General features: G+C 46.4%; 1 long non-coding RNA gene across 1 annotated transcript; it reads left to right on the forward strand.

Moving 5' to 3' along the window:
• Nucleotides 1-9,219: 9,219 nt before the first annotated feature.
• Nucleotides 9,220-49,490, forward strand: LOC142814005 (uncharacterized). The gene is made up of 2 exons (XR_012894769.1): nucleotides 9,220-9,303; nucleotides 47,857-49,490. It is a non-coding gene; the product is annotated as an uncharacterized LOC142814005 (long non-coding RNA).
• The last annotated feature ends 22,599 nt before the right edge of the window (nucleotides 49,491-72,089 follow it).

Here is a 72,089-nt window from a genome sequence, read left to right on the forward strand (position 1 = left end):
CAGCTATCGCCGTGACTGTGTATGCTGTGTGTTGCACACATACCTGGCGATATTTTTTTCTTTCTTCATTTTTTCTTTCTTTCTTTCTCTCTTTCTTTCTTTATCTCTCTATTTCTCTTTTTTTTTCTTTCACATTGCGCAATGCTCCCTCCGAGCATATTAGTTTCGTTTTATGCTTGGTATAGCGGTCGTCTCCGGAGAGCTGTTTTCGGGCTGAGTCGGCATGGCGTCTTCGACGTCGTTACCAGTGGTCTTCAGCTATATATAGAATGGCCCAATAAGTGCGATTCAGCATATCGACGTTACGTGTTGTCCGGAAGACTGCTTTCACTCCACCGTAACAAAATATTTCGATTAAGCTGCCTTAACACTTTTCGGTGCTTCCCAATCGTTCTTGACATCGTCAGTAGAACGTGTTCACATCCTTTAGTTCAATAAGGAGCATGGGCGCGAGCCCTAATGGCCAAGGTGCAGGAGAGATCAAAACCCCAGTGCTGGAACATTTATCTTGTCTGCATTATTTATTCGGTGGGCGCCACTTGTGGGTGAGGAGGGTCTTTAGGTGATGGCGATAACCAGCATAACAGGTAATTCAATACTATAGCGTCGCTTGAAAATTGAACAGATGAAGACATTTAGGTCGTCCGCAGTCATGATTGCCGTTAGTGGCTGTACACGCTGCGCCAGATTTGCTACTTTTCAACCCTGTGGCCTGGCGGCTAAAATTTTTGATTGTCACCTTGACTATTTCGTCGCTACTTTGAATTAATATAGTGGTGCACTTCCTGGTCCTTTCTGGGTATTACGGAAGATGAAACAGAAAGCAGGTGTAGAGAATGGCCATTATTTGCAAGCTTTTCTACCGTGTTGGCGTATGCTCGCACATATCCTTGCCCCACTAGCAGGCTAGTGAGCATGGAGGATCCGTCACGATGAATATAGTGCATAAATGAGGAGGTTTAAACTCTCAAAACCACGATATGGTCACGAGTGACGTCATGCTAGAGGAGTCCGGAAATTTCGATCCCCTGTAATCCTTTAACGTGCACCTAAATATAGGTACATGGACCTCGAGCATTTTAACCTTCATCAGAAATGTGACCGCCGCGGCCGGGATCCGATCCAACGACCTGCGGGTCAGAATTCAAGCACCACTACCACTATAGACCCCCGCGGCGGGTATCTAAGCCGAAGGAATGCGTACATATAAGGATATGCATGGCTATATACACAATAAAAAAAATCGAGTATTTGGGGAGTGTTTCTGCCACACAACAATAATCGTCATCTACTTCGAATGCTTTCCTCTCGTTATCACCACGGTTCTGGTAGATCGCGAGAGCCACAGAGCACTAGCACCAACATTCTATAAAATGTTGGTGATAGTGCTCTATAATTCTATAGAATTCTATAGAACTATTGTTCACTATAGCGGGAGCGAATGGTGCGCTTGTTATCAATGTGCCATAGCATTCCCGACAGAAAAGTGGCCAGCGCCGAGTTTTCGAGAAAGGAATTACCAGCAGGTCATATGAGGATTATTGTTGTGTACCAGAACTACTCCCCGAATAATCAATTGTTTCTTGGAGTGTGTAGGCCACTGCCGACGCCATATTCTCCATACGCAGCGCATGAAAGAGATGGGAGCAGCAAAATGAAGGTGGACTGTTCATCTTCGATCCATTTTCTCTACTCGAATCAGGACTGGAATTATTATAACTTTGTATCAATCTCAGTCTACGCCCCCCACCCCCCCACCCCCCACCAGAAAAAAACAACAACACGTGTGTCAACGGAAGCATGCAACGAGTGGTGTCCCAGCTCCACTTATAGCGTGCAACCTGGAGAGAGGCGAAGCGTGTGGTGCTCAGAGAGATATTTCTTCGCTGAGCTACTCGCGAGACCAAGCCTGAAACCACGGCATGTACGGAAGAGTGTTCTCGCTCTGCTAATGCAGCATACGCTAGAATTCTTCTTCTTCCCTACGTGCCCGCTTTCAATTCTCTATATACGACATGGTGTTTCGCCTCCACTAACGTCGTCGCGTATTTTGTTGGGCTAGCTGTCGCCCTCTTTATTTTTAGTGGACGAGCAGTGACATTTACTCACTTTTTGTTGCACGCACCCATTTTCATGATAAACCGCATATAATTACATGACACACCGTAACGACATGAGAAGCCGAGGCTCTAAAGTTCTTCGCAGCAAAGAAAGACAACCTAAATGTACATATTGTACTCTAGAGGAGGCTGGCAGCAACCATCACATTAATTAAGTCTTCACAGCGTATTTGTTGTGTGTGAAGAGTCGACGTCGCCTCATGTGCTGTTTGATTAGCCGGTGCCAACAGCGAATATCATGAGAGCGAGAGTGAATAGAATGAACTGATATTATTGTTACCGAAATGAAGTAAAGGAAGAGGAAGGGCACAATCAGCTGAGAGGCGCGCGAGGGTGCCAATCAGCCATTGTGACTCTTGCATGCGGCTTTTCCTCTGTAAAAGCGCTTTGCAAAGAATTCACCGACCCCGTAACATATATTGGTGAAGGCGCTGGGTACTAATAACTTTCATGCCAGAAGTTCTTCCATCACACTCATACGATCAAGTACTGTTTATTCTAAGTTCTGTCCAGTTACACGGATCATTTCTGAAGGTAAATCACATGCTGCTCGAGAACCCAAGAGGCGCTGCTGGTCTCAGTGTCTGCCACTAAGTGTCACACCACCGCCAGTTCACTTGGAATGCGTTTCGTTCCAACTCACACTGGCCTCCAGGATGTCGTAGGCCTCTGGCGGAGCCTTGGATGCGACTGCTGCCATTGCAGGTGGTGATTCACCGCCAGCGCCCCGACTCGCACCTGGGTTCTGATTGGTTGGTCTCCCCTGCTGCCTGGCTATCATGACAAGGGTGCCGTTAATGCTTTGCACCACGAAGGTGCGCCTATTTTTTCACCGGTGTTGCCGGTTTCAATCCAGGCACCGCGGCTTCTGGCCCCAGCGACTTGAGCGAACGACGGAGATGGTCTACAGCATCGCCAGCAGCTGGCGTGTCGTTTCCGGCAAGCCCAGACAGCGACTTGAGAGAACGACGGAGATGGTCTACAGCGCTGCCAGCAGCTGGCGTGTCGTTTCCGGCAAGCCCAGACATATTCGTTCGAGACGCAATGTACTGTCGCAACTCTTCCGCGTTCGCTTCAACATGGCATAATTGTGCAAGGAATACCCAGTGACGCTGAGGCTCGCTATGATGACAATTCCAAGCACCGCGATGATCACGTACAGGCCGCCGCGGTTGACTCGCACCACTGGAAGATTGACCCTGATTTCCAGTTCTGGCTCCATGAAGTGGCCTGCCGATCCCCAAGTACCACACCACGGCTGCGTCCTGAGTGATAGCTTCGGCCATCTGCAGCACGACACTGGAATCGGGAGTTGGGCGTCGAATTCCAGGCCTGAGAATTCTGGGCGTGACGCCCAGAACAATATTGTCGCGGTACAACGCTAACAAAAGACAGATAGACGTTGGTACAGTGATTCTCAGCAGCCGAACAGCAAGATCATCTTCTTTCTCGACCAGTCAGTGCTCCACTACCTGGTGTCCGCCAAATTCTCTAATCGTCGTTTTTGTCCACCAGTACACACGCGTAAATATATAACAATTGCCGTAGTTGTACGTCCCAAAACCAAGATCGGATGATGAGAGATGGCACTCCAGAAGAATTGTCCAAAAAGATTGCAGCATATCCACGGAGTGAATGATGGAGAGCGGGGCGAAGAATTCGTCCGTCCATTCGTTCTTGTTTCCGTCCGCCCATGCGTCCGTCAGTGTGACCGTCCATGCGTCCATCAGCCCGTCCGTGCTTGCGTCTGTTCGTGCGTCCGTCCCTGCGTTCGTCCATGCAGCCACCCCTGCATCCGTTCATGCGTCCATCCATGCATCTGTCTATGTGTCCGTTCGTCCATCTATTCAACACTCCAAGTACCACCATCTCGAATCTTTTCATCATATATTCCCCATATAGAAGCACCGCCATCCAGCGGGCATTCCAAGGACTAAGCGAGATGTGGCACACGCACACTTTCTTACGGCTTGCGCTTCGGGTCCACTTCCCACATTTAACCACCTCGAGTTCATGGTATATACTAGTTCACTGTATTCATGGCACTGCGGCCAAATGCTCGCTGAACCTTTCGAAAACCAAGGAGGTTACGCCAGCGAGTATGACGTAGCAAACTTTTTCAGTCAGATAGTGCTCAATGTACATGCCAACGGCTGCTAATGGGAAATGAGAGGCGGAGAATTCGGCTTTTACTTTCTTACGGCTTGCGCTTCGTATCTACTTCCCATTTTTAACCACCTCGAGTTCATTCATGGTATATACAAGTTCATTGTATTCATGGCAGTGCGGCTCAACGCTCGCTAAACCTTTCTAAAGTTAAGGAGCTAACACCCAGCGATTATAACGTCGCAACCCTTTCTTGTCAGATAGTGCTCAATGTACATGCCAATGGTTGCTAATGGTGATTGCAGCCTGCGCGTTAATTTAAAGCCGAATGCTCCTGTCTCTCATTCCCCATTAGCAGCCATTTACATGTACATTGAGCACTATTTTTTATTGTTCAACAACGCACAGAAGGTGTCTCTCACTGGCACCACCTTGGAAGTCAAAATGTTATACTTGTTACATACTACGGAGGATGAACGGGTGGCGCTATAAGGAGCTTCGCCCCTAAAAATTTGCAGCGTGCGCGTTAACTAAAAGCAGAATTCTCCTGTCTCTCATTCCCCCTTAGCAGCGATTGGCATGTACATTGAGCACTATCTTACAAGAAAGGGTTCCTACGTAATGCTCACTGGGCATAACCTCCTTTGTTTTAGAAAGATCTAGCGAGCGTTGGGCCGCAGTGCCATGAATACAGTGAACTAGTATATATGTGCCATGAACTCGAGGTGGTTAAAGGTGGGAAGTAGACACGAAGCGCAAGCCGTAAGAAAGTGTGCGTGTGCCACCTCTCACTCAGTCCTTGGAATGTCCGCTGGATGGCGGTGCATATGCGGAATACATGATGAAAAGATGCTAGATGGTGGTACTTGGAGTGTTGAATAGATGGACGAACGGACACACAGACAGATGTATGGACGGACTCACGGATGGCTGAAACGACGAATGGACGCATGGACGAACGCAGGGACGGACGCACAGATGGACGTGCGGACGCACGAACAGACGCACGCACGGAACGGCGAATGGACGCACGGATGGTCACACAGACGGACGGAAGCAAGAACAAATGGACGGACGGATGCTTCGCCCCACTCTCCATCATTCACTACGTGGATATGGTGCCATTTTTTTTTCTAAACACTAATCGTCATTTGTGTATCAGTGTGTTCCCCACGGGACGGCCTAGTGCTCTCCCATTGTAGAGTACCAAGTACTCTTAATCGTTCACCAGTTTTTTCTAAACACGGACAGCGCAAAATTTTTGCGTTGAAGTTTTCTAAGCGAGGCCGTCATCTTGAAACAGTTGTGCCACATTCCTAGCCCGTCACTGCATTCGTACTGCCTTGCCTGCAACCTTTTCCAATGGCTGCGATATCTAAATACGCACAGCGAAAGCCAAGGAAAGCCACTGCTGACAATTCCGATTTGTACCAATTGTTTTAACGTAGTAGCGTTAAAGAGTTCGTTTCGCAGAAATTTCGTCGTCGTTGGTTGTGAGCGAAAAAATCATCATTTCTACGTTACAGTAAAATGCGAATACAATATTTAATACGAATTTCCGGTTCTGATTGAGAGTCCAACCCCTGAAAGCAACGCGTTCTTGGAAACTCGGTTAAAATAAGTTCATTTGCTCGCGAGTGCAATGAAAATAACTTTCATGCTTTTCAAACACTCGTGTCCTGTACACAGGATTCGCAACAAAACAAGAAATACCGCAATAATATGTCATGGTACAAGCGTACACGTTGCATTCGGGTGTCAGAACATGTGATTATCATTACAACATCGTGGCTTAAAGCCGTCCACCCATTAGAAAAGTCGCGCACGTCACTGTACGCATATTCTCTTAAACGCACGTAGGGGAATTAACTTAGAAATAGTTTCGTGCGCGTTATGGCTCGTTGTTTAAAGCATGCTACCCTTTACAAAGAATGCAGCCACTTACGAAAGCATCACTGGCACAAACCACTTTCAAGTTTATCGGTTACATTGTATCAATCCACAACTTAAGCTTCTCGAGTACAATAAAGAGTATGCGCTATAGGTGTTTGAAGCACGCACTAGGGACAGAATATCGCTATCGGGTTCAACTCTGAAAGGCGAGTCCGCCTCGATGGAACAGTATAGCTAGAGTGTTCGGCTGGTGAGCCGAACGTCTTGGTTTCTGTACCAGCCGTGGCGGGACACATTTCGACGGAGGTGAATTGGTACAGGCCCGTATACTGTGCAATGTCAGTGCACGATAAACAACTCCAGGTGGTCCAACATTTCAGAGATTGTTCAACGGATACAAGTTGACGCCTGCCTTGGAGGAAATTTGCCAACAAAGACCAGAAAGCACCCCTACTCCCTAAATGAAAAATTTTATCCAATAACAAGGTATGATGGCGTGCACTACGGCGTCTCTCATAACCAAATCATTGTTTGTGACGTAAAACCGAGAATAAAACAATAATTATTTTTAATAATTGTTATTAACACCTGAAGGTGAAGTTTAAGGGTCCCCCTATTTTTCGTTGATTTCAGTGCATGAAACATAAGGCATCACTGAAATTATGTTCAATTTATGTTTAGTCAGCTTTTCTTTTTGCTTCCCGTGAAGTGTTGCACTTTTCACACTCTCCATCAAAATATTTCCACATGACGTTATCAATACTTTTTTATCATTTCATTTAACAAGGGCGTTTCGTTGTAACACTCCCCGAATTTTCGAGCCCCTATAGAGATAGCAATAGGAGCATGGTATGACAACCAGCAGCTTAACTTGACCGACAATCACTATTCACGGTACCTGTTTTCTTTGGCACAAGAGAAAGTCTACCGGTCACAGCGCCTGATCACGGAACAGTGGCGTCCAAAACGCCACGAGACATTCATAAACCCTTTTTAAGAATCGATATAGGTGATTTGAGCATAATAATTACACACTTTAATTCTGAACGCTAATTATGTCGCGCTTGAAAGCACCCGACTCCGTAGAGCTAACTGAATGACTCCATAATACGGTTTCAAGGCTCTTCCACTATAGGCCACGCGAGATACTAGTTTTCCGCGACTTTGAAGCGCGATTAAAAAATATCAATTCTGGTCATGTCACCAAAAATAAGCTTTAAATATGCCGCTATATTTGACTGCTTTTACGACTGTATAATTACAGTTTCTTGGAAGTTGATGGTTCTGTGAGTTTACGCAAAGCGCCCCCCCCCCCCCCCATCCCACTGTGGCATGCTCTACAGTGGTTTAGGCATCGCTTGTTTGCTTTTTAAATATTTCGCCTATACGATGTGTCTCTATCGTATACATATATCTTACCGCTTTTTATTTTACATAATTTAACGCGCTATCATTCCTGATTCCAAGCCTGCGCATCACGTGATGCATCTGTAATGATGCAAAGGAACAGCCATAGATCTGTCACTATAGCAGTAAAAAACTTTTTCAGGTACAAAGACCAGGCAGGCGAGAACCACAGCATCCCGTAGGTAACATAAGGGCGAAAACCATAGCCTGTCCGACTAGGTGGTGTCCCTATTCCATGTCTCATCGGCCCGAGCCATTGATTCAGGTCTTCGGATCGGTCGTATCTGAAACAAACTTCAAAAGCTGATGAAACTGAATCACTTAATAATTTTGTTGAAAGAACATTGTGCAATATAAAAAAAACAGATAAAGTCATACGTGCTTTCTCGTGAAGAGTTATACAGCACGCCGTACTCATTAATAGCGGTTAATGTAAAATTCTTTTTTACCATTCATCAGACGAGATATTGAAGCTGTCCGCATGTCCTCATATTCTCCCGAAGAATGGCTAACACATGTACACATTCTGTAAATATTTCATGTGGTATGCCGGAGTGGCGAAATGGTTTTGTTGAAATGTTATTGCATAGGTTAGCCTAATCAGAAACTGAAGTCGACAAAGTGCAGTTCAAACAACAGTTATATCAACAGGGTATCGTCAAACAGCTGAACACAGAAGAAATTGAAGCATCAGAGGTTCGCACGTTTTAAAGTAATTTTCGCTTTCATTATTCCAACAATTTTTTTTTCCGCGAGTGCTTGTTTTGTTTGTTGTTTCCTACTTGGAAATTTACGGCTGCCGTTTGGCGGTTCGTTCTAAATACAGCGCCGAATACCCATGTCCGAATAAACTATAAATGAATAAGCTGTGAAAAAAATTTGAATGACGTAACGGTACTCTTGAAGAAAATTGACGTTAGAAAAACTAATTGATTGATATGTGGAGTTTAACGTCCCAAAACCACCATATGATTATGAGAGACGCCGTAGTGGAGGGCTCCAGAAATTTCGACCTCCTGGGGTTCTTTAACGTGCACCCGAATATGAGCTCACGGGCCTACAAAATTTCCGCCTCCATTGGAAATGCAGCCGCCGCAGCCGGGATTCAATCCCGCGACCTGCGGGTCAGCAGCCGAGTACCTTAGCCACTAGACCACCGCAGCGGGGCACGTAAGAAAAGCTAAGAGCCATAAACCAATTACCTTCGAGCCAACAAATGCACCTCACATGATCCGTTTGTTTATTATGTGTTCAAGTATCCCAGGAGGGAATGCGCAATCTGAAACTGTGTCGCCGTAGCCCCCCCCCCCCCCCCCCCCTTTTTTTTTCCCCTAAGGACAGGAGAGAGAAGCGAAAGATGTCTTGGCGAAGGGTTGAGCCACGCAAGTAAAAATTCATCAAGGTCAACGGGGCTATTCGGCGAGGCCAACGGCTGAACGACCATCGCAGCGAATCTTATGAGAAGGAGCCCCTCTCGCGGCGGTAGGCCCATAAAATTCCCCTAACTCCGCCATCTTTGGAGCGGGAACCGGGGGCTCGCCCTGAGAGGAGGTGGGAAAGAGCCCGCGGAGAGAGCGAGAAAGAGAGAAACGAAAAGAGAGGAGGCGGAGGTGCGCTCGAAAGAAAGAGAGGGAGGAAAAGCGCGCAGGCTGCCTCCGACTCGCTGGCGGCGGGGGAAGCACGCAAGGACGGCCCAACATGGCGGATGGTCGGCAGCACCTCGGGTTCCGCGCGGGCTCCGGCACCTCGGACGGTGGTGACGGCGTCACGTAGTCCGGTAAGTTGAGATCGTAAAAGTGTGCTCGGGTGGCTCCGTCGAGAGCGGCGGCAGGACGAGATGACCCGAGTTGGCCCGGGGCTCACCGAGACGTCGACCGCATCGCCGAGTCGGCAGCGCGCGCGGGCCGAGCGGCGCGTCTGCTAGTGCGTCTGCGAGATTTAGGCTTAGCGGGACACAAGAGGGAGCCAAGCGACTGGGGATGCGGTGCTTTTTTGATCGAGCGCGCCACGCGCACGCACGCGCGCTTCGCACGCCTTGGCCGTTGGCTTCTTTGACGGCCGCCCGTCGGCGTTGTTTTGTTTTTTTCTCCGTAGCCGTCGAGAACGTCAAGAAGACACGGCGCTGCCGACATCTCCACCCCCACTTCCACCTGCTCTGGGATGACTGAGCGTGTCAGATGGGGCCATTATTACGTCTTCTTTTGGCCGTCTTTATTATTGAGTGCGCGGACGCGATCAAGGGGACCGCTTTGTCGGAGTGGTTGAGCGCTAAACGCTTCCGCGGCTTTTGCGTATCAAAAGTTCCGACTTATTTCCTTAGTTTTGCAGTAAAAGATGTAATTATTGCTGTACGCAGATTTAGATCGCGGTGACGGTGGAATTTAACCGGATTGAATTGCAATTGTTTTTGTTGTGTAGAGAAAATTTTCGCACGTGTGTGAAGTTGTGTATCTTTTAATGCGTTGATACATTAAGCTTTCAAAGTAAGCTGCTGAAGCAAACAAACCTTATTAGACGCGCCCAGAATAATGTAGTGGATTTGTGCACGGGTTTCCGAGATTTATTGGTAAGTGCACATTAGACAAAGCCAGTTTACATCTAGTTTTCTTCCGCATTTACGTCGCAATTCGTCTGTTGTGCATGGAGCTGCTAAAGCTTAAAATTAATTTCGCCCCACAGAAGCAAACGGACGTCCTGCAAATTTTCAGCAAAAATGCTGTGAACTTCATAATTAAAAATATGAAGTATTTTATCTTGATGATTGAAGAAAATACGTGTATCTGACGTAACCAGGTGATCATCCAAGCTAACAGAAATCCAGAGACGTGGTGTTGATTAAACTTCTGTCGCTCCCTTTATTGATCTGCTGCGGTGACCTGCCATGCCCCGGCATTTTCGCCTCGTCAATGGTGATGTTTACACGGCTCTTGAGAGAGTTCTATAAAACTATTTCAGGCACTGGTAATGTGTCTGAAGGCGGTATACATTCTTTTTGATGGGCTAACAAGACCATGAGCCTATTATTTTTGTACCAGCAGAGTATGTAAGTAAATCCTCCTTGTTGTCCTTGTAATTAAGAAAAGCTAGATTCTTGTGTAAGGTATAAAAGAAAAATTATGCCCACCTCATCTTTATAGAAGTATATTCGGCTAATAACCATCGTTAAATGAACATGTTAGGTATTTCTCATAACATGAAATACTTGCTTAGCTAGCGCTGGATTAGGATATGATGTCGAAATCTCTAACGTCAGAACTGAACTTGAAAAGGCAATTCCTGCCTATGGATCAGGCAAATAATGCAATAATTTGCAGCCACTATATTCAAATACGATTTAAATCACGTCAAAAGATTTAATGCCATCAGGGGCCATCGCCCTCTTAATACGAAATTGTGTCGGAGTTTTTTTAGCCAGAAGCTATAGCTGAATACACTGTAACTGGGAATACCACAACAATGTGAGATATTCTTTCGCATTAAGTTCAAAAACAAAGAACAAAACAAGTAATTTTTTTCATAACTGGGTTCGTGCACAGTTGGGGTAAATTGCACGTATATAATGTAAAGGGGTCGTAGGCTTAACTGTTCATGGTAGAGAGAAGGAGAGAAGTGAAGGAATGGCTGGAAAGTTGACTCAAACTGAAACACCTGGTTTGCTACCCTACACTGGGGGAACGCGGAAGAAAGATAAAAAAAAAAGATTGGAGAGAAGAAGCAGGCGTACATACACACACGCGCGTGTATCTAAAAATAAAGGAAGGTCAGTAAGGCGAGAATACTGCATATCACATAGTGCAGTAACTGCAGTGGAATTATGGGAATCACGGACTTCGTAACAATGCGCTGCAGTATTTGGGAACTTGCGTCCCAACACTGCAAATTGGAAACATGCGCACACCCAAAAACACAACTAAAAAAATCAATTCGGAAATTGTGAGACATTTACTAAAATTTACTATACCACGCGAATGTATTATGTAACAAGAAGTATGGGTGGTGCCATAATGTATCTGGACTGCTAATGCACGTGAATTTTCTTCGTATGTGACCGCTTTATCATGATTTTTCTTCCTTGTGCTACGTTTTCCCTCCTCAACACCAACACAAGTAGAAAACGCAAGTGATACCGGCAATCTTTATCCATCCAGGTGCCTCTCGTGCAAGCTTTTTTTTTTTTCGATCACTCACAATAATCTTCGCAATAGGCGCATTTCCTTTTTTTTTTTTTTTCACTTATTGAGTCACGTGAGAGCACTGCCATGCTCTGTACGCGCTTCGAAACGGCCCCGCAAGGGGGCGCAGCCAGCCGGGTCGAAGGCGGCGTTTAGCGTCGGAGTGTTATTTTTCACGACAACGTGATTCACTACATTTGATCCCTCTAAGTGCTCCTCAAGCCGCGCCGGCGACCCGAAAAGACTCGTTTGCGAAGACTAACGTGTACGTCCTTCTTCTTTCCCCCTGTATCCCCAGGAGCACGAGGCGCCAATGACGTGTTCGCTTCTCTTTTCTTTGTGTGTATATATATATACCCACTTAAGTCCTTTACTTCTCTGCTATTTCGTTCATAGCACCCACTAAGTCGGGCTTTAGCGGCGCCTTCATTTGCGCAACCCGTAAGAGATAGATAGCCCGGCCAGAGAACTCTCCCAAGAAAGCAAGAAAAATAAAATAAAAATGAGGAATTAAGTGGCCGCTAGGGCTTGCCTCGAGCGTCCATACCTGGGAGCCAGTGCTTGTTTAGTTCGCGTTTCTTTGTGTAAGCGTAGTTCTTTGGGAAAGGATTTCCTCCAGCGCGCCCACTGGATGCCCTGCCTTTCGATGAAATCCACGTTAATCTCGTTCGATACGTGATGGGTGTTTGCTCACGGTTCAATAAGCTTACCTGTGAGCGGGCGTCTGCGTTGGGACTGGCTTCGATGAAGTATGTGTGTATCTTGAAGTCGGCCAGTTTAAGCGTGGGTGGAGGCATGCTAATGTGCTCGTCCAAAGGAGAGAGGACAACTTAAACACGATCGAGGATTATCCCCTCCACCGTACCTCTTTAATTGTATTTCTTCGCTTTACTATGTAGCAATTAGTTTTTTTTTTAACCCTGCCTTGTAGATACAAGCTGCCGTGGATCGCCTCGAATTAAACGACGTTTTCCTGTGATCCTATTTCTGCCCCCTTTTTTCAGGTTGTTCTGTGTGTCCAGAAAAAGTTGTTAACGATTTATAGTATGTTCTGGCTTGCTCTTTGTTCCTACATATTGCTTAGCCTATAGACATAGTTCGGGCGATCTGTGTTCTTTCTGTTTTTGTCGTTGCTGTGATTGTCCCATGTTTTAGTATCGGTAAGCGCAAGCACATTGGATAGATTGCTTGCAAATTTCCACGCAGTCACGGAGTGTCGGGTAGTTTTCCTTAAACAAACAGGACTACAATTTGTGCATTAGCGCAGATCCTCGCAAGTAATTTACCGAATTCGGTCAACGACGTGCGCTGGTTTGCGTATCCTCAGTGGTTTTGATTTGCACAGTTTGTAACGTTCACGAGGATTGGGTGGCCCGATTTACAAATATATAGTCGTTAGTGGTTCTGGTTTTGTTGTCTCCGTATTTTCTGTAGTCAAACCATCTGGATTATAGTAGAAGAAATCAAGTATATATAGAAGAGTTAATGACCAAATTTTCTGCGGAGATTATGTAAACGAAAATGAGTATGTAAGGCGTTCAAAGTTGCCTGCTAATGCTGGCTGTATAGAGCCCCGAAAAGGATTTTCGCAACTATTTATTGAATAAATTGGAGGTATGTAAGATTTCGTTTCCTGCCATCATTAATTAGCGCCATGAATTCGTATTATGGTGTCAAATGAATAGTGACACTGTACTTCTTGTGTGCAGTTGCAATATTTGTTGATATATTTAGAAGAGTTACTGCATATTTAGAAACAAACAAGCGAAACGGCGTCTTGTCAATAAACGTCATCTTTACGAATAGCCTATACATTGCTCGAAGGGCTTTGTACAGTGAGACAACTGACCTAAATTTGCTTATTGGTGCAAAGTGAACGTAGCTCTCAGGGGCAAAATATCTTTGGTACGCCGTTTTCATGTGTTCACCAATATAATTGTATATCTAAGCACTTTGCTAAAAATACAAGGAAACACCAAACTGTAGGAGAATGGATTTCACCGCTACTCGTGCAGCTTAAGAGCCCACTGTCGCGGTGCTGCGTAATTTATAGTCTCTCTTGAACGATATCCTTAAAACACGTATTTGTCTGGAAGAAAGTAACCGCGAATGACCTTCCGCGTTCCCCACCTGATTAAACGAAACTCTTCTAAGCCTAACGACTTTTCAAGGGATAAATGCATCGAAACGAAAACGATGAACAGGGGCGAATGAAGATGGACGCATCCACGTTCATTACGCGAGTTGTCAAGTCAGCGCAGCTTTACGTAGCTGCGCCATGCCGCTGCGATCGCTAATTGTTATTCATAGGGCAAACCTCTTTCTCTCGCTTCGGTCGCGTGAATCTTCTCGCTCTGCAAAAGAAAAACGCTGGGCCTGCCGAGCGGGGGTCGCGAGCGAAAAACGCTGTGTCGGGCGTAAACTTGTTACGGAAGCTGAACACGCTGCATTTGTTCAACGCGTCCAAGAGCGCGGACAAAAAAAAAAAAAGAACAGCTACGAGCTCGAACAGGCATACTTAGCGTGGCGAAACAAAGAAAGGGAAAAAGAGGGGGAAAATAAAAAGGTAGGCGTCAGTTCTGATCTTCACACCTGGGGTTTGAGGCCGGGAAGTCTGGACCCTGGAGTCGCTGCAAGTACCCCTGAGAGAGGTTTTTCACCTGCAAAAGGGCACGCGTACATTGCCACGCTAGTCTCTGCCATCCGCCTAGCTTATAATTAAACAGGTTTAATTATTCAAAACCTGGGCAGCGCCAAACAAGTTTTTGCCATTAGAATGCCCGTGTGCGTCGCTCGCGCCGGCCTAGGGGGCGGCACCAGCGAGGAGTGTGTGTGGGGGAGGGGGGAGCTGCTGTCGATGCGGGAAATCGGCCTTTGAAAGCTTGGCTTCATTCAGTATATTATACTGTGTGGCGGCCCACGCATTGAAGTATAAGCTATAAAAGGTAACATATACGGACAAACCAAACCAGAAAGCCTTGAATGAACAGAAAAGGGAACAGATAAAAGCTTGCGTGCTTATGTGAGGAGAGAATCATGCAGGTTAAACTGTAAACATGGCCCGTCACATGCATAAGAAAACCTTGTAATGACGTTACGCTTAGCAACGATGGCGTGAGCTAGAATGGCGTGGCAGTGTTTTTATTCGTGGTGCTTAATGCAATAGCAAAATACAAAGCTATAGTTTCGGTCCACGTGGGACACAAAGCAAAAGTGTTCCAAGGGGCGCCGTCAAAAAAGTTGGTCATATATTCTAATTAGCCCGCATTGTGGGGTACGCGTTGCCTTCATCTTTCTATCTCTCTGTTTGTTTGTTTTTTTCGCATTAAAACATTTTGTTTTGCGAACGGACGGTACACTGACGCGTCGTCCTAGGTTTGTGTCGACGTCGACTGCGTTAACAGGGGCACTCTTGGTTTTTGCGGAATGAAAAGCGAAAGAGGCGAGGTCCCAGTAGCCGTTACTTCGGGAAAGGAGTGCATTCGCTAACAACCGTGGCATCGGCATGAAATATTAAACGAGCTTTTAGCTAAGACGCTGATCGAGCCTGACTCCCTCTTTCTGCTTAACGTCCCTGTTGAGTAAATGGAAAAAGTAGAAAGAGGTGCACAAACGAGCGTCGGGACGAAATGTCTCTACTATATTTGCTTGGCTTGCTTGGCTGTGGTGGCGATGGTTACGATAAACACTCGAAACACACCTTGTAGCAGTGCTACTTTTAAAGCGGCTACGACTTTCTTACACAATCGCATAAATTGACGACACACGCACAGCGTTTCGAAGGAATGAATTGGGAAGTTTCATATAAAGTATTCTCAATTCCGATTTTCAGTGGTAATTCCCACGTACGCTGGCGCATGGTCGGCCTAAAATTTGCAAGTGACTTAAAGCATGTTGATAGCAACAGATTTTGTTCGTCTGGCTTCAAATGCTCGGCCGTAATTTAATGTAGTTGTTTTTAAATTATCTGTGCCAAACATTAGTTGTGTAGGTGTGGTAAGACTTATTCAGTGCCTAATTTATTTTAATGAATAGCTTGGGGAACATTGCTAACATCAGCTTTTTGTATGACACGCCAAATAGCATTTTTGTGTACAGCGCGAGACCGACGAAGACGCAAACCAAAAGGGACACTGAGTATTGATGGAAACGGCGAGTGTTGCTATAACATCGCGTAATCCACTGATATGGTTGCAGTTGCACTTTGAAGGCGGGGCTTCTATCGGCGCAGTAAGCTCCACAACCGAATGAATTAATTATCAAAATGAACGACTTGCGTACGCCATGGACATGTCGTTAAGGCAGCTCGTTGCTTGGCTAGGTCATCAGTAACAATGCAGGAATACTGAATGTACTTTCTCGGTGTATTCATGCCAACTCGTAAAAATATTCGTTTAAAAACTGAGGCTCTACCATTTCAGTGAGCATACATCACTCAGTAAATAGTCTCCTCAATATGATCGTTCAAACTACATTAAATAGATGCTACTTTGTGAGCATCTGATTGGCTGGAAATAAACGCCCCCAACCATGCAAGGGTCCAGACACATCTGTTAATTGCGTATTTTGGTATGAATATTCAATAAACGGTTCTCGTATGCTATAGCTTCGATCGTAATACCAGGCTAAGCAAAATCGTGATAGAAAACACGACTCCAGATGAAGCATGTCGCTAAAAATTTTTTTTCCACTAGCACCCAGTTAAACTTTTTCTTTTGTCAGCGTCTTAATAATAATAATAATACCTGGGGTTCAACATCCAAATAACACGATATCTTCACGAGAGACGCCGTAGTGATTGGCTCTCGAAATTTTGACAATCTCGTGTTCATTAATGCGCAATTACTTCGCACAGCGCATAGACCTCTACCATTTGGACCCCATCAAAATGCTCTTTTCCATTGGCCGACCAAGTTCGATATAGGGGTATGTCTAACATTGCGATTGGCTGGCATGTATTCTCATAGGAACATCTTTAGCATAAAGCTTCTTTGCGAATACGAGCAGTGGAATACGACTTCCTCGCTTCTATACCTCTCAGTTGCTGTTTTGCCTATATAGCCATAACAAGCATAGATATATGATGAGCACTTCAACCAATGCCACGGACACTGGAAAGCATGCAAGGCGTCCCGATTGTAGAACGAGGCTCACGCTGAAATTCACACGTGGCTGAGGGAACGAGCAGTACTTCTCAGGCTGAATTCTCAAAACTTTCCTTCTGGGCATGCTTTTTGCGACGGTGCGTCCAACTTCTCTAGCAGTATTTCCAGCCACAGGATCGGCTTAACTATTCGCTTACAAATATAATTAGCGTAGAATTTTTTTGTAAGTATTCAGGCTCTGTTCACTGGCAGAGCCTTCGATCTAGTTTGCTGGTAGAACAACAGTGAAATTACACGCTAAGCACTATTTACAGGCAGTGTTGGATCACTTTAATTAGGATGTGAAGTACACGTGGTTACCCTTAGTTCTGCTTGATGCTTGCATTTAGAGGCGTCTTCTCTTGGCTAACCAGTGAAGATTTATCTTGAATATTTTATGATCACTCACATAATCCTCTGCGGGTTGTCACGCAATCAAAAAGATGTCGTTAGTTGTCTTTGTAATCAGATTGTGAAAAATTGAAATATGCTGCCAGTAAAAGCACGCCTATCTTTTCTGCAATATATTAGTGGGGAGGAAAATAAGCGCTTTGTGGTAGGCAAAAATACCCCCACCAGTAATTGGTAATTTATGGTGTAGAATTACCGTAATTGTGTAGAAGTTGTTTTTATCCATAAAAAGCTTCTGTGCCTTCATGTCCTGAGTGTAGTCATTTTCGCAGGTAACAGTTTTCACCGTTACACGCAGGCGCCGATTTTACATTCGGCATATAAACGATGTCTACACATCAATTTGCTTGTATACATGCTTATTCGTAATTAATAAAAAATGCAAGATTAACGCCGCTATGATTTCACAAATTATAATGTGCAATCTGCGTTGAGAACCGTGTATATTTTTTGCAGAATAGAAGTATAGTGGGTAACTAGTATCGTACCTCTAAAGCAGGTGTCCTAGTATTTGAAATCAGCCTGCCCTGACGAATGCTGACAAGTGCATGGCAACGTTGTCTGGGCTCCGCTATTTTTAGCTGCCGTACAGGGCAGCAAATGTCAGGGAACGACAGCTTCTGGCGATATTGTTTGTCGGAGCCAACGTCAACATGTGTTATTTACGGTGAAAATGTTTTTTTTTTCCTTTTAGCGTACTGATTTCCCTCGGTAGATGAAATGTGTTTTGAGGGTACTATGTCCTGTCTCTTGAGAAACAGAATACCTGTTTTTAGTTTATTCGAGCATTGTTCACAAGTTTGCCATGGAAAAGTGATAAAGAATTCTCAGCCAGTTTAAAACTGTAGAAAACCCATAACGTTGCATTTTGTGGGTTGTCTGAAGGGAGACGAATAATTTCCATGGGAGAAAATCGTGGTGGGTGGTGGGGGGGAGGGGGGAGGGGGCAGTTTTTTCTGGCGAAACAGATTCGAGTTTCGATTTTGTTACAGCAACTTTTGCCCGGGTGAAGGGTCCTGTCAGCTCTGTGGGCATATGTCACACAAAAAGTACGTTGTCATCGTCAACAACAGCACTCTGAAGCCGCTCGCTAGCCTTATCATTTCCAAGCTGGGCGGAGAGGGTGTTTGTACAAGTTAAACAAGTTAGCAAACAAGGCGGAAGACTGCGTTATGCGAAAATGTTGCTGTCAAAGTAGGATCATGGCGGGAGGGATCATTTAAGTACGCTGGGTATTAGACCATTATTTTTCTCTGTCGCTCATTTGTAATGCTAGCCTAGTTTCGAAAAAATAAAGAAAATAAAACCTCTCGAAACCAGCTACAGGTTCAGTCTTCGGAGTTTTTTTTATTAAGGATGGAAGTTATTATTATTATTATTATTATTATTATTATTATTATTATTATTATTATTATTATTATTATTATTAGTAGTAGTAGTAGTAGTAGTAGTAGTAGTAGTAGTAGTAGTAGTAGTAGTAGTAGTACTAGTAGTAGTACCCCAAGGAAACACGAGATACGCCCATCTATACGTTTTAACAATATATGGCATCTTTACTAGTTTACTAGTTATAGTCAAAACGGCAGACTAAGGCCTATGTCGCCTCCATTCTCGCGCTTTATTTGCGCAATTTGTAGAGGCTCCTGTGAAGTCGTGTTTTGGTTATTAGATGAGCGTAGTCTACTAACATCGCATAATTTAGTTAGGATACCTTGAACAGTTATGGGACAAAAGCTTAGCGATAACTGCATAGAGGTTAGGGCAATATCTACGAAATTGGTACTTTATATATTGTTCTCTGAGTGCAACACAAAGTGGAGGAGGTCAGGAGAGCGTCTCTGGAAAACGATCGCGCAACGACTGCAGTTCTATTATCAGGTTCACAAACGTTCCTTCGGACAACCACGTGGTCGTCTATAGTCCTATTGAGGCATGTACGTCCGCTTACATCAAGACGCACGCACGAAGGAGGAAAAAAGAACGCCGAGTGAGGAACAGATAAGAAGACACAAGGTGGGCGGTTTTTCTTTTCTCGCATTTCGTGCGCTGTCGATGCGGCGGTGTTTTCGCTCTCGCCTTACATAATGTCTCCGTGGTGGTGGCGGAGCAGGTTTTCCTGTTCTTTTTTCCCCGTTTTTGATTCCTCTGACAAACCGTGTTCGTCCGCTGCCGTCGAGGGGGAGGAGGATTATCGTCGTGCCGACAGAGCGTAGCCCGAGAACCACGCCTGGCGACCAACTGCCGCCGCCTGTCCAGGGCCTGCGTCGCCGTGGGGCAGGCACTCTCCGCAGCCTAGTGTGCCACTCGGGGCCGTGATGGGCGTAGCCCTCACGACCGCGCCGGGGTGACGCACCAGATGGCGCGTGAGTCGCATCCCCCTCCCTCGCTCTGTGCCTCTACCGTAGCCGCCCGCTGGGGCTGTCTCTTCGTCTACGATGGAGGGATTATACGAAGTGCTGACGAAGTGCAGGATGGCGTCTTCTTGCGGTTCCAAAATAGGAGGGGTGGGGGGTTGGGGTGAAAGAAGTCGTGTGGTCTAGGATCTTGCTGTATGGTAACGTGCACCGCGTGGTGATTTTGTATATGTATGAGACAGATAGGCGAGATTACGACGTAAACTTGGTTGAATACGTACAGGTAAAATACGAATTTCATATGTAGTGTGTGTTCGACCGAACTAAGTGTAGCAAGGATGGAAGAAAAAAAAAAGCAGACGCATACGGAGGAAACAACATTCGGGGTGCCACCCTGATTAAAGTTCAGGAATTGTTCTGCTAATTGTACTACTTCTTAAGTAGGTTCAGTTTAGGAAATTCGGTCCTGGCCAAATACACCATTTATCTTCTAGGCGCTTGCAATAAAAGTTACCTGAATGCAGCTTGCTCTCCTTTAGAAATAAGAAAAAAGCAACATTGAAGATGCGCCACTTGATGCTTCTATGTGAGGTGTGGTGCAAGATCGTATTTGACTGGACACTGACACGAAAAGTATCCATTTTGTGTGTAATTGTGCTCGACGTACTAAATGGAATGAGGATTGAAAGTGAAGGGGGGGGGGGGGGGCAGATGCAACAGTGGAATCACACTTGTTAGGAAAGTTGTTATGCTAAAGGGTACACTAGTGCTCATCGCGCGACGTCATATTCGTTGGCTGTAACAGGAAACGAGAGAGCAACCGCGGCGGTTTCAGCGGCCATATTTGCACTCATCGCATTTCATACCGATCTCTTAACACTGTTCTTTCGTACGCCTTCGATAAACAAAGTACGTGTGTAGCATAATGACTGGCGGACCTCTGTGGGCAGTCCTTGCATAATGACGTTTTTGTGAATATGGGCCCTCGTTGAAACACTATCTTTTTTTTTTTTTCAAGCTGTTGCTCGAGATATATCCATGGTATACCATGGATATATCTCGAGTACTCAGCAGCTAACACTTCCCAGCAGTATACTGCTGGGAAGTGTTAGCTGCTGAGTACTTTCTATGGGCACGTCTGAAATCACAACGCTGTAATTGCAAATGTTGTGAGGAATTCGGAACGGAAATTCATACTGATACGCCTTCCTTCTCATTCTCCGGGAAACATAGGCTGTCTTGCCGACGATAGCGACGTAATGAGATTGAATGACATAGAAGAGAATTAAACGGATGTTTCAAAAAATGGCACAAAAAGTTTTTCTCAACATCAAGACGTGTAAAACAATAAAGGTGATGAGTGGTTTGTCAAAAGTTCAGTTTTATTTTGGATTGCGTAACAGCGGCATTCACGTAGCTACACCGTATATTTAACCAAGAGACTCAGATGTGGGCATATAGCTTTTCGTCTGATCATGGCCTTCGAGATGGCAAACCCGCCGCGCGCCCGCAATCTCGGAGGCCATGGTCTGACATACGTATTTCGCCTGTCATCTAAGCACGGTTCTCTCCCATGGGAGGCTTGCTTTTGTTTTCCGATATGGCGTGAGGCTCGCTTCGTGAATAGCACATCTATCACTGCAGAACAGTTGGTTTGGTAAATTTGTGATAACAGAAAACCACCGACTGATATATACATAAAGGCAGCACGTTACTTGACATGTTTCGAAGTTTTTTGAACTAAACGCATTTAGTGTATCAGTGAGCAAAACTGCAAATGAGAATTAGAGGGCCGCATAATCAAGAAAACACGTCCTTTAAGAGTTGTCTTCGCCATTGGCAGGTGGCTTCGCCAATAATGTGAAAGATCAGGATTGGTTTAAAGATTTTCTTGCGAACAAGTATAGCAAATGCAGTTTTTGTGACACGGGCTCAGTTCTTAAAGGGGCCCTGCAACACTTTTTGAGCATGGTCTGAAGACGCTGCCGATCGATTGTCGGAGCTCCCGACAACGCGCGAGCCTAGTATTATAGTGCAGCAAGCGGCCTGGAATTCACAAGTAATTATCCGAGTCAGCTATAAATTACTTTCTCTTTTCTCGACAAATGACAAGGACGCTTAAAAATCACTCGTAGAAAGCGCATCTATCAGGCATTGGCTTATTTGAACATGGTGCGCTTGGTCGTTATAGAGATCGCCGCGGGAAGCCGCGACTTGTCCACGCTTGAGCGCGTGTTCACACTGAAAAAGCCGCGCACTGGAAGAAAAAGAAAGGAAAAAAAGAGCTCAAGGTCACGAGGCGTGCGTGACGTATTTTTTTTTTTTTGCCCCTGCCATCCCTCCCGGCTAAGCTTCCAGCGTTTGCGTCGGGACAAGAGAAGTGAGAATGCAATCGCAGCATCATGCGACAAATCTTTAACTCCACTAACACTGGATGTATTCTCAAAACATTGCGGCGTTGAATTTGTGAGGCAATAAGCTCTTTCAGTGAATTCATTCCATGATTACTTGAAAAAAGTGTTTCAGTGTCCCTTTAAAGAAAAAAGATTGCAGATTTGCACCTCAATAACATCAAGGTAATGTTGTAATCTCCAGTTACTCGTATTACGTCTTGGTTCTCTCAACGATATGGCTTCATTATATAGGACTCCATACTGTGGGTGATGATTGGGCGAAGCTTAGCGAAATATAAGCCGCACATTTATCGCACCGAAAAGTCGAAGCCTATGTAGCTCTGTCGCAGATTTTCGCGGCTGCGCCTATGTAAATATCCTGAACAAGTGCAGGAGGTGATGAATAGATTGACCCCGTGCGCGCGCATGCACGCACGCACGCACACACACACACACACACACGCACACACACACACACACACACACAGACAAACACACACACACACACACACAAATATTCTGAACAAGTGCAGCAGGTGATGAATAGATTGGAACCCCGCACGCACGCACGCACGCACACACACACACACACACACACACACACACACACACACACGCACAGACACACACACACAGACAAACACACACACACACACAAATATTCTGAACAAGTGCAGCAGGTGATGAATAGATTGGAACCCCGCACGCACGCACGCACGCACGCACGCACGCACGCACACACACACACACACACACACACACACAGACAAACACACACACACACACACACACAAATATTCTGAACAAGTGCAGCAGGTGATGAATAGATTGGAACCCCGCACGCACGCACGCACGCACGCACGCACGCACACACACACACACACACACACACACACACACACACACACACATATGCTCACTCACTCACCCTCTCTTCATCTCTGCTCACAATCTTTTGGCGGTTGTAGCACTGCTGCAAGACAACCGGTCTCATTTGAAGCAACTACTAGTTCGTCCTTGTTAGCGTGGCAAGGTACTGGCTCTTCGCGCTATCTGAGCCACCGAAGGCTCAAGAAGCCGAGTGCAGGTGCGCGCTCGATGCCCATTAGGAGCGAAAGAAGGAAGGAAAGGCCAGTGGAGAGAACACGGCCTACGGCAATGCACGCAGCCCAAGGTAAGACGAACCATGCTCGCTGCTTCGGGCGCGTGTACGCGCACAAAACGCACGCCACGATCCTGACTGCGCCGAGCTTCTCGGAGCCCCGTCGACAATTAGGGCCCATCGCAGAGAAGTGCCGCCAAGGCCGTGAGGAGGTGGACACCGGTGCCCTGCGGCCGCAATGGCGTGCATCTGCCGTGTGGTCCCCGACGACTGTATACGGTGGCGGCGGCCATTCGTGATGGATGCAACGTGCTGCGGCGGCAAAGGCGCACAATTACAGGGGAAGCAGCGTTCGTGGTGGCGTGTACGCGTGGCAGTGTGTCGGTAGCATCGCGGACGGGATTCTTTTCCGCTGTGGCGGCACGTTCTCTCCTGGAATCGACATTCCGCCGTGGCGCCGCTGGTCTCTCTGTAGCAGGATGCTTTTCTTCTCCAGTTGATGTCCTTTCGCGCGCATCTTGTTTGTTTGTTTGTTTGTTACTGCGATCGCCTTGCGGCAATCGAAGGACCCTTTCCTGGACGTCGGCGAGTCTTCGGTACGATGTACTTCTGAGGATTTTGGGTGTAGGATATTAGGTGATTCATGATCGCGAGAAGTAAGCGAAAAAACCACACGTTTCGTAGAAGGAGACAGGACAACCCCTTTATCTCCTCTCTTTCTGGGCCGTGTCTTTTCGAGGATACTATTCCTAGCAATATAGTACGGTTCACATTCGTGGCATGTACCTTACCTGTATACCACGGCTTTGGCTGTGCATATCTTTCTGAAGGTAGGTTAACGTATCAACTGACATCTTCAACGAGCTATATTCGTAATAGTAAGCGCTCACCAATCGAAATAGCGAGCATATAAATGTCAATTAAGGTCTGGCGACCTATAAGAGAGGCGAAGCAACGCAGAGAAATTCGTGTTATAAACACGAGTATTCGCAGCTGTGTTACTGTTGTGCCTTTTGCTGCACCAGTGCATTCGTTCAGTGTCAGAGCCCTCTCGAACACGACAGTATACGTTGTTACAGTATTGCGGCTCGGAATGAAGGTGACAGATATCAACCGTGCGTCTTGCTAAAGGCCACTATAGTATGCCGATTTTCCAATTATGATCGAATATAATTGGGCTAAACCAAGCTTAACAGTTTAAAAGGGTAGTGGAGTTCACCAAGAGTTGTATATGGTTGCGATGGCTAAATTGGCAACGATATTACTACGTCAGGTTTTCATTTTTCGCTGCCTGTTTCTTTTGAGGACTGTGGGCCCGGCTTAATGAAAATAGGATCATAGCTATCCTCGCAATGTGCTTTTCCGGTCGCTTTAAAATGTACAAATATTTTTGTAGGACGCTCTATATACTTCATATGAAGCTTGTATTTCTTTTTGCATAACCAAGCCGGTAGTGGTGAAATTAGATTCCTGATTGCACAAGACGCGAATTATCAGCTAGGCCAAGCAACCTTAATGTGTACAACACAGGCAGCTGTCGTCATGACGAAGCATGTATTTTTAGAATCATTCGTTGCACTGTTGACAGCAGGGCTGGGCAGTATCGAAGCTATAGTATACATGTATCTGAGACACAATCCTAGATACTCTTTGGGTATCCTGCGTTTGTTTCGCGATACGCTTCACAAAATAGTACATGTATCTGTATTTTTTGTTACATTCGATAATGTATCGGGCGTCTTAAGAAACAGGATACTGCGATCGCATGCGGAACGTTAATCGCTGACTGAACTCCTTTTCTCAGACTGGCACTGATGTCATTAAGCCACCTGAATAAGCTAAGGTCAGTGACACAATTTCATCTTTCCACTCGGCTACACCAGTGAGCGCAGACTATGATGTGTCCACGTGTCTTTTGGTGGAGCCTCATGACAGAGCTCGCGCAGTCTCGTCAGAACCAACGTTTGCGTGCTTGCCGACGTGTCTTTTGTTTTCTCGAATTATTACTTTGTTTACTTGCGTCAGAACTATGATACTTACTCTTATGTACTTGTAAGTGCCACGTACCGCAATCCGTGCAGCGATGGCCACACAATTTCTGATTTCACTCTCCAGCGTGGACCTATAGCAACACCGGTGCCGATTCTGTATCTAGTAGAACAAGCGCTTATACATTGTTGTATATTTTGGCGTACCGTGCCACTTTATTCTTCCTGTTTCTATTCAAAGAGCTCTTGAAATCATAATATGATTGTTAGCACAAGTACTTTCCCGATTGTCCTTTTGCATTCCGTGCATCACCCTGTGCTCTGAACTTTTTTTCCAATATGCCTTTTTTAAATTGCAACCAAAATGAGCTCTTTGTTATATTTGAATGCCTTTAATTGTCTGCTTTATTTTTACTAATACTTACACAATTATATTCAGTTGAGTTTACTCTTCTGCTAGGTTATTTGGGAATCATATGTCATTGTGTGGCCGCGCGTTTAGTGTATACAGTACCAAACATTCTGCTTGCTGCTTGGTCAAATTACCCTTCGAATTGGCATCATAACATCGAGAGTAATTGTTAGTTAGCTTATAGAGCTTAGAAAAGGGATTTGAAAAACATTTGCAGCGTATTCATTGTCGCCTTTTATTATTATCATCATTATCATCAGCTTGACCACGCGCGCTGCAGGACATAGGCCTCTCCCATAATCTCACAATCAAGCTTTCAGCTTATACCACGTTAATCGGAATTACTGACAGTGCGGCGTGTGATGTTTGCGGCATCGACGAAAATATCGAACACCTGCTGTGCCATTGTCCTCGATTTGCCTCAGATAGACAAGTACTTGCCAACGCAATGCGGTGACTGGATGATCGGCCTCTTTCAGTGCAGGCCTCTTTCAGTGCAGGATGATCGGCCTCTTTCAGTGCAGCAACGTACACATGCCTCGACAGCCCACAAGGCAGTGAAAGCCCTGCTGTGTTTTCTGAGAAAGACAGGCTTGTGCGAACGCCTCTGACATGCGGTAGAGTTCTACACGCTGCAGTGAAATTACTGTCAGTCTCTCCCCCACCCCATTTTTTCCCTCTCTTCCCTCTTTCTCGTCCCCTTCCCTAATCCACCAGTGTAGGGTAGCCAACCGGATGTCTTTCTGGTTAACCTCCCTGCCTTCTCCCTTTTTGTTGCTTCCTTCCTCCTTCCTCCCAATCAAGCCGCTCTTGTGTTTTCTGCCGCCACGTTATACCTGCGTACTATTTAATCTCATCGGCCCACCTGACTTCCTGTCTCCCCTTCGTGCGTTTGCCTTCTCTGGGAATCCAGTCGGTTACCCTTAATGACCAGCGGTTATCCTGCCGACGTGCTACGTGCCTAGCCCATGTCCATTTCTTCTTCTTGATTTTAGCTATTATATCCTTCACCCCGGTTTGTTCCCGGACCCACTCTGCTTTCTTCTCGTCACTTAAACTGATCATTTTCGCTCGCTGCGTCGTCCTCAATCGGAGCTGAACCCTTTTTTGTAAGCCTCCACGGATGCATCGGCGATAACACTGGCAGGTGCAATCACTGCTGCTTAAATACAAGACGATTTCTATCGATGATCAGATTACTGAAGGCCGATGACAGGTATTGCCGCCATCATAGAGTACAGCGCGATTTACATATACTTTGAATTACTATGTTTTCTGGGCAGATGTTAGCTCATTAGTGAGTTTCATTTCTCCAGAGCGACTGCCGCTTTCTTCACAGTCACCTCCACGTGGCAATACACTGCAGTATAGGTCTGCGGCGTTCCTCTTCGAAGAAAACCAGTAGCAGCTCACGGGATCCGGACCGAACCGAGGTGTTGCCGAGGTGCAGATGTCATCTCGCTGAAGTGAATTGCACGTTAGCAAGTGTAAAGATAACTAACGGTTTACGATGGCAGATAAGAAAAATAAGAAAGGTGTAGTGGCAGCTTTATGCGCTCAACATTAGGCCTGTAAACACAATGTGCCACAAAAATGTTGCTGCCAGCGTTTTTGCTGCTGCACCCATTGTTGCTGCTGTACACATTGTTGCTGCTGTACACACCAGTGATTTGGCATTGCAAAACGGTCTTTTATGGAAAAGCTGAAACTGCACACTGGTATTTGCGTCATTGTGCGAGGGCTCCTTATTGAAGCTCGTGTGATTGAATGGCAATCCGCTGGCTGGTAGTCAAGCTCAGCAGCGACTCTCATCAATTTGAGAAATGACAAGCAGAATCCCTGTCAGCTAAGTGTCCAAAAAGCTATCCTGTTGAGCAGCTAAATCAAACCCGAATAACTTCTTCGTAAGTAAACTAATTTGCAATGGGCAGAATTTTTTTAAATACCAGCCAACATTTCATCCAAATGAAATTGGGCACGTTTAAATAATTATCAAGCCGTTTTTTTTTTTTGCATACGCGTTCGCTACTAGATTGTTGGGGTCTATAACAACAATTTTGCGAATGTATCGAATTATCGTAAGATACAATTGGCAAGTATCATATCGGATACAATTTTCGTAGCAACATCTTGTACCTGTATCTCCAACACTTTTTGCCTGGGTATCTTGTATCGTATCCTAATACGATTTAAAAGTCTGTGTTTAGAAAAAGTGGTTAACAATTGAGAGTACTCGGTACTCTTCTATGGGAGAGCTGAAGGCCGTCCCTTGGGTGTCACACTTGATGTAAGCCCAGCCGTAACTAACAGTTTAAATCCCGCTCCACCTCTGTCAACACTGGGGACACTTTACCGTATTAATTCTTGCACTTGAGGCGCGTTCTGGGAGAGGACCTAGCCAATTAAAATAGCGGGCATATCATTACATAATGCGATGGGCCAGTGAAAGACAGTACTTATACGGACGAAAGAAAAAACTGTTAATTCGACCTCTTGTTTTCATCTAACCGTGCCGTGAATTGGCCGATGATCTCTATGGAAAGTAATACATGTGACCCTATAGTACTGAACAGCTCTGAGCAATTTTACAACTGTTTAAGGCCGAAGGCCACACAGGGCAAGCTCTTTGTTGAACTCATACTAATCATATGATCTTTTACGTGTGCGAAGACTATAGATTAATAAATGTTTTGACTTCCCACGAGCCAATCCTCATTGAACAGCCACCTTCGCTTGCGTTTTGTTCACCTTCACGACTGGCGGGCATACTTATGGCTGCTTATGTTTAAACTGCTTTGTCTTCAATCAGGGGCCCTGAGGTCGGATCCGAAATGTTCGCATTGCAACAGGTAAATCTGAAATCTTTACATTGTAACAGCTAATCGACATTGGCCGGATTTTATCTCTAATAATGTGTAGAACATCACGATTGGCTGGTACGTGTGCTTACGAAACGGATAGGCGGCCTTATGATGTCTCTGCGAGTTCAAGCCAGGTCCGTTTAGTCCGATTGCGAAATAAAAGCATGCAACTCACATTGAAGAACACGCTCTACTGAATAGATGGGGTGTCATTTACCTGTACCCTGATATTACTATGCGTGGTTGGTCTCGCATGCCCCGTCAACCATAAAATTTCCAACATAAAATGATGAAGAAGTGTCTGGCGTTCGCGAGTATAAATGGGAAAGAGAAAGAAAGCCAAGAGTATAAACAAGAACACACATCCGGCTTACTATTCTGCTCTTGGGCGAAGGGGGTGAGGGACTAGAAATGTAAGCACGAAACAGATAGCGTTTTTGAGAGGTTGCATGCAAGCACTGCAATTATTATGTCATAGCATCGATTCGAAGAGAATATGTGGATTTGCCTTCAAATGAGTTCTTCTGGCTTCAAACGACTTTTTCACCTTTCAACATTATATCGCGTTATAAATGCGATGATACACAATGGCTCTCCGTGAACGCAGAGACGAATCGACTTGCAGTTTTAGAAATGTACGAATGCTTGGAAGTACTGGAAGACAGCGTAATAACGAACCTCAACTGAACGTATAAAGCCGCAATCTTGCACATACTTTACATGTAATAACGGTCATGCAAATATTATCTTGACTATCACACCATGCACGAAGTTCTCTCGCTCTCCGTGATTGGGCATAGCGAATTCTATGAAAACCGTTCGCACGAACATAACGCTGCCGAGTATTCGACTGTTTTCCGAGCGGGTGCCTCAATTATTCCCGCCATTGGAGGTAGCCTATACTCTGATAGTTAAAACTAACAGCGTATTTAGGGTAATATGCATGGGGCTTGGAGCCCATGTTACCCTAAATGGGTCAGATTATGCCTGGTCGATGTGGCACATCACCTCAGGTCTACAAGTCTACGTCTACGCAGATATATATATATATATATATATATATATATATATATATATATATCTATATATATATATATATATATATATATATATATATATATATATATATATATATATATATATATATATATATATATATATATATATATATATATATATATATATAGGAGTTCTGAGTGGGGTTCTGACGAAACAATGAACAAAAAACACTTTGCACGCACCGAGATCACCTCCAATGATTGCAGAGGTGCAAATCGCATATAAAAGTACTTATATACAGCGTAATGTCATGTTCAGATGTTACTTGATATATATATATATATATATATATATATATATATATATATATATATATATATATATATATATATATATATATATATATATATATAAGCGATAGCGTTGTTTGTAGACTAATTGTGTTGAAGCACGTAAGCCTCACTATGGCTCTCTGTTAGTACGCAACCTCCTCGCCGAGTTTTCTGTGACATTTGCCCAGCCACCATCTTGTTCAGGCATTAAGGTAGCTCGTAGCGTCTTTCTGACTGCTATACCGCCTTTGCCAAGATGACTCCCCGTTCGGCTTCGTCAGAATTTTCATAATACATACGGTGGGCGATTTCGGCTTAGCTATATCTGCTGTGAGTGCTTTAAATACAGCCTATATAGAAGTCATGCTATATAACGGCGGTATACACACGAGACCCACGTAACCCAAATTTCGATGACGTCGAATGGAGACGTAAACCGCAGATGAACGACAACGACGATTACTTTCTGCCTCCCCGTCGCTGCCTACTAGGTGACACCGCACCTTCCATGCACAACTACACGCCCTTCTCGTATGATTGGCAGCCCCGGAGCGCCAAGTCCCCGTCTAGCCCTATTTAACTGTCAATCACTTCTGCTCTTCTATGCCCGTGGCGTCTGTATGGAGATGCTTCTGCGCCAATGTTGCCCTTCGGTTGGAGCATAATTTATGCCAACCTTCCCCTGAACCGCCTTCAATGTTACGTTTTAAACTCCGAGAATGTAGCATTGGGAAGCTTTAGCGATTACGTAACCATGCGACTTAGTGTGCAGAGATTCCTTTGTTTTCTGTTGTTGTAATCTGTTTGGCAGTCATGAGGCGTGCGAGATTTCACGTGACTGCTGTTCACGCATGGTTTAGCTGCCATTGATAAGTACTGCCCTGCTCATTACCAGTTGTTATGCCTTCGACCTTGTGGCTCCTCCTTGAGAATACATGGAAAGACACGTTTTTTTTTTCGTGTGTAGTAAAAATTTAGCTGAAGTCTGATGTTTTCAGTGTCTCGCATTTATTCCGCGCGCTTCTCGCCTGCAGTATCACGTCACTTTACATAATTAACGCCTTTCTCGTGTGACTATTTCGCCTTCTAATTTCCTAGCCTGCCGTAAATGATCCAGACACATAGACTACAAATGATCCTGACACGCGCCGCGTTGCTGGCAGCAAACTTTCTTTAACGTCTTGTCCCGCATCGCAGCGGCAGCTGCAAGAACGAATGACGAAGGAAGACGAGGCTATAGCCAAACGTATCCCACTGTGAATCCCCACTCTAGTAAATATTATTGTGTAACATTCATAAGTGTCCTAACAGATAAATTCTGAATGGCTTGGTGAAGAAAACTCAGCTGTCTGGTCATCTCAAAATCTCACAATTTCAATTTTTGTCTCGCCTTCCTTTCACACTCACTCTTTGTGGTTTTTTTTCTTACAATATATGTATTTTAATCAATTCGTAATTGTTGTAACGCTAATAGAAAAAATACGCTGCTAATTCACACCACGATAGACATAAATAAGGTTTTTCTATATCATACCATACGTTTTCCAGGCCAATTCCTCAGGGTGGGTATGAACCATTTATTAAAAAAAAACAAATGAAAACACAAGAACAACAGAATTTTGCGCCGGGCAGCTTCTTTCATATGGTGCACATGCCCTATGGTGATTTGTGCGGGAAGTTGACAACAACGAAACAAACAGAGAAAGAAGGAAGCAAGGAAGGAAACCCAAGCATGAAGATGAACGCAAACGGAACTCGACGCGAAAAATAAAAGCATAAATCTCACCATACAGCCTATAGATCGTTCGGTGTCGAAGTTGCGGCCTCACGTTCATAGCAGTGGCCCCGCTTCACAACCCGTTCAACCTTGATAAACCGGAAAACGAAAACAGAAGAAGCTTAACTTGGGTGGGGGGGGGGGGGGGAGGCGAAGCGAAAATAAATTTCACTTGGTGCTCGAGGCAATGTTATTGAGAAACAAGCGGAGTGGAGAGAGACACCCAGTGCGCGTGCTCGGGCTTCGAAGTGGGTGGTGGGTGGCGGTATAGCACGTACATATAACGGCGACGCCGAGTTAAAAACCTGATAAGCGCTCCCGTGTTCCAGGCGTCGCGACGCGCCCTGAAAAATGAAAGGCGTGGGTAGACAATGGCCCTTCGTTACGCGCAGGCAACGAGAGCGGGTTTCGTCGTTCGCGGGCGGTAGTCAATACAGCGGTCGCCGCGCCACGCGTGCCCAGGGGCGGAAAATGGGGAAGAAGGGTTTCGAAGGGAGGAAAAGGGTTGGCCGCTCGCGGCGTGCTTCCCTCTTTTTTCTGACAGCGGGATGTAAGTTCCTCGCGACGTGAGCATGCGAGCTGGGGCGCCGCTTTGTTCTTGTTCAGATACGCCCGTGGCAAGTCCGCGACGTGTTCTGGTTCCGGTTTGACGGTGCGAGCCGAGATTTCTTTGCCCCCCTTCACTTTTTCTCCCTCTTTTTGATTTGTGCCTTTTTTGGGAATCGCCTTTTCCCGCGCAATATTGCGCTATTTATCTTCGAGTCCTGCCGTATCGACTAAAAAACCTCGTGGCAGCATATTCTCTCGTTTTTTTGCAAGTTTGCCTCCTTTTATAGCGACGTATAAGCTTTTCAAACCGAAAGCCCTTGAGGCAGTTCGCGAGTAACTTTTGGGACGATATGCTGGCATAACGTCAAGGAAAAACAAAATTGGAAAACAACTTTTAGAGTCTGATCTCGGCTGTTTAGGTGTATCGTGTGGTGTGTGCTTTGACAAGCTTGCGCAAGGCGTCGTTAAAAATGAGCAATTCATTTTTTCTTATCGACAGCTGAGCATGGCGATGCGGCAGTGCAAGAATGGGAAGAGACGAAAATAAAAATGTTCGCGCCTCTATGGGGCTGGAAATTACATACGAGGCCTTGAAAAGCCCAGCATACAGTTTCATCGTTCTTTTTTTAAAGAATTGTTCGTATTATCGAAATTATTGCGGTATTTCACATTTCCGAACAGTTATGTCGCTGCAACCTCATGTGTTATCTTACTGCTACATTAGTATGTCTTTAGGCAATAACAAAATGACGCAAATATTTCTCAAAGGAACCGCAGCGTTCACTAAGCATTAGCTGATACTGCAACAGCAGAAGATTTCATCAGTGGAGGACTGAAAGCAATTAGTCAACCTTAGCCAGTGCTAGTATTGCGTAATCCAAAAGCCTTTCATTCCTTAGACCAAGACAGTAACTGCTCTCTTATCGAGTTTTGTTAGAAAATTGTCATGCTGGTTTCTATACTGTCTTGATTATGACATTACGGTGGTAGTTGTTATGCACTGCTTTGCTTCTGTAAGGTCCTTTTTCAAATTACCCCTAAAAGGGATGTTTGTCAGGTGAATACACTGCTTGGTCCTAAAAGTGCGTTGTTAATATTCTTAATTGAGGGATTCCGGATGGTGGGAGTGTAGGATAGGAGGTTAGCTCCAGAACTACTTTTATAACACCATTTTGCTTCCCCACAGAATGCTTCGCACGTTCTATGAATAAAATCTTCTTGAGGTGTTTATTTTGCATTTCGAAGCAGTGCCGTACCCAGGAATTTAGTTTGGAGGGTGTTCATGCGAAGAACGACTGGTGGTCGAAGTTGAGCCGTGTTAATACTTTGTATCATCCCGAAAGTTAAAAGCACGAATAAAAATGGTTACGGCCCTGTTGGGAAGGTGTCGAAAGCTCATTGGCACATGCGCCAAGCGTCAGATTCGCGTGGCCCATGTGTGAACACGTGACGCGGCGGCGCCTCTAGAGGGAGCACCGTGTTCAGAGGGAATAGGGAGCCTCTATAGCCAGACGCCTCCCGCCCGGTCGGGAGGCGGTGCGTGTTAAGAGGGAAGTGTCAGATGCGAGCTTGGCTGCGTGCGTGCTTCATACTTGACTCGTTCTGGAGGCCGGACTAAGATGTGTCGCTACATTGCTTCAATGCAAATAATCATAGCATTGACGTTTAACGGTGACATGAACTGTATCCTCACCCCCCTCCCCTCCCCACCACCACCCACACCCCACTTTTTTTTTTCATTTTATGCCAAGAAGCACAACGATGATGAGAACGTGCATGCCCATTTTTTCTCACTAGATACGTCGAAAGCATAACATCTCAAGCAGAAATGAAGATATTCACACGGTCGCCAACAGTTACGCTTCATGTACGTCTTTGAGGTCCGCCGCAGTGGTGTAGCGGTTATGGTACCCGGCTGCTGACACAGATGTCGCGGTTTCGATCCCGGCTGGGGCGATCCCATTTCTATGAAGGCGACATGGTAGAGATCTGTGTTCTCTACGATGTCAGTGCGCGTGACGAACACCAGATGTTAGAAATTTCCGCAGTCCTCCACATACGGTGTCTCTCCTAAACATATTGTGGTTTTAGGACGTTAAGCCTCGGATTATTATTATTATTATTATTATTATTATTATTATTATTATTATTATTATTATTATTATTATTATTATTATTATTGGTCTTTTCCTTTTCCAAACACGCAATCTGGTAATCTCTATCTCCTCGCTCAGAAACGCTGGATAATTATCACGAAAGAACTGTGCAAGTTGTTCCCGCTGACATGGGGCATTCCGGAGAGCCCTTTAAGCAAAGCACATCCAGGTGCACCTTCTATTTCTCGTGTTTACGCAACATCGATGCTGTCTGTTGGATGACTGGTGTGGCCAGTGAGACAGTAATGGCACCACCGGACGTAACTTTAAGACCACCGTATACTTTAAAAGAGAAAAGGAAATGTAACTAGCATGCTACAAAGCAAGAACAACGTGATTTTTGAAGCTTTACGGCCGTAAGCTTTTGACATCGTCTTGCGAAGTGTTCCCTCTTTAAAAAAAAAACAGATACATATCCTACTTCAGCTGACAAGCAAGCCTTATCTGATTAGATAATGCGTCGTAATATAAATCATCCTTTAGCAGTGTACGGAGTTTTAATTCGAAGATAAGATTATTTCTTTTCGTCGCACGTGATGCGCGTGAAAGACGCGTTTCAATGCACTTTTCCCGCACAGCGAGAAAGCGTTGCGGAGAAAGCTGATTTGCAGGAGCAGTCGCGTGCTCTCCTCGCATGTATCGTCGTCGCCCCGCGGCGAGGTTCGGCAAGGAGACGAAGCTCGCTCCAAAGCTGCCACCAAACGCGGCGGGGCGTCACTCGCGATGTCGTCCTTCCTCTCCTCCTCCTCCCTTTTCACTTCGCCCGGTTCGCAGCGTGTGCTTCCCTCCCGGAGCGCTTCCCTTCAGCGCCCTCTCCGCTTCGCCCTATCCGAACTGATCAATGGGAGCGCCGAGCCGATGCGTTGTTGAAAGTTTGGAAAGCACTTTATTGATCCAGCTCCTAGGAGCGCGCTGCAGCGTCGCCCCAGGGCCAGGGAATCCGAAGAAGTAAAAGACAAAAGTAGATTTGGCTGGGCGAGGACAAGAAAAGAACAGAGCGCTACGCTGTCGGAAAGAAGAAGCGCTGCTCGAAGAGAGGGGTGGGGGGTGAAGCGTGTCTGGCGCTGGATGAAGGGCGAACTCAACCAAACGCGGCCCCTTTCTTCATGCTAACTGCTGCATTGCGCGACGCCTTTTGTGTGTGTATCTGCGCGCTCTCCCGGTCACATTGGCGCTGGCGTCGGAACCCAAACCTCGGTCCAAAAGCAGGCAGCATCGTCCTCCCCTCTCCCCCCTCTCTCGCGATCTCGATACTTCCCTCCTTGTTTTCCATCGGAGTCTTGCGTAGCCCGCCTTGCCTCTGTAGTACACTCCCGGCGCTGCTGCTATACTGCCGAGCTTTCGTCCGCCTCTATATATACAGCTCGCACTGAGAGTGAGATTCCAGGGAGGAAACAGGGAAATCGAATTTGGGAGCACTTCTGGGGCGCAAGTGACAGGCCTGTGCGCGCGCAGGCGGGTTTTTGTTTTTGTGCGGCCCGGGTCGTGCACCGACGCAGCGTATAAAAAAAGAGAAGTGCACTGGTCTTTTCCCACGCCAGCCAAAACCACCCTCCCACCCCCGTCCGTCTCCACCCCTCTCGTTTGTCGCGGCATCTTCGACTGCACGGACTAAACAAGCAAAACAACAAGTAATAGCGAAAGTGTGTCTCCTGCTTGCGTCTGTCGTTTTTGTTTTCTTTTAAGTCAGCCGAGTATCTCTCTGTTGATCGGCCTGTTGTCCGTTGCCTCTCTATTTGAGCTTTGGGTCTCTCAGTTCAGGCCGCCTGGCTCGCTCTCGAGCTTTGAGTGAACTCGCTTACTTGCGGCTCGCTGGCCTGACTTACTCGCTCTGTTTCCGTTGGCTCCTATTCTTCCTCCTACTCGACGTCTATTTCTGCTGCGTGATCCGCTTCGCGTGCAGCGCTGCCGTGTACACTCTGTCGACACGCAGCAGCCGCCTTCTATACTAGTCGCCAAGTTTTGTGGCATTTCTGCCGCGAGAGAGAGAAAGCTCCGGCGGCACACTTTGCACCTCGAAGAGAGGTTAGCTCTCTTGTTTAGCTTTCAAGGGAGAGTTTAAAACGAAGCTGTCAGCCTCCAGCTGGTCGAAGTTCTTTCTGTTCGTGGCGTTCGACTCCTATTCAAGCATCATACTGCAAAACTAGAGCCGTCAAATTTGAGAGAGACAAAAAGTCACAGCTTTGCTGCAAAGGTGAAGCAATGAACGCGATAGCAACTAATTGGAAGGTCACGCGCAGAATGGCAAGCAGATCAAAACGTGCCCCGGGTTTCTCACGCACAAATAACGCACAAAACGTACTCACAGGTACAGATGAAGGCGAATAAGCGCCTCAGTTGTTACTTCGCTGTGTCTGAAAAGTGCGCTCTTTTCGAAAATGGAAGATGTGCAACGATTGCAGTGACCTTTGTGCGCCCGGTAAACTGCAATATAATCGTTCTGGCAAAAGCTAAAGGTCAGCTAAGACGTGCGATCCTCCCCACCGCGAGATAAGGGCGCGCGAGTGAGCGTTTAAGGGCTTTACGTCCACCACCTCCTCATCGCGAGGCAAAGTATACGCGTGGGAGATGAGAGCAAGCGCCGCCGCGCGCTCATTGCGCCACGTGGCTGGTAATGTTGGAAACACGATAGTCCCCCATCCACTCCCCGAGATGCACATCACTAGTGGTAAGTGGTAGATATGAATCGCTTGCCGTTTGAACGTTGAAAGACGGGCTGCTCCGTGGCTCAGTGTAACGCCTCGCAGTCACGTTTCAGAGGTTCCAAGTTCGATTCCGTGCGCTGGTGTCGTTTTCTTGATTTTTTTTTCTTTCTTGCATTTTCTTATGTGCGTATACATATACGGTGAGTGACGGCGACGCCTACGTCGACGCCGACGCCGGTGGCAAAATCCAGCCAAGAGTGTCCATATAATTGCAATCGCAATAAAAGCGACAGTGGCCATCCAAGACAGAGCTAAATGGCAGCAGAAGGAATCGGCGTACGGACACACGTAGGTGTGTTGAAAGTGTTGCGTACTAGATGCAGCCCTGCATGTGCCTAAGAGTACGGCAATAAAGAAGTTTCCCGTATTAGAAAAAGCAAACAAAGAAAAGTTGGGCTAGGATGAACTAAACATTGAGGTTGGCACACTAGAAGTTTCTTACTCGCCTTGACAAACGGTTTGAGGGAATAGTTACACAACCAGATATTGTGAACATGCTCTGAGAAGGCAGCGAAGATTCGCGACTGGCAGCGTGGCTAGCTAGTTGGTTGTTTATAGTGTAGCTGCGAAAAAAAAATGGACGAACGCTAAAGATGATGGAAACACAATGAGGTACAGACTATTTTACTCAAACTTTGTACCGAAATGGAAGTCAGAAATTTAAAGGATAAGGAAAAAACGGAAGTGCGCTTATTTCTGCCTCTCCTTTCGTGTTCCCGTCCCTTTTTCGCGCTGTTACACCATGGAACAGTACCAACTGGCCCAGCCTACCACTCTTCTGCTAGTTGATCGTTGATTGATTCACTCACTGATTTATTCATCCACCTATACATCGATCCATCCATCCATTCATTCATTCATTTTATACTACAACACGTAAGCAATAGGACAGGATAGTTCAGAGAAAACCGCATACATTTCCGCCGTCATCATGGAATGTTTATAAACGTGCTACGGATGCTCCGCGCGTATAGGTGCCTTTGCAATTTATTTACATCGCGATGCAGAAAATCGGGCAGTACCGCGAACCGCCGACATTATTTTCGGCACCATACAACTCCACATAGCCTCCGTGCCACCGCGGCTGGTTTCAACATGGATGAGCTATCCGGAGGCAGACTTAGACTGGGGATATGATATACTCTTATCGAATCGAGGATACAATGTGAATTCGCGTAAATTGTTCACTGTTTCTTGCTGTATGCCATGGTTAAACAGTGTTTCGAAAGCAAACCGCGTGTTCAAGTTTCTAAGAATGATTCAATTTATAGTTCAGGCTGAAAATTTCACATTCTGCACCGCAGTTGTGCTTTTCGAGCTCCATGTGCCGTTGGCGGCTCAGTCTTTTGATGTCGATATGTTTGGTTAGCCTCTCACTGGGAACGCTATAGGACACGTAGCCGGGCCCGCGTCTAATAATTCATATTACATGTATGGATGTATGGTCACAGGAATTAATTTGCCAAATGTTTCAGCGACACGCTTTCTGCTGCTTTATGTAATTTAAGTTTCGAAGTCTCCACTATATATATATATATATATATATATATATATATATATATATATATATATATATATATATATATATATATTCGAGCTGTACTTCACATACTCAACCGCTAGCAGCCTCAACGATGGTCAGTCTTCAGTAATTCGAAAGCAGCTCTGCAATCTTTACAATCTGCCCTGTGGCACGGGTCATACAAACAGCTAGTCTTTGAGGTTCCGCATCTTCTCCGTGCTGCGTTTGAGAAAGGTCACCACGTGGCATTTCAGTGGCTGCCAAGTCACTGCGGCGTGATAGGCAATCAACACGCTGTCAATGCTGCTCGATCAGCGCTTTAAAGAAAACGGGCTTCAGACAATTCCCTTATCAAGGACCGACGCTGCCAGCCTACTTCGAATGGCCGCACGGGAAAACACTCTCTCCACTTAGAATACAAGCAGACTGAGCAATCGACTCCACTACTGCCCAAACACTTTACGACGACAGACGCCTACTGGGCTGCGCCGGATTGATGCCACTCTACTTTGCCGTTGAAAAGTTGCTTTCACGAAGTCTTTTTCATTCCGTATCGAAATGCCTGACAACCCTTTCTGTGACAACTGTGAGTTGACATTACAGCACATATTCTGCGACTGTCCTCGTTGCAATGTGCAGAGGAAATCACTTGCAGCGGCGCTAGCTCGCATAGATCGCAGACCGATGACGGCGGACACCATTCTGGAATGTCGAGAGATCATCGCGAGTGAAGGCGACGAAAGCAGTCCTCAGCTTCTTGAAGGCAAATGACTTGTACTGACGGTTATAGACTAATAGTGTTAGGATTACTGTGACGTGCGACTTTGAGTGCGCGTGCTCTCCTCTCTTTCTCTCCATCTTTCAAACTTCGTCATTCTTGTCCCCAGTGTAGGATAGAATACCAGTTGTTCTAGACTGGTAAACATCCCTGCCTTTCCTTTCTTTCCTCTTCCCACTCTCTATCTTGTGTTCGGAAGAAATAAGTGGTGAGGAGGCAACATCGTCTGTAGGAAGAGTAGAGAAGGGGACAAAGAAACTACTCTTTAGTCTTAAGTCAAGTCTTAGTCTTAAACTCAAGAGTGGTTTAGGGGCCCTTTAACGACAATATTTCTACGTTGAAAGAAGCTAACGCTCTGTTTGATGGCTGTTGATGTCCTCTCCTGGAAGTTACGCCGCAGCTATAGTCTCTATGTCGCAGTAATAAAAAAAAACAAAGTGGAAACTGAAAACAGAAAACTGTCTTTGAAGTGCTCTGAACGCATTAAGTTACCACATTTGCGATCCGAAACTGCGGAAGGCCGGTTGGCGTTTGTATTTCCCCTTTCAAAAAAGCTTACTCTAAATATCTTACAAATACGGCTCACGTTCGGGGCTTCACTGACTCGTGCGGATAGTTCTACTCCAAATCGAAAAAACAAAACAAAACGAAAACAAATAGCCGCTCTATTTCGGCCATGATCTGGCTTTTACGACTTCCGCATGGTCGTCTTTTATATCCTCTCTAGAGTAACTGCGCAGGGAACGTGAAATGATTGAGAGCAGTCCGAATGCTTTATAACCTATACATCATTGGCTGCCTTCAGATGTGCAGTGAGAAAAGTAAATAGTGACATATGCGTAGATTTAAAATATGTCGTTATGATTTCCACTGAATCGCATGTGCGAGCACATAGCTAGGAAAAAAAAAAGGAATAATTTCTTGTTCGCTGCGAGCTGCGTTTGATCTGTCATTACGGAACTTGATTAAAAGCTAGCTTCTGATGCTTAGTTTATTGCTTCCGTTGCTTCGAACACTAAGCTCTGGGCGCAGTTGCGTTGGCAAGAGTAAAAAGAAAGAAAAAAAGAAAAAAAAGCACGTGAGTATAAATTCAAAGAACTGCAATACGTTTATGTGTAATATCGGCTCTAGCATACTAGGAAGACGAGACGTGAAGTACAAGAGGAAAAGAAAAAAAATCACTTCGTTCTTTCATTGGAGGCGTAGTTTAATAACAGAAATTTTGCCACACCCTTCCGCTAACTTTGCAATCAATGAATGCACTCTTCGAGCGAGCAGAGCTCCGCAAGGCCCCCTCAGAGGGCTGCGCCGGTTCATGCAAAATTAATTTCAGGACCGGTGCCCGTCGTCTGTGTTTCCCTGGAACTGATGCCGACATATCCCAGGGCATTGTCTTTTGTTTTGTTCAGCGTTTGCTTTTCTTTTTCTCCCACGGCTTTCTCTTTTCTTTCGTTCAGTGTTTTTTTCTCTGTCCAGTTTTTTTGTTTGCTCTTTTTAGTATATTCCGTGCAAGTTTAGCTGCAACTTCCTAGCTTCTGTGAGTTCATTGTTTTTAATCTGTATGTATGAGAACAAGAGCAGTATATATTGAGAAATTGGTACCCTGTGACCAATAAAGGCCCGGTGTGATCAATCTGTAAAGAGGGGGTAGGTGAATGATAGAGGGAGGGGTTGCAGTTATGTTCTATATTTAACTACTTCCGACAAGCTGCCATATTTACCCCCTTTACTTTCGAAGAGGCCATATTGACTTGAATTGAACAAAGGTTTTGACCGTTTTAATTTGCGCCATACTTCTGGATCAGTGATGCACGTTTTCGTTAGGCGTGTCGCTCAATTGAGGCAGAGCTGGTTTTAATGCATAGCGAAACAACTTGCTCTTTTTAACTAAGGTGCCGCTTCTTGCCAAAAGGCCGAAACAACTTCATTTATTGCGAATGTGGCGCTTTACGGAAATACTCATTAGGCAAATATTCCTAGACCGGTAGGTGGATTGTGTGCAAGTTATCTTGGAGGCCGATTTAAAGGCATAGTTTTGCGTATTTTAGCATTCTCTGGCCTTTTGAGATGGCTCGCGTTAAGCTCTTAGCGCGAACAGATGAGATGGTTCCGGTGGGCCCACCCGCGTGCACTTAAGCGTGTACCAGTCCTCATAGTATAATACCATCACTATTCGGCATATTTGCAGCTCGTATAGTGGCCTGACTTTACAAAAGATGATTATTTGTACACATCATCAGTGAGAGCGGAGCAACGTTGAAGGTGGGACGGCAAGCCAATTGAAAGGTTTAACTAGAGTGGAAAGGAAAGGGTATACATTATCAAAGTAGGCGTATTGCCACATTGCCACCGCTAGCATGGGGTAATTATCTCCACTGGAAATCCTCGTTGATGTTCGGCGGCATTTTTAATCAAACCCAGTGACTGCCGAATTGGAGTTAGACAATGAAGCACGTGACTATACCGATGTGGTACAGACTGTTCGAGATTACTGCTATTAGAGGTACATCGATAGTTCGCTTTTTTTTTTGTCTTTCATTTACCTCGCAGTAGTGAGTCCCCGCAGCCAATCATTGTAGTTTGTATGTAATCACGTCTTGGTTGAGACGATGTTTATTCGGCCCAATGATTCAACAGCAGAAAGGCAGACAGAGGAAGAGTGCGAACACACCCGATGACGATGGTAATGACACCCGGGGACAATGAGGACAAAGGGACAAGCGGATGATGTTCATTATGAGAATTTACAGATCAGGATGAAACTCAACAAATGTTTACAATGTTAAAGTTTGCCTAAGAAACGGGCAAGAAGCATAATAGGGAAATCGAGGAAGAGGTGCGGTCATGTCTCTTTTCTCTCTTAGTGATGCAGAAGTATTTATGGTACTGTCGACACTGTCAATAGTTGAGTCGCTATCGCCCTATCGATGGTAGAAAGAACTATCGATAGCGCTATTGAGTAAGTTTCGTTGTACTATCGCTGTAGTATAAAATCAGTCGCGTGAAACCTTTGCAGTATACACGTTATTCGCCGTGTGTGTGGTACGCTTTTTTTCTTGTTTTCTAAATCGTTTACGGTATACCTTTCGTTTGCGCGGTGTAATTTTGAAACGTTGCCTAGTTAATTTTTGTTGCGTTATTGTTAACCTAGAATCCCACTGCAGTTGCTCGACTTAGGGATTCTAGTCTGCATAGTACTAACCATGATGATTTGTGTCTTGAATGAATAATAAACTGAACTGACTGAACTAAACTAACGAGGAGAGGCAGGCTGAAGAGCAAAAAAGTTTGCGTGCTTGCATTCCTTTAGCAGAATGAATTGGCTGACAGATGATAATTAGGCTGAACTGCTCAACTTTAGCAGAAAGGAGGCCGTTACATGTGACATGGAGCTGCGTGGCTTCAAACCTATACTGCATTTAGTGATTTTATAATAAAAAAAAAGAAATATAAAGCTAAGTTTTTAACGGTGACGTGTAAATGCTTGCTTTTGAATACGTATTTATTTATTGGCATATTTCGCCATTTTAATTGCGGAAATAGCTTATTTACTTCGCCAACAGATTGCTGATAAATTAGGTTAACCGAATACTGCTGACAGTGGTCTATTGCAAATGATTTGGAAAGATCAACGCTCAAAAAGAGCATAAATATTCCCAGTCCACTATTGATTATATTATCCGCAACGATTTCCTGACGGCGCTATTGATTGTGCTGTAAATTATTTTTTTTTCGGTAGCAGTTCTAAGGATAGTTTCGTTTCCCTATCGTTAATTTAGGAAAAAAAAACGCCGATACTTTCGATAGTTCATTTGACGATAGTTCGGCCTCACAACATCATTTTCCTCTTCATTGGTGATGATGCGACAAGTTTATCGAACACCAATTAGTTCAGCTGTTCAGCAAATAGAATGTGGGAATTGAAGTTACGTTAAATCGTTAGCAGCCACTGTGAGAGTCACTTAATAGCTCGAGGAATGGTCAAGTGAACGTAATCCATTCTAGCGTTTTCAGCACAAGCGGTTGTCCCAGCATGCTTGACGTAAACGTAATGTCTGAATAAATTTACACATCTGTGTGAATGTTACGACTGGGACCGCCGACACAGTATAAGCAGAAAGGCCAATACCCCGGAGAAGCTTCGTGTTCATTGATTCCCCACAAAGCCTGTAAGAAAAAAAAGAACAAAAAATGACGCCGTATTCACAAAATGAATGACGATAAGTAGTCGAAGCTCGAGAGGGTAAGATCATCGGTAAACCGTAACTCTCCCGTTAAAAGTTAGCCCATTTCATTGTTAGAAAGACGTAAGACTTTGCGCACATTATAGAAATCAATTTTCATTTTGCTGTCATTCGTTTGTTGTCTTGTTTTTTCGTTGTTGTTTTCATTTCTTTGTTGTCATGGCGGCTGGATTGTGAGGTCCCTTCATTATTACTGATAGGCCCCGCAAGAAATTTAGTGCAATTTTCTGTGCGCATAGTGCGTCGTTTACGTCATGTTTTACGCCTGCGGCGAAATTGGTATATATCCTCCGTGATGCATGTCCCTCGGACCGCGCATGGTATAGGTTGGATATGGATACATCTGAGTGCGTATTTGGCAATCACGTGTTGCACGATGCAGTCATTGCCAATGACTGCACGGCCGCTGGATCAAAGCGCACCCTGTGCGCTTTGATCCAGCGGCCGTGGTCTGTGTCTGTCTGTGTCTTTCTGTGCGTCCGTCGGTCTGTCTGTATTTCTGTATGTCACTCGCACTTGCGCCACCTGCTGAGTGAGCCATAGAACTAGGTGGTTACGAACCGGTCACAAAAAATTACGGCATATCCACGGAGTGAATGATGATGTGTGGAGTAAGCGTCCGTCCGTCCGTCGGTCCTTGTGTCTAACCGTACGTGCGCCCATCCGTTCGCCCGTGCGGCCATCCGTTCGTGCTTTCATCCATCCATCCATCCGTTCGTGATTTCATCCATCCATCCATCCATTCGTGCTTCCAACCGTCCGTCCCGTTTATCTGTTTCTCCGTCCGTGCTTTCGTCCGTTCGTCCTTGCTTCCGTCCCTGTTTCCGTCCATCGGTCCATGCATCCGTCAGTCTGCCCTTCCACCTTTCTCTCTGTCTGCCTGTCCGTCCGTCCGTTCGTCTGTCTGTCTGTCACTCACACTAGCGCCACCTTCTGAGTGAGTCATACAACTGGGTGGTTAAGCAACGGCCACAAAGAGACATGCATCGACATGCTCACGGCTTTACGAGCTTTGCCCCTAAAAAGACCTGCATGAGCAGGCCCGCGGCTTCAGGAGCTTCGCCTCTAAAATAAGTTCATTAGTTTTGTAGGCCTGAATCATAAAACGATCATGAGAGAACCATGATGTCATTATGAGCAATGATTGGCGATTTCCGTATAATCATAGGCACATTTTCACTGGCAATGCAAATGCTACGCTTATTATAAATTAAGAGTTCGTGGTTCATTGTTGAAACGTTACGTTTCACAGAGCAGCGAAGTCGGATTTTTTTTAATTGCCAAAAAGTATAAATGTCCGACCGAAAACTATCGAAATGAAGGCGAGCCTGTACGAGCAAGTGATGTGCCCAAAGTCCGTGAAATCTGGTGTCACGTGAATGACTGAAGGTGAGACAAAGGGCCTCATCAAATGTGAGGTGCACGGGATGGCTTTATGCTCTCCCTTGGTAGAGTACCAAGTACTCAAAATCGTTAACCGCTTTTTTTTTCTAAACACAAATTTGGCCTGGGTGAGGCAGCGACTGCCGTGGGCGGAGCCTACATTTATTCTTAGGCTGTAACCGAATGCCGAACAGGCTCATGGACGAGCAAAAGAGGCAAGACAACAGCGATAGTCTGTACTCCGCTAGTCTCCTGTCATTTTCTTTAGTGCCCTTGTGCGCGTTCGCTGTAGCAATACGGAAGCATACGGTGAATACCAACTAGCCCAGTTGAACGGTTCAGTGCGCACTGCTCGCAGCGTAGCTCCATCGTCGCACTACCTCACATACTTGTCACTACAGCGAGGAAGTACCTCCGCCAGATCTCTTGACCACTCCCTCGCCAGAGGTGTGGGAAAGTGCACTCCGCAGTTCACAACCCGAAGCACAGCAACGGGCCATACAGCGAGCCGAAGAGCTAGCGGCCAGGCACGGCCTGACCGTCATACCTCATTGATAATATATTTAACTTCAATAAAGTTGCTTCTCTCGACCAACTCACAGGGTAGTTTATGCGATCGGCTGAAAAGACGACGACGACGACGATGATAATGATGATCCTTCTTACTCTGGCGCACACCCACAAAGGGGGATCGGCCAAGAACCGGGCGGCAAACTTTAAAGCAAAACCCATCTTCTTTCTCTTCTTCCTCGATGAATTGCTTCTCTCCCGTCCCCATATGAAATATTTCTGCGCCAAAAGTGGTTTCTCACTGCATCCAAGATTGTAGCCATTAGGTTAGTCAACAAACATTATTCCGGTCCTAAGCAACTGCAGAATAGTAATTGTTGCCCGCGCCCACGTTATTGCCGAAAACCATGGTCCTCCGCTCCTTCGCTGGCCCTTTGGACAGCTCTCAGTTACTCATGAAGATCGCAGCTTTTGAGGGCTTCCTCCAAGTCCTCTTGTTTATTAAAAGAGGCATGTCGTAACGCCGGACATTGCCAGAGTACGTTCGCTAACGAGCACTACTCTGCCTGACACTCAGGGCAGTGTGGATCGACGTCCAGAGCGAAGTGGCTAAATCCTTCTCTCGACAGGAAAGATGCCGTTTTTAACATTGTCAGTGTGGAAGACTGAGGTCTAGTCGTCTTTGGGTGTGGGAGGGGAAAATTCCTGCTTCCAAGCTGTTTGTGTTTCACTATTTCGGGGAAAAAATTACAGCATATTCACCGAGTGAATGACGATGAGTGGGGCGAAGCGCTGGAAGGTTTCTTCGCTAAACCGTGAACCATCCGCGAATATCGCCCACTACATCATCAAACACGTGACAAGCACTGTATATATTAATACAAGAAATTTTATTATTCGCAGGTCGTTTCCGTTCCCCCTTCATTATAACGGCTTTATGTCGGTGAAGTGGTGGATCGGTGATGGGCAGTAGTGGGATGTTTGCAAGGACTACGTAGTGGGCAATTTGCAAAGGTGGAACTATAGGCGGTCGCGTACAAACAAGCGCTGGAAACAGTGGCACAATCTACGGTTCGTTAACTCGCACTTAAATACAAGTACACCTTGCATTTCATATTGGCTACTTCGCAACAGTGTTTACTTTATGGTAGGTGAAGTGGAGGATGGGTTATGGGGCGTAGTGGGATTTTTGCAAGGACGAAGTAGTGGGCAGTTTGCCAAGGCGGAACTATAGGCGGTCACGTACTAACAAGAGATGGACAGACCCACGCTTTTAGGAGGTTCTCCCCTAAAAAAAAAAAAAAAAAGCTTTCTTATCTCCTCTTGTTTTCCTCTGCATCTTTGATCGACCCACATTCGACTTAGTGATAATGTAATGCTAATGCGTCATAGTGACGTCACTATTGTTATGTCATGAGGTTTTTTTTTTCGCACTACTAAAGAGTGGCACTTTTCCGGATCTTTAAATGAAGTTCATCGTACCATACCGTACTCGTGTTCATATACTGCCGGCGCTGACGGTCGATTTTCGTTTTCGATGAGGCTCCTATAAGGTCTTTCTTTGCCTTAATATTCGAGAATATTTTTGTAAGATTTAATCGTACGCTTGTGTAACTATATGTAACGACACTTGGTGGTGCAGGTTAAGGCTTCAGTGCGTAAAGGAGGGGCTGCCTCCACCACCACAGCTGAAATTTTTGTCGTTGGGTTTTCCATAACTTTTAGTGGAGGGAACTTGGGCTCTGTACGACCGTTCAACGACGATGGAGATGATGTACAGTTCATGGATTCGGCTAGTATTTCTGCTTGTCGCGTCGAATGCACTTGTGGCGTTATTGTAGTGTTTTGTGTTTTGTTTGGTATAAAGGAAAGGTGGATTGTGAACCTCGTGGGAACTGTTTTGAAATGACGAAATAAACGTGCTGAGATGGGACTCCTGAAGATTTCGTCGATTACTACTACTACTACTACTACTACTACTACTACTACTACTACTACTACTACTACTACTACTACTACTAATAATAATAATAATAATAATAATAATAATAATATCTGGGATTTAACACCCCAAAATACCTTACTATTATGAGAGACGCCGTAGTGAAGGGCTCCGGAAATTTCGACCATCTGGTTTTCTTAACGTGCACTCACATAGCACAGTACACGGGCCTCTACGATTCCGCCTCCATTGATACGTTACGGCCATTGCGGGAATCGAACCCGTAACCTTCTGGTCGGCAGCCGAGAACCCGAGCCACTGTTTTTTTCCTGTAATTCGTCTGGCGACAAGTGACTGTAGGTTGCATAGAGGCGAAGGAACGAAGCTTAGGCAAATCCATGGACTACCTATCAATCCCGTGCTTGCTGATAGATCACGCCTTGCAACTCTCATAGACACTATAACGCCGCATTTCACTATTGAAGTGTATAGTGTAAAGCTCCATGATTGTTGCGAACCCTATCGTTACCGCGCCTTCCGTGCTTCGTTGTTCTGGAGTCTGTCCAAACTTTCCGTGTTCTTGTTCTTGTGCGCAGATGACTTCTACCGGCTGGCTGACCGACGAGTTTGCACGAGCCGTTCGTAACCTACCCTGTAGAACCGGGCTTTTGTAGACTAGTGGTACTTTCAGAAGCTCGTTTCTACAGGTATCTTGCGAAACTAGCTGACAGCTGCCAGACATTCAGAGCAAGCCCGGCTTGCTCCAGGGGTGACCGTGCAGGAAGGGAGTGTTCGTGAGACACCAGGTAAGATTGTAGCGCACCAATAGTGCGAAGACAGCAAGGTGAGTGGCCTTGGCTACGTACGCCTTCTTCTCTCTAATATGCATATGTGGTTCGGACGATGTGGAGCGTTTTCTACACGCAGGGCATCGAGTCGGCACGCAAACCTTCTGCGGAACCTGATCAGCGTGGGACCGAGGTACCGCTGATTGATGTCCTGTCTAATAAATGTTAGCCGGTGCTCAGTAAATAACAATACTGGTCAACTTGTCTGGATTTAAGCACCACTGAAGTCTATGCGGACTTGGAGTGGTGCACGATGATGTGCGTATACGTGTATCTTGTTCTGACGAAAAAATGTACACGTTTTTGGAGGCTTTGCATACTGTGGAGGTGGATGACAGCTGGGACACGCCACACATCGTCAGACAATGAACACGCATTTGTGGTCATAATTTGGTAACTGTAGTAATGTTAGTTTTTGTGATTTTTGCAGTACGCAAGGATTCGCTTCGGTTTCAACTTCACACAGAATTTTGGCCGAATAGGTAAAAGTGGAGGGGTTGTATGTAGTGAGTGGCATATCAGGAAGCATACGTCCAATAATAATAATATTTATAATAATAATAATAATAATAATCGACCTCATATATTAATCAGCAGTATTACCACTACTACTACTACTACTACTGTTGGTGATGTTCTTGAAGCCTGATTCACGTCGACCCTTGCTCCCCTAGTTGTGTATACTCTTGACAGCGGAGCCGTTTTAAGCTCTTCGTTTGTCCATATGGCGTTGACTAGAAACAACGCCTGTCTATGACGCCACTACACGCTGCTCACCTATACATCCACTAGAGGGAACTCTGGCGCTGGTTTCTATGGGAGCTGTAACGCTTGGTGCTTCAGCGAACATGGGAAATATGGTTAGTACACGGGTTTGTGTTATCGTACTTCTGGCTCCGTGTGTGTTCGTGCAGCTTGGAGCTGTTCTGTCACAAATAAAAAGTCAGCGAATGTTCAATGGTTGCGCTTCACCACCATAATCTTTTAGACTTACCATTTCAAATCGGGTCACAAAGTTCAAAGGGGTTCGTTCTTTCCTTCAAAACGGAACTGAAACTAAACAATGAGCGAAGCCACAAGTGCGATTCGCCGCCCGCAAGTTGGAAGACTAGGCAAATCCTTCTACCCATTATTCCCATGGTCGCTGAACGATCACAGCGCCACAGTCCTCCCTAGTTAATTGTAGGAAACTCAATGGGGGAAAAGGTAAGACAGTGCGTAGCCATTGATATATGGCGTAATTCTATCTTTTCTCTCATAGGTCATTCCAGGTTACCTTCACAGCAAGGACCAGCATGGCGGAGCCTGAAGTGCCATCGAGGGAGGTGCCCGGAAATGCTCGTTCAGTGGATCAAATAAATTCCTAATTAAGGGCAAACTTCTGCGACCTTTCCACGAATTTATTTATTTATTTTATTTATGCCATAGCCACAGCGCCACATAGCATTACAGTGGGGGGGGGGGATGCAAAGAAAATTTCAAAGCATACAGTGATAACAATCGCTAGCAGCATCAGGAAAACAAATACATATACAAGAAGATCACGAGTGTACACTAATGTGCACCATAGTGAATTTCCCTCGGCCGTAAGCCCGCCTGTCGACGTAGCGGGAATAACACGGTGATTTCGAGCGAGAATCCGCTGCTCAGTACTGTCGTCTCATAAAAATGATCTTTCGGGTCTTAATGGCAAAAGAAAATTTCGTCGTACTCTAACTTCGAAATTCTGACCAGTGATTAGCATACGTGTGGCGACAAAGGATTCGTGTCACTCACAGACTCGCTCTGCGTACAAGACTGAACCGTTACTGAAATGAGTCTCCGTAATCTTATGCCCTAGTGTTAAGGTAACGTACAGTCATGACATAATTAAATTCATTTCCAATGTTTTTTCTTGTAGCCATAAACGGGTCAAATAAGTGAAACTCGCGTAGAATTTCCGCAATAAGCTGTCAAAGCGTGCTGTCACAGTTGAATACTGACTATCCGTATATTAAATAGTGACCGGTGGTTGCGAAGTCGTGAAGTCTTGGCTACGGCTCATTTCTGTTTTCTTCTTTTTTTCGTTCCGTTATGGTCTTTTGGGTCAATAGTTGTCATATTCGGATACCTCACAATATATCCGAACGGACGTGAAGCTCAATAAGTTTCAAAAGATTAACGATGCAAAAAAATGGCACATATGAGAAATGTGAAGGCGTAGTGTAGAACAGAACACCCGTGTAATGCAGCTTCGCTCCTCTTGGTTTTCTTTCACCTTTGGGCTTTCCACTTTTTCGTTTGAATCACAAGTCGTAGTAAGAGCGAGCAGTATCTTATAAAGCTGCTGGGATGTGTCGAAACGGATTAAATGAGAGGCAGTAATGCTCATGTACCATTCAGCCGTTGCCAATCAATCATTGCGTCTAAATAACGCACAGACAACACACAAAGCTGAAAGCTGTGCAAACGTGGCACTGCACACACTGAAAGTCATTGCAAAGACAAAACACGTCATCGCCGTCATATATTAGGGGTCGCTTTTGCGTAGGGCGCTTTGTTAACAGTTATTGGTAGCAACTGGCCCCCCGCCTTCTTCACCAAATACCCAGCTTCACGATTGACCGCTGCTTACTGCTCTCACAAACAATCCACGCGTAGCAGCATTTTCAACCAACGAATTCTGGGTTATCCGTATGAGTTGCTCTACTTCTTTGTTGCTTAAGCCGACAAAAAGAAATGCTTCATACGAAGCAGTCTACGGTGACTAAATAAAAGAAGTGTCAGCATAGCAACACTTCAAAAAGAGACTTGTCTTTGTTTAGGCTAATGATCTGGCTTGGCACTATTTGCTTATCGTTTTTTTTTTCTTAGTCCACACCCTTCTTAACCGAATGTCATTAGTCTGCCGCATTTCAACACGACTGATCTATGCTTTCCTTTGGGATATTCTTACTCCAAAAGCTGTTCTTATGCAACAGATGCTCTCAAAAACGAATGTCCATCATCAGTGATGGTAAGCCTCATATCAGCGAAGGCGGCCAAACCAAGACAGGACTTTGCAGTTGGCGCTTTCTTTTTCGGACTCAGCAGTTTCATTCTGTATCAATAGTCATAACTTTTTTTTTTCCTGGTTACTTTTTGGTCATATTCTGATATCACAAGCAACGCGTGCTCTCTGCGTCATGTGGTTATCGCACCACAACGATTGAATACTTTTCATGTGTGCGTAGTTCAATTTATCGGGCCTAATCGATTCGCTTAGCCCCTTCTTCAAACGTCGCGACAATCTTAATGCCGCTTAAAAAAAGCTGTCGACCATGGGGCCTTGCGAATATAGAATAATCATATGACGTCAACGCATCGCCCTTAGTGAGGGCCCATGCTCACAACTGCTTCTGTGCTGCTGCAAATATGGCGACGAAGTTAAGGAGCAGCTTTCAGGCTTAGCGTATTCAACAACGTAGCAGTCACGGACGAAGTCACTGCATATCCCCTACAAGGACTGATTTTCGTAGCAATTACTTTGGATAGAGTGACAGCCGATTTCGCTGCGTAAAACTGTTCCTTTGCGGGCGGAAGTTCGCCCAATCAGGCGCTGTATTCACCTTCATCGCTACGTCACTGCGTACACACACACGATCTGCTGCCAGTCAACTAAAAAGGTGAGCCTTTCATCGATGGTGAGAGCCTCTTCATTCAAGGTCCGGAACTGCTAGGCCACACGTGTGCCACACGTGATTGGAGAAAAGGGTTCGATTACGTACGTGTCAAGATTTTCATGTCATTCATGCATTGACCAGACAGTCATATTCTTCAAACTCGGTTACTATCCCTGCTAACTTCGGTAAACAAAAAGCTCGAGAGGATCATGAGATCGCCGAGACAGACGGCTTGATAGATAGATAGATAGATAGATAGATAGATAGATAGATAGATAGATAGATAGATAGATAGATAGATAGATAGATAGATAGATAGATAGATAGATAGGAAATGCTTGGCATTTTAAAAAATGGGAATGCTCGTGTTGCGTTGCTGACCAGTGACGCGTAGGGCTATGATTCGAGGATCGCCTTTACGGAATGTGGTCTGTCGTCTAGTTTGTTCATCGTATTGCGTAGAACTTTGTGTTCGTTGTCATACAGTAGACAGCCACAAAAGTGGCTGTGCCATTGCTTCGTCATTGTAGCATGAGTCATATCTACAGGTGCCTGGTACTGCCATGCGAAAAGAGTACGCTTTCGTGAAAGCTACTGCTAAGCTTAGGCTGTACGTATCGCGTTCAATTTAGTACTAACGCTTTGAAATTGCACAGTTGAACGTGTAGACAGCCATATTGCCACGTTCCATTTCCCAAGCTTTTCTTATCGTCCCAAAACACCACACGATTCTCAGCGCAAACCGCGCCTGCAGTTTTCGAGAGGGTTCCGGACTGTAGTAGATCATTTCGATAAGATCACGCCCACTGTGCGAATGGTACAGATTGTTCTGGAACGTACGCCACCGCCAGCGGTAGCGCTAGAACATTCGACGGCGGGAGTATAAATGCCGACGCGCTTCGCCGCTTGTCAGTTGTTGATCGAAGGCCGACGCTCCCTTCGCCGCTATCAGTCCGAGACTGCTATCTGTGCGAGACTGCTGCTGTAATTGGACTTTCCGTTTACCGGGCACAGGTTCGCCCAAATAAACAGTTAAATCCCAACACGAAGTCTCCTGTCTTCGGCCACGTCACGACCCCGTGACAGCTGGTGGAGGTGCTGCTTCGTTCATGTACCGCACGCCCCCGTCCAGCCGTGAACCCAGCCCACGTCGCGGAGAAGACACCGACGCCAACCAGGAGCAGCGAACAAGCCGCCGACAGCAAGGGCTACCACCGGAGTACGGGATTCTGGAAGACAAGGCGCGGAAGACCAAGGCCATGACCGCGACTGCAGCGACAATGACAACCGCCGCATCCCTGCCCACGAAGGTCATGCATCAACCCAGGGAACTACCAATTTTCCATGGGTCATCGTTCGAAGACCCGGAGTCCTGGTTAGAAACATACGACCGTGTGGCCACCCTCAACCACTGGGACAACGAAGAAAAGCTCCAGCGTGTGTACTTCTACCTGGAAGACACCGCAAGGACCTGGCTAGAGAATCGTGAGTCCACGCTCCGAACGTGGGATGTCTTCTGCGGCGCATTTCTGCAAACGTTCGCGAGCGTCGCTCGCAAAGAAAGGGCCGCTGCTCAACTAGAGACCCGGGTTCAGCTACCGAATGAGAAGGTTGGAATTTTCACAGAGGAGATGACCCGCCTATTTCGTCACGCTGACCCAGACATGCCTGAGGAGAAGAAAGTTCGTTTCCTCATGCGAGGGGTCAAACAGGAGCTCTTCGCGGGACTAATGAGGAATCCACCGAACACCGTCCAAGAATTTGTATCCGAGGCGACCACCATCGAAAAAACCCTTAACATGCGCACCAGACAGTATAATCGTCGCTTGACTCCAGAATGCGCTGCTGCTCAAACCAGTGACTCCGAAAACCTGCGTGAAACGATCCGAGCGATCGTGCGGGAAGAGCTGCGCAAACTGTTGCCTTCGGCGCAACCTCAAGTGGATTCGATCGCCGACATTGGGCGAGAAGAAGTTCGGCAATCACTTCGAATTCCCCATACACCGCTGCCCGAGCCAGAAACTATGAGCTACGCCGCTGCAGTACGCCACAACGCTCCTCCCCGTCCACGCCAAAACGCCGCCCCGTCGCACTTCCGTCGCCAGACACCACCGCCGCCACCACCCCCACCGACGACCTACCGTTCACCAGCGGGCCAGCGCAGTGCGCCGAGGAAAACCGACGTTTGGCGCACCCCTGACCACCGCCCACTGTGCTACCACTGCAGCGAGGCCGGGCACACTTACCGCCGTTGCCAGTACCGACAGATGGGACTGCGTGGCTTCGCCGTCGATGCACCACGTCCGCAGCCAGGAGAACGACCACGTGACATCGCCGACTACCTGACAGGAACTCGGTGGACACCACGAAGCCCTTCGCGTTCGCCGTCGCCCAGCCGCCGCACGTCACCGCACCACCGACAGTACTCTGGCCCAACGCGGGGCCGGTCTCCTAGCCTGTATCCGGGAAACTAAGAGCAGCAACCGGTGGAGGTGCGGTTGCTGTGCGACGAACTACCGAAGATCCTCCGACGACGACGACGCCGCGACGGAGCTTTCCGAACACAACGCCAACCAGGCAAAGCCCTGACGGTGAAAGCTCACTTACTGAAGGTGGCCTGACGACGCAACATGGAAGCAGCGAAACAAGCCGACGCAGCCGTGACCCGACGCCACGCCCTAACTGTAATGCGAGACGGCGAACTAGCAACCTCGACGTTCTTATCGACGGCCACAGTGTGACCGCTCTCGTCGATACTGGAGCCGACTATTCTGTCATCAGTGGGTCGTTCGCCGCGAAGTTAAAGAAAGTTAGGACAGCATGGAAAGGGCCTGAAATCCGCACAGCCGGAGGTCATCTCGTAACGCCTGCAGGAATCTGCACAGCGAGAGTCACCATTAACGGCCGTATTTATCCTACAGACTTCATAGTCCTACAGCGTTGCTCGAGAGATGTCATCCTTGGCATAGACTTCTTATGCCTCCATGGTGCTCTCATCAACCTAAAAACAAAGTCGATAACGTTATCCACAGAAGAAGCACTACCGCCGCGCACGCCGTCTGGACACCATGCCTTGAATGTGCTGAAAGAACAAGTCACCATTCCGCCTCGCTCAAGCGTCATTATTTCAGTCGGCGCTCCTGAATCACCTGACTTCAAAGGCGTCGTTGAAGGCAGTCAGCATCTGTTGGTCACCCGAAATATTTGCGTCGCAAGAGGAATTGCAGAGCTGCGGGGAGGCAAAGCAACGGTTATGCTCACGAATTTCAGCAATGAGTACAAACATGTGAACAAAGGAACAACGGTCGCATACATCGAAGAAATTGTCGAAGCCACCAGTGCTTTCGCCCTCGCTGATTCTGCGGAACCTGCTCAGAGGAACCAAGCCCCTCCCATAGCTTTCGACGTCAATCCCAGACTTCCGAACGATAAGCAAGAACAGCTCAAGGCCCTGCTCCTGCAATACGAAGATTGCTTTTCGTCGTCATCGAAAATTCGGCAGACCCCAATCACGAAACATCGCATCATAACCGAAGAAAATGCCAGACCACTCCGTCAGAGTCCGTACAGGGTTTCGACGCGAGAACGTGAGGCCATGAAGAGACAAGTTGATGAAATGCTGCGGGATGACATTATCCAGCCGTCCAAGAGCCTATGGGCATCCCCCATGGTGTTAGAGAAGAAAAAGGATGGGACCCTACGTTTCTGCGTCGTATATCGCCGCCTGAACAAAATCACAAGAAAGGACGTGTATCCTCTCCCACGAATAGACGACGCACTTGATCGGCTCCATAACGCCAAGTACTTTTCGTCAATGGGCCTCAAGACTGGCTATTGGCAAATTGAAGTCGACGAAAGAGACCGAGAGAAGACGGCGTTTATAACACCGGACGGCCTCTTCGAGTTTAATGTGATGCCCTTCGGCCTTTGCTCAGCGCCTGCAACTTTTCAACGCGTTATGGATACAGTACTGGCAGGATTGAAGTGGCAGACTTGCCTTGTGTACTTGGACGACGTCGTCGTGTTTTCCTCGAGTTTCGACGAGCATCTTCGGCGCCTTGAAGCTGTACTTCAAGCCATCAAAACTTCCGGACTCACACTGAAGCCAGAAAAGTGCAGAATTGCGTATGAAGAGCTCTTTTTTCTGGGGCACGTTATCAGAAAGTCTGGAGTTCGTCCTGATCCATGGAAAACAGCCGCCATCGCCGACTTCCCGCTGCCCACTGACAAGAAAGCCGTGCGTCGATTTCTGGGCCTGTGCGCCTATTATAGGCGGTTCGTGAAAAACTTCGCCCGCATCGCCGATCCTCTCACTAACCTTACCAAGGCCGACGTGGAGTTCAAGTGGGAAACGCCACAGGAACACGCTTTCCAGCGTGTTCCTGTGGCGTTTCGTCTTCAGACGCATCGCCTCCAGACGCCTCCGTTACTTGCTCATTTCGACGAATTCGCCGAGACAGAAATACATACTGACGCAAGCAGCGTAGGTCTTGGCGCCGTTCTTGTGCAGAGGGCTGACGGACTTGAAAGAGTTATTAGTTACGCCAGCCGATCGCTATCCAAAGCAGAAGCAAATTATTCCACAACAGAAAAGGAGTGCCTCGCCATCATCTGGGCTACGTCGAAATTTCGCCCATACCTCTACGGCAGGCCCTTCAAAGTTGTGAGCGACCACCACGCCTTGTGTTGGCTAGCCACTTTGAAGGACCCTTCAGGTCGCCTCGCACGATGGAGCCTGAGACTTCAAGAATATGACATTACTGTCATTTACAAGTCCGGCAAAAAAACACTCCGACGCTGACTGTCTCTCTCGTGCGCCTGTCGACCAACCGCTACCCGACGACCCGGATGACGACTACTTCTTGGGAACGATCACTACCGACGACTTCGCTGAACGACAGCGGGCCGACCCGGAACTTAAGGCCCTAATAGAATACCTCGAAGGCAGGACCGCCGAAGCCCCGCCGTGGTGGTCTAGTGGCTATGGTACTCGGCTGCTGACCCGCAGGTCGCGGGTTCGAATCCCGGTTGCGGCGGCTGCATTTCCGATGGAGGCGGAAATGTTGTAGGCCCGTGTGCTCAGATTTGGGTGCACGTTAAAGAACCCCAGGTGGTCAAAATTTCCGGAGTCCTCCACTACGGCGTCTCTCATAATCATAGGGTGGTTTTGGGACGTTAAAACCCCACATATCAATCAGGACCGCCGAAGTCCCGAAGGTATTCAAGCGCGCACTTGCGTCGTTTTTTCTACGAAACGGTCTTCTACAAAATAAAAACTTTTCACCGCTTCGGGCTAAGTACCTCCTTGTGGTGCCTTCAGCTCTGCGACCAGAACTCCTGCAGGCCCTGCATGACGATCCGACGGCAGGGCACCTCGGTGTTTCTCGCACGCTCGCGAGGATACAAGAAAGGTACTACTGGCCGCGTCTTACCACCGACGTCACTCGTTATGTGAGGACATGCCGGGACTTACAGCGACGCAAGACACCGCCGACAAGGCCAGCGGGACTTCTGCAGCCAATAGATCCACCTTGCCGACCTTTCCAGCAGATTGGTATGGACCTACTGGGGCCGTTCCCGACGTCGGCTTTCGGAAACAAGTGGATCGTGGTAGCTACCGACTACCTCACCCGCTACGCCGAGACAAAAGCCCTGCCAAAAGGCAGTGCATCCGAGGTAGCTAAGTTCTTCGTTGAAAATATCGTCCTACGTCACGGCGCCCCGGAGGTCCTTATCACCGACAGAGGAACGGCATTCACTGCCGACTTAACTCAAGCGATCTTGGCATACAACCAAACAAACCACCGCCGGACGACAGCGTACCACCCACAGACCAACGGCCTCACCGAGCGGCTTAACAAGACGATCGCCGACATGCTGTCAATGTACGTCGATGTCGAACACAAGACGTGGGACGCCATTCTTCCGTATGTGACCTTCGCATACAACACGGCAGTGCAGGAGACGACGCAGATATCTCCATACATATTTGTCTACGGAAGGAGCCCGACAACGACGCTCGATGCCATGTTACCCAACGTCACCGACGAAGAAAACCTCGATGTGAGCGAGTACCTTCATCGCGCCGAAGAAGCCGACAACTTGCGCGGCTCCGTATCAAGAATCAACAGACGACCGACAGCCACCGTTACAACCTTCGACGACGCTTCGTGGAATACCAGCCCGGTGAACGTGTTTGGGTGTGGACCCCGATACGCTGACGTGGACTAAGTGAAAAGCTTCTGCGACGGTACTTCGGACCGTACAGGGTGGTTCAACGTCTCGGCCCACTTGATTACGAGGTTGTCCCCGACGGCATCACGAACTCTCAACGACGCCGATCGCGACCTGAAGTCGTCCATGTCGCACGCCTAAAGCCGTTTCATGCGCGTTAACAAACAAACAGTGCTTTTTTGTATTATTGTTGTATTGTAATTTATTCACTGTACTTTATTGCTTTATTATTGTACCTTCATCTTTAGTTAAAGCATCGAGACGATGCCTTTTTCAGAGGGGGGCAATGCCACGTTCCATTTCCCAAGCTTTTCTTATCGTCCCAAAACACCACACGATTCTCAGCGCAAACCGCGCCTGCAGTTTTCGAGAGGGTTCCGGACTGTAGTAGATCATTTCGATAAGATCACGCCCACTGTGCGAATGGTACAGATTGTTCTGGAACGTACGCCGCCGCCAGCGGTAGCGCTAGAACATTCGACGGCGGGAGTATAAATGCCGACGCGCTTCGCCGCTTGTCAGTTGTTGATCGAAGGCCGACGCTCCGTTCGCCGCTATCAGTCCGAGACTGCTATCTGTGCGAGACTGCTGCTGTAATTGGACTTTCCGTTTACCGGGCACAGGTTCGCCCAAATAAACAGTTAAATCCCAACACGAAGTCTCCTGTCTTCGGCCACTTCACGACCCCGTGACAATATGTTGAAGGACTGCGTGATAAAAAAAATCGCAGCCTATCCACGGAGTGAATGATGATGAGTAGTGCGAAGCGTCCGTCTGTGTGTCCAACGGTCCGTCCGTTCGCCCGTCTGCCCGTCCATCCGTCCGTCCATTCGTGCTTCCGTTCATCCGCCAGTGAGAACGCGTGTCTGTCTGTCCATGGATGCTTCCGATTGTCCATCCATCCATCCTTGCTTCCGCCTTTCCGTGCGTCCGTGCTTCTATGCGTGCGTTCGTGAGCCCGTGTGTCTGTCCGTCCATGCTTCCGTGAGACCGTCCATACTTGCTTCTGTCCGTTTGTCCTTAAGTCCGTCCATGCTTCCGTCAGTCCGTCCGTGCTTCTCTGTCCGTCCGTGCATCTGTCCGTCCGTCTGTTTGTCATTCACACTAACGCCATCTGCTGAGTGAGTGATACAACTAGGTATTTATGAACTGGTCACAAAGAGAAGTGCATGACCAGGCCGTCGGCTTTAGAAGCTTCGCCCCTAATATGACCATATCTGGACGAATGGTTGGCGATCGCAATGACAACAGCTACTCTGTGGCGCCAAGGAACTTTTCGGTCGTGTTGATGAGCTGTGTGCTACACTGAAACAAAAAGCCGTGTACTAGTTTGTCTTCAAAATCCTCATCTAATATTATGTTTTCAGATAAAAGAAAAGCGCACAATGACTGAATGCTATTTTTCTAATCACGCGTATATATTTTTGGCAATATTTACTTGCCTAACTAAGTTATCACACAAAGTAAGAGCTGTTTAATGTCGCGGGTTGATGTTTCTTTGTACCCCTGATACTTGCACGTTATGCGTAATCAGCATAATAGGTTAAAGGGCATTTATATTCATGGGACGGCTTTACGCCCTCCCAAAGTAGATTACCAAGTTCTCTAAATAGTTAAACACTTCTTTTAAGCGATTCGGATACAAATGGGAACAGCTCACTGCTCTCCCATGGTTGAATACGAAGTACTCTAAATCATTAAACACTTTTCCTAAGCGCACATCCGGACATTCTCTTGCAATCTCCTTCTTGAAACTGAGACAGCTTAGTGGTCTCTCATCTAAACCGTCGAACAATTGTTCTAAAGGACAGCTCCAAGCTGTCCCACAGTAGAGGATTTAGTACCGAAAAATTGTTGAAAAATCTCGGCCACTGGCTTCCGCGATGGCGAAAGTCGGTCAAGGCGGATGTCTGACGGCAACAATATCCTCTTTCGGCGCAAGAAACACGTTCACATTTCCACACGATTCCCTTCGGAGATATATTCGGAGTGGGGGCATATTTTTTACCACGCGGCCCTCTAGTTACACACTAACCCGAAACGCTTCTGGCATCGCATTAATCCCGTGGTGTCTAGCACTTATTCAGCGTGACAGTTCTGGCTCCCGCATCTAGAATCCAAAACTGCCGATATTTTAATCAATGCTTTCTGCTCTGTATTCACTAATAGATGTCCTGAAATTCTTCCCCAGTTAACACCTAATAATTACTCCCCACTGGAAAGCGAACAGCATTGTTAAAATCGTTAATACATTCATTAAAATGTTCGTCTTCGTGTGGCATTGATGCCATAAAAGCTAAGGTAATGAAAATCATCAAGCAAATCACCAGCCTTTTTCTCACGCTAATATTCCAGCAATCTCTCTCCTCTGGATCAACATCGTCTGACTGGAAAATTGGTAAGATAATTCCCATTCTAAAAAGGCGATTGTTTACAAATCCTATTAACTACCGTCCCATTTCCCTCACCAGCGTCTGTTCAAAACTAATAGAGCATAATGTACCCTCACACATTCTCCCTTTTCTGTCATCCGTCAACCTATTTCATTCTTACAAGCGTGGATGTCGCAAAGCTCACTCTTGAAACACTCAGCTCGCCTTATTCATGGATGATTTACATTCCAACATGAATCACAACATCGTCACTGACGCTCTCTTCTTGGACTTCGAAAAAGACTTCGATAAAGTACACAACATTCTACTCCTGCGTAAAGTTTGGAATCTGAACCTACGCCCCAACACATTTATTAGATACGTGAATAATTCACCAATCACCTTCAATTTGTTTCCACCAGCTCATCTTCCTCCTTTCTATCCCCTGTTTTATCCCGTGTGCCGCAAGGCTCTGTACTTGGGCTGCTATTTTTTCTTACATATATTAATGACCTTCCAGTTAATGTATCATCAAATATACGCCTCTTTGCGGATGACTGCGTTCTCTGTCGTCAAATTAAAAACTGCATAGACTCCTCCTCTCTTCAGGATGATCTCGAAATTTATACCTTGTGCAACCGATGGTACATGTCCTTTAACGTAAATAAGAGCTCACACACATCCTTTCAACGTCTGTAACTGCATATGTAGCATTTTCGTACTCCCTCAACAAAAACACCTTGACTCAATGCCAGATATTTAAATTCATATGCACCAACTCACCACCATTCATATACACCAACTAACCAATTCCTGCAGTCACATATTAGGTTACCTACGCCGTAACCTATCATCAGCATCCCCCAAAGCCAAATCGCTTGCATATAACACTTTAATCTGATCGACACTTGAAAATGCCTCTGCTATCTATGACAACCACTAAGTTAATATAACTAATTCTCTTCAATCAGTTCAGAACCGTTCTGCCAGGTTCAATTTTTCAAGGCGAGGTGGAAATGTTGTAGGCCCTTGTGCTCAGATTTGGGTGCACGTTAAAGAACCCCAGGTGATCGAAATATCCGAATCCCTCCACTACGGCGTCTCTCATAATCATATCGTGGTTTTGGGATGTTAAACCCCACAAATAAATCAATAAATTTTTCAGACTATTTCTACAGGCCAAGTGTATCCGTCCTAAAATCTTAGCTATGCCTCCACTCACTTTCTTCTCGCCGCAAGACTGCTCTTCTAATCTTATTTCATTAAGTTTTTCCATTCGCTGCCTCCAGGAAACCAAATCGTGAATCCTGCAAATCGATACTCTCATCACTCGCACTGAACTGCTGTACATCAGCCACGTGCACACACGACCACCCATCAATATTCATTTTTTATACTGCCAGAGAATGGAATGCCCTTCCTTCACATGTCGCCCTCATCATTGATATTGCTCAATTCAAGACTGACGTTGAAGAGCATCTTCAAGTCATGAAACATAATCTGACCCGCCAGTTCTTTTTGTTTGCCCACCCCTCATGTAATGTCCTATGTTGGACATCTGAGCTATTATGAATAATAAATGAAAAACTACAATACTGTTGTTACCATTTTGCATAATTTCTCTACGTCTACCCGGTACGTAACATCCCCTAGAATGGTCTTTGGAGTGATAAAATGAAAATGAAATGAAATAAATGACTATGCACTACACTTATACAGCTGGACGTGCAAGTGTGTGTGTGCCGACGACAACGTGTTCTTTGCTTCAGCTGTTGTTATACATACACTCCATCTAAGTCTGCTGACGTAAATGAAGGCTATATAAATAAGGTAGGGAAATGTAAATTGATCGCTGAATATCACAAAAAAAATTTGCAGCATATCCACGGAGTGAATAATGGAAAGTGGGGCAAAGCATTCGTCCGTTCATTCGTTCTTGCTTCCGTCCGTCTATTCGTCCATCTGTGTGACCGTCCATGCGTCCATCCGCCCGTCCGTTCGTGCGTCCATCCCTGCGTTTGTCCATGCATGCGATCCTGCGTCCGTTCATGCGTCCATCCATGCATCTGTCTGTGTGTCCGTTCGTCCATCTATTCTACGCTCCAAGTACCACCATCTCGCATCTTTTCATCATATATTCCCTATATAGAAGCACCGACATCCAGCGGACATTCCAAGGACTAAACGAGAGGTGGCATACGCACACTTTCTTACGGCTTGCGCTTCGGGTCCACTTCCCACCTTTAACCACCTCGAGTTCATGGTATATACTAGTTCACTGTATTCATGGCTCTGCGGCCCGACGCTCGCTAAACCTTTCTAAAACCAAGGAGGTTACGCCCAGCGAGTATAACGTAGTAACCTTTTCCTGTCAGATAGTGCTCAAAGTACATGCCAATGGCTGCTAATGGGAAATGCGAGACAGGAGAGTTCGGCTTTTACTTTCTTACGGCTTGCGCTTCGTATCTACTTCCCACCTTTAACCGCATGGAGTTCATTCATGGTACATACTAGTTCATTGTATTCACGGCACTGCGGCCCAACGATCGCTAAACATTTCTAAAACTAACGAGGTTACACCCAGCGAGTATAACGTAGCAACCCTTTCTAGTCAGATAATGCTCAATGTACATAATGCTAAATGACCAACTCTCGGATGGACGCATGAACGGACACAGGGGCGTACGCATGGACGAACGCAGGGATGGACGTGCAGACGCACGAACAGAAGCACGCACGGATGGGCGGATGGACGCATGGATGGTCACACAGATGGACGCGTGGACGGACGGAAGCAAAAACGAATGGACGGACGGATGCTTCGCCCCGTGCACTCTCCATCATTCACCCCGTGGATATGCTGCCATCTTTTTTTTCCTCTGAGTGTTCCTGTTCATATTTGATTGCTTTACCGGCAAGAAGCTATCCCGCTGGTGAAATTGGTTAAGTATTTAGGGATCACTTATGCTGAAAAATTTAATTGGAGTATACGTACATAAACAATGTAGTAGCAAGGGAAGACGTGCGGGATGGATGCTTCGTAGACTCGGTAAAAAGAGTTCAGGTCTACGTCGTGAAGTTCTCGTATGATATACTGCATGTGTATTCGCCCAATAACACAGTCCGGCTGCGTCGCTATTTCTGGTGCACCCGCCTAGAAGCTTTGGCCACTGGTTCTTCTATAAAGCGAGTCCTTACGATTATGTCTTTATCTCCGTAAATTTGTTTGAAATTATATTTCTTACAAAGAAGCATGCCTGCCTTTTCTTCTCACTCGTTTTCACATTCTTACTGTACGCACTGTCCTAAAGATATATGCATGACCTCAGAGGAGGCCGCAGTATATTTTTAATAAACAACCGATTTTATTTTGTGCTACAAAGGCTGCACTTGCAGAGTGTGCAGTTTGCCATGCACGCGTAAAAAAATTCATGAGCAATGGGTGCATGAAATAAGAAATTGTCATCATCAAGCTCGTGCAAGAAGACATGGTATTCAGTATGATTGAGAGCTGGGCTTGTTCGTGAGATATCAGTTTAACATATGGTGTAGTAGCGCACGTTCGACGGGAACGCAGAGGACAAGAAACACTACACTCGCTACGTAGCAAGTGTCGTGTTTCCTTATCCTATGCGTCCTGTCGAATTTGTGCTACTACACCATATGTTAAAGATACATGATATTATGTATCAGTGACTACCAGGACATATCGGTATAACTGGGTGTTGAATAGCTGACGATGCATCCCGCTCTGTTTATGAAGAAACCAGTGTAGTTTCAATCTTTCTATCAAAGACTGATACATCAAGACAACTTTATTTGTTGGCTGGTGATCTTACACACACGCTTCGGTCGTTTACCAGTTTCCAAAGGTGTCACCTTCACAAACTTGATGCCCCGCCGCGGTGGTCTAGTGGCTAAGGTACTCGGCTGCTGACCCGCAGGTCGCGGGTTCGATTCCCGGCTGCGGCGGCTGCATTTCCGATGGAGGCGGAAATGTTGTAGGCCCGTGTGCTCAGATTTGGGCGCACGTTAAAGAACCTTAGGTGGTCGAAATTTCCGGAGCCCTCCACTACGGCGTCTCTCATAATCATAAGGTGGTTTTGGGACCTTAAACCCCAAAAATCAATCAATCAAATCACAAACTTGATTTTTCGCACAAGTTACAGCTGCCATGCATCGCAAATTCGCCTCTCCGATACAACGCTGTGATACCACCTTTGCTTGTGTGCTGCATTCACAAATTTATGTGTACACTCGTTCCGCATCGGCACAGCAGAGACATCTACATGCGAATCCTGCGGAACTAAAGAAACAATGCAACAGTTCCTGTGCAGCTGCGCTCGTTATGACGCCCAGCGATACCATTTCCGAATGTTTTTGAGGCAGCTATGGAATTCTGACCATTCGTTGTGGACAAGATTATAAGACCTTGGACATGTGATTCGAAGGCGTAGAAATCAACTGAAGCGCTTCTGAAGTACTTGATATAAACAAATCTGACAAACTACTTGTAGACTGGATGTGGTCACCCTGATGATGATGACCTCAGATGAATGGCGCTCGCCCACAGAGGGGGATGGGCTAAGAACCAGGCGACAAGATACCTAAATGAAACTAAAACGATATCAAAGCCAATCTGAAAAATCAGTTTAGAGATTGTGAAGCGGGTTCTTGTTGCTGATTTGTTTCTCCTGGTTGAGCCCCGGAGAGTTTTTCTAATAAGGACAAAGCCGTTTGCTTAACAAACAACACCTAAACATTTACTGCAGAACTGAAGCAAAACTCAAACACAAACTACAAGAAATGAGTAGCTGGCTAAAAGCGGGATTTAGAAGGAAAACAAACATCTAAAGTCCCGAAACTGCCGACGGAAAGTCACAGCTACATGATGCAGTTCTGACGCGGTGATTCGGCGGTGCAGGGAAGAGAGCAAGTTCGATCTCACCAAAACGTTGCTGCTGTAATGGTGGCGACGGCGTGTACCGATGCTCGCTGGCGGCGACGATGGAACGGGACTCGCTCGGTGATGCCTGTGGCGGCCCAGATTCGCCCGATGAGGTGGCTGGTTGCAAGGCTCAGGCCCGTGACCCGAACTGCCGTTGCTGCACCCGCACCGGAATCTGCAGGCCTTGGTCTCGACCGTTGAGGCAGCTCGCCGTCCTTGGAAGGCGTTGTCCGGAGGTCCAGACCGGGTGAAGTCCAGAAGGCTCAGGTCTGCCACCCGACTGCCTGTCTTCAGCTCCCAGCTGTGACCTTCCTCTTGCCTCGTTCACCTCGAACTACTAGCCCTTTGCCCTTCAGGATTGGCTTCCTCTGGGGCACACTTGTCTCGTCCCGATTGGCCTTTCAAAACTCCGTGGTGATCAGCCATTGGCCCTTGTTTGCTTTATGGTCTTGGATGCTTGCGCTCCACGCTCTCACGTGTACCGGTCCTCGGCGTCGTCGTTGTTCAGGCGACCCAGCACGTGCACTCGGCCATCCTTTAATTTCGCGCACTTTTCAATCATTCACAATTACGCGCACCAGTCGCATCACCATCGCATCACAATGGCCCCCTTTCGAAGAAGTTTTTCCCGTTGAAAAACTGTCGTTCGATGCGCACCACACAAGCTATCACAACACACCGATGGCACCACACTGCTTCTTCGTTGACATGTCTCACGTCGAAACACCGAGTCCACAGAACGTAACATTCAACCAACAACAATAAGAAAAGTTTTTGGCAGCAACTAAGAACAGTACAAATACAGTCATTAACTCCAGTAACAGTCCACCACACAAGCATAACCTTGTAATAATAACACACAGAACATATTCACTGCAACCTACTCATGTAGTCGGCTCCAACATTCTCGGATCCCTTTATATGTTCTACGTGAAAGTTGTACTCTTGCAGTACTAAACTCCACCGCAGAACTCTGCTGTTGAGGTGGTTTGCTCGAGATAAGTACTGCAACGGTTGGTGATCTGTTTGAACCGTGAAATATGTCCCATATAAAAATATGTGGAACTTTTCCACTGCCCACACCAACGCGAGACACTCCCGCTCGATTGTTGAGTAGTTCTGTTCTCGAGGCAGTAGCTGACGACTGGCGTATTTTACCGGGTATAAAACACCGTCGTGCTCTTGCATAAGGACTGCACCGATGCAAGAATCGGAGGCGTCACTGCGGAGTACAAATCCACGTTTGAGATCCGGAGCCTTTAAAATAGGTCCAGACGCCAGAGCTTGCTTTAGTGTTTCGAAAGCTGTCTGCCCTTCAATATTCCAATTGATCTTGTTACTCTCCCTTTTCTTTGTCATCTCTGTCAGAGGCCGTGCCTTCTCAGCGTAGTGAGGGATTAGATCACGATAATATCCTGCCAAGCCAAGAAACGAACGTAGTTGTTTCTTCGTAGTGGGTAATGGGGCTTTGGCGATTTTTATGATCGTGTCCTCTACCGGCTGAATTGTTCCATCTCCCAGTCGATGACCCAGGAACACAATCGACGTCATTCCAATCTCCGATTTCTGGGGCTTAATTTTGAGTCCTGCTTCTCGAATCCTATTCATCAGTTCACTCAGAGTCTGCATGTGTTCCTCCCAGGTTGTCGTAGCGACGAGAACATCATCGATATAATGAACGACGTTCGGGATGCCCTGAAGGAGACGTCTCATTAGCCGGGTAAACACTGCGGACGCTGTTTTGATACCGAATGGCATATAGAGGAAATGGTAGTGTCCCGATTGGGTGGAGAATGCCGTTTTTAGCCGGGATTCTTTGTCCAAGGGCACCTGCCAGTATCCTTTCGTAAGGTCAAACTTGGAGAAGAATTTTCTGGTGCCGATCTCTGTAAACAATACATCCGTTCTCGGAATTGGTTCTGCGTCGGAGACCAACACATCATTGATGCGACGGAAGTCGATGCAAGTACGGTAACTCTTATCGGGCTTCTTCACCAGCACCAATGGTGAGTTGTAAGGTGAGTCGGACCTTTCAATCACTCCGAGTCGCAGCATTTCTCCGACTTCTTTCTCAACTACCTCTTTCATTGCGAATGGTAACGGATATTGTGGAGTGTTGATAGGCTCGGACGTTGTCAGTTTAAGACGACACTCTAACAAGTTTGTCTTGCCGGGGACTTCGGAAAAGACGTCTTTATGGGTGGCTAGGAGCTCGTCAATTTCTTCCCTTTGTCTATTCCTGAGGTTAGGACCAAGCTTGATAGCTTCAGTACCAAAGCCCTCAGTAGCTTTAAAGGTAGGCACTGGCGTGTCTGTCTCTTCCTCTTCCACTACAATGAAAGATGCGGACTGGGGTGATATTTCTGGAGGACGCTCTTCGTAGCGTTTTAACATGTTTATATGGAACAGCTTGGTAGTATGTCCCATATCCAGCCAGTAGTCAGAGTCACCCTTCTTTCCTGTGACCCTGAAAGGTCCTTTCCAATGCATCATAAGCTTGTTTTCCGTCGTGGGAAGTAGTACGAGGGCGCGGTCTCCAACCTTTAGCCGACGCATCCGACTTCCCCGGTCATAGTATTTCTTCTGCGTTGTTTTAGCTCGTGACAGGTTTTCTTGTGCCAACTGCAATGTTTTTTCTAGGCGATCTCTGTGATCCAGGACATACCCATATGTTGTCTTCACTTCCTCGCTTTGATTGTCTCCGGTCCATAATTCTTTAAGTAGACTGAGAGGTCCTCGAACATTTCTACCGTAGATCAGCTCAAAAGGCGAAAATCCCAAGCTGGCTTGCGGGACTTCCCGGTACGCAAACAGGAGTGGGGCTAATAGTCGGTCCCATGTCTTGGGCTCCTCTTGGCACAATTTACGCAACATTTGCTTTAGTGTGCCATTAAATCTCTCCACTAAGCCATTACACATGGGATGATAGGGTGTGGAGCTGAGATGCTTGATCGCCAACAAGTCATTGACCTCTCTCATTAGCTCCGATGTAAAGCATGATGCCTGATCACAAAGTACCTCACGCGGGAACCCGATTCGAGAAAACATCTCTACCAGTGCCTCGGCTACTGTGGCTGAATCGATGGATGGCAGGGCTATTGCATCTGGGTATCTAGTAGCGAAGTCCACTAGTGTTAGTATATATCGATTACCCATGTGTGATATTGGCTTTAAAGGCCCGATAATGTCCACTGCCACTCTTTCGAATGGGGTGTCTATCAAAGGCATTCGACCTAGTGGTGCCTTACCAACTCTGCTCTTGGGGTAGGTTCGTTGGCATGCTTCACAAGAGCGCACGTATCTCCTCACTGCCTCTTGAACTCCTGGCCAGTAAAATGATTGTAGAACACGATCAATCGTTCTTTTTATTCCTTGATGCCCCGACATCAGGGTTTCGTGCGCCAAAGTAAGCACTTGGCTGCGCAATCTTTGGGGCACTACTACTTGTTGAATCACCTTACCAGATGGTAGGTGATAATAGCGGTATAGCAGCCCCTTTTCTATCTCGAACGAATAGGACTTTGATCCTCCCTGTAGCCCTTGACCTACTTTACTCCTGCAAGAATCTAGGGTCTTGTCCTGTTTTTGAGCGGCACTAAGATCCTTTCGGGTCGTCTTCAAGGTGGGTACATCGATTTCAGATGAGATTGACCGTTGCTCTCGGATTTTGATACCAACCACTGAAGACTTCAGGGTACCATCCTCTCTATCTGCTCCTTTTCCACTCGCTATATAGTTGGGGTAGGTTTTTACAGGAATCCTTTCCTCCCACTTGGTATCGGGGTCATGGACTTCACGTGAACCTGGTACATTTCCGACGATAAGGTCGTAGAGTGGGTTTGTCATGCATTTGACAATAGATGTACCAGAAAAATAAGGTGAATGAATTTCCACCTCCGCCTCAGGAACGATGATGCTACTGCCATCGGCTAAGAATAGCGTAGCGGTAGTACCTATGAGGGCTTCATCGGGTACCAGAGAACGACGCACCACCAGTGTATTGCTACCCGTATCCCGCAACACTGAGACGGTTCGGCCAAAGATTCGGCCCTGTAACACGGGCATTTTGTGTGTGGCAAACTTCGGGTGAGTATTCACGGCGCCCGCCATGTCCTCTTCTTTGTCCGGTGAAAGCTTCACTTCCGTTGAGTGCTCCTCTGGCGACAAAAGACATGACGTCTTGTTGGCTGAACCGTTCTTCTTTGAGCAAGTTTTGGAATCATGCCCCGCCTTCTGACAATATCCACAGAAAGGTTGTTTTGGCCTTGATCGGCACTCCGATGCCCTGTGACCCATTTTGCCACATACAAAACAACGTACTGCTCCTCTCTCCGAGTAACTACCACTTTTTTCCGTATTGCTTTTAGATTCCACTCTTTCTCGGAAAACTAACAGGTTGACTTGCCTCTGAGCTTCTAAAAAGTTATCTGAGGCCTCGGCCATGTCCTCTAGCTTGTTGAAGTTCTTTTCTCGCAGGAAAAGTGCCAAACGGTGATGACAGTTTCTTAAGAACTGTTCTGTAACTATCAAGTTACGAAGAGCCGAATATTCTTTTCCGGTCCTCGACATTTCGACCCAACGATCGAAAAAACTCAGTAGCCTAGTTGCGTACTGCTTGCCTGTTTCGCCGTCCTGTGGCTTGCTTTGTCGGAACTTTTCCCGATACCCTTCGGCCGTAAAACGGAAACGCTGGAGCAACGCCAACTTGGCTTTATCATAATCGAGTGAATCCTCCGGCGAAAGTCTTCCAAACACCTTTAAGGCTTCTCCGCTCAAACATAAACTTAAAGCTGTGGCCCATTTGTCCCTAGGCCATTCTTGACCGATGGCGACTCTCTCGAACCTTTTTAAATAGGCGTCCAAGTCGTCCCGGCTTTCATTAAATCCCGGTATCAACTTATGAGGATTCACGCTGCATGAAACACTCCTTTCTTGTGCTGAGCCTGGTGCTGAGTCAACAGTTCTTGTCTCTACACGGCTATTCTCAGCTTCGGCAAGTCTAAGACGCAGTTGCAGGTTTTGGTTCTCTAATTCCAGCTGCTCCTTCTTTGCGCGTGTCTCCAGTTCGAGCTGTTTTTCTTTTTCGCGCGTCTCGAGCTCAAGCTGCTCCTTCTTGGCCTGCGTCTCCCGTTCCAACTGTTCCTTTCGAGCTTCTCGTTCCGCAGCCCGTTCCTCTCGTGCTCGTGCCTCCTTCTCCTCGTACCATGCTTTAAAATCCGCCCCATCAATTCCCATGCGATCCGCCAAGGCCATTAGCTCTCGCATATTCGACATGATGTCAACCGCGTCAATAAATGAAGGTGTCAAACCAACGGCTTTGTCCTGTCGCGGACGCCAGTTTGTGAAGCGGGTTCTTGTTGCTGATTTGTTTCTCCTGGTTGAGCCCCGGAGAGTTTTTCTAATAAGGACAAAGCCGTTTGCTTAACAAACAACACCTAAACATTTACTGCAGAACTGAAGCAAAACTCAAACACAAACTACAAGAAATGAGTAGCTGGCTAAAAGCGGGATTTAGAAGGAAAACAAACATCTAAAGTCCCGAAACTGCCGACGGAAAGTCACAGCTACATGATGCAGTTCTGACGCGGTGATTCGGCGGTGCAGGGAAGAGAGCAAGTTCGATCTCACCAAAACGTTGCTGCTGTAATGGTGGCGACGGCGTGTACCGATGCTCGCTGGCGGCGACGATGGAACGGGACTCGCTCGGTGATGCCTGTGGCGGCCCAGATTCGCCCGATGAGGTGGCTGGTTGCAAGGCTCAGGCCCGTGACCCGAACTGCCGTTGCTGCACCCGCACCGGAATCTGCAGGCCTTGGTCTCGACCGTTGAGGCAGCTCGCCGTCCTTGGAAGGCGTTGTCCGGAGGTCCAGACCGGGTGAAGTCCAGAAGGCTCAGGTCTGCCACCCGACTGCCTGTCTTCAGCTCCCAGCTGTGACCTTCCTCTTGCCTCGTTCACCTCGAACTACTAGCTCTTTTGCCCTTCAGGATTGGCTTCCTCTGGGGCACACTTGTCTCGTCCCGATTGGCCTTTCAAAACTCCGTGGTGATCAGCCATTGGCCCTTGTTTGCTTTATGGTCTTGGATGCTTGCGCTCCACGCTCTCACGTGTACCGGTCCTCGGCGTCGTCGTTGTTCAGGCGACCCAGCACGTGCACTCGGCCATCCTTTAATTTCGCGCACTTTTCAATCATTCACAATTACGCGCACCAGTCGCATCACCATCGCATCACAGAGATAAAACTGCCAAGAAACAAAAATGGTTGCTGAGCAAGCGGTCAAACTATCTCTTGTTCCTGAAAGACACATAGCCACGAATTACAAACTTAAGATCTGAAAACGTTTGGGTTCACCAGCATGGTAATCTTTTAGTTGCACTGATGTAGTCAAACACAGTGGAGCATATATCCATGTGGCAGTAACCAAATGAAGTGCCACCAAGTGATAAAAGTACTGGTACATTTACTTGTATCCCTAACTTCTGTAATGGGGCTTCTAAAGATCTTTTTTTTTTCTGATAAGAGTAACGATGACAGAATAAAACAAAATGTTCAATTGTTTCAATTTCGTTGCAAAAAATGTACAGTGGTGACGCCTTGAGGCGAGCTTTGTTAAGGTAATAATTTAGTTTTTTTATAATAATAATAATATTTTTTATTTCTTGAAATAAAACACTACATCTCACTAGGCCTGCCAAAGCCAATTGGTGTCTTGAGTGGCAGAGCCTGGCAGACAGCAAAACAAACCGGACGCGTTACAAGATTGTATTTCATGGCCTAAGAGGGATGA

The sequence above is a fragment of the Rhipicephalus microplus genome, chromosome 4, assembly GCF_043290135.1.
Source record: "Rhipicephalus microplus isolate Deutch F79 chromosome 4, USDA_Rmic, whole genome shotgun sequence".
NCBI lineage: Eukaryota > Metazoa > Arthropoda > Arachnida > Ixodida > Ixodidae > Rhipicephalus > Rhipicephalus microplus.